Genomic DNA, 72089 nt, shown 5'->3' on the forward strand with positions numbered 1-72089 from the left:
GATCGATTTCAAAATTTGCTTAAATAAATAAAGCGAGTAAACAACACGAGAATCAGATAGTGAAAGCGTTATCGTATTGAAATTTTTTCTTTTACGTGTATAATTTATAACACTTTTTTCCTTGTTGTTCGGATATAAACATAACCGGAAAACATAAATACGTATAAAACCTTGAATCGCACAAGTAATTACTGCACGTGTTGCTATCTTTCCAAACTCGCTGATGGGGTCATTTTTAAGGTCAGGTGTTAGACGTGAGTAGAAATAAAGCCATTAGGTTGTTTTGTTGTGAGTAAAAAGAAATATTTGTTTATTACAAGGTAAACATATACATCATATATTATTGAAATGATACAATAATTACATGTGGCATATCCAAAAATAATAACAGTCGTATGTCGATATTAATTTCAAAAATATTTACATAAAAGTAAGAATAATAAATAATAACCCATACCAAGTTTAATAATATTAAGTTACTTTAATAATATTAAGTTATCTGATTGAATACATAATATTAATGAAAATTAGAAGAAATGAACAATGCTCGTGCCATTTTTAAACCAGTTAGGGACTTGTGTTGGAACAAACCTAATATTTGCCAGAGTTATGTAACAGTTAGAATTTTAAAAGTACATTTTTTGTCGCACGCCCTAGGGTAAGTGACAAATTATATATATATATATAACGTTAACTTTTAACAATCAGTTATTATTTATTATATGCAGTGCCGGCTCGAGCAAATTCAGCGCTCTAGGCAAATGACTTTGACGTTCCTCCATTTAAAAAAAATTCAAACAATATAAAACACCAATGTAAAATAAAAATGTAATGTTTATTCAAATACGTAATAAAACAGCGTAGTAAAGGACTGCGATAAAAAAACTTTTATTTTTTAAATTATTTATTGTAATTTATGCATATACTTTCGCCATGCAGTTCCACGAATTCATGCGCCCTAGGCCATCGCCTAGTTCGCTTATATGAACGGGCCGACCTGATTATACGAGTCGATGCTTATTTATATTTCCCGTTTTACTAGATTTGTAGATAGGAGAACAATGAAAACGAAGCAGCGTGTGAACCTGGTAAAACCTGGCTAAAAACTATAATTTATTCACCAATGTTGTTTTTCATACTTGTCTTCAAAAAAACGAATGCTAATGTCGAACAGTTTCATCTGTAAGAAAATTCATTGTTCACTACACAATGCAATACACTTCGAATATTGTTCATCGCTAGTGTCAAAATATTTTTTTTTTTTTTTTTTTTTTTTCAGAACAGAACTAACCTGAAAATTAAGTAAAATTGCCCATATTTTCTTTATTCTAATAGCTGTAGAAAATTATCAAGTTAAGTAATATTTTTCCGTTTTCTCAAGCGAAATTAGTTTTTTTTACATTTAGAAAAAAAAAAAAAAAAAAACTAAAGATTCCATCGCAATCACTTCGGCGACCAGTTTATATTTATGAGTAAAACCCGTTTGATGCATTATAATTATATACGATTAAATTTTTAATTTAATATTTATTTAAAACAGCACAAAAATATTAATACCAATTTAAAATTTTTTTATAAAGATGTACAGATGTTTAAAGCCACAATATCCAAAGAATGGGTATTTCGACGTGCCCTTGTTATTATCGCAAATCAATAGTTTCTCATTACGTATAAATTTAAATTAAGAAAATAAAATATTTTATCGTAAAAACTATTTGTTTAAATATATTTTTAATTATTCTATAATATCCAACGTTGTTAAAAATTAAAATTCTCATTTCAATTAAATTAAAATTAATCATCATCATTAATAATTAAGAGATGTAAAACATTTACATTGCGTATTTGATAATAAGTTTGATGAATTCACTTTATTCCTTGTTTTTCTTATATAAAAAAGTACTATTTCAGTTGGAAATTTAAAAAATTTGAATAAATATTTATGTGAAAAAAATACCATTGGAACTTATCCAATACCACATTTGCTAATTGTAAAACTGGACACACAAACGCAATCCCGCGCACTTTGTTTTCTAACCGGGTTTGGTGAGTATCACGCAATTTTGCCTTTTATACTTTCGAGTATTATTTCGTGAGACGGCAATCGAATTAATTTCTATTTAAAATATAATTTATATATTATTTTACCGACTCTGAAATTTATTTATATGACTTTTCTTTTAAATTACGAGAACTTTAATATGATCGTGATCGTGGAAATGATGTGATCGTGGAACGCGTGTTTATGCAATTCAACAAAGTTTTTAGAAGAGATATCGTTAATACAAAAATTTGCATCTGTTAACCATTCGTATTTGTACGTTTTTTGATACGCTGTTTTTCTATTAAGTCCGAAATATGTAAATGTATAGCGATAAATTACCAGGGAAAAAGAAGGGTCGGGATATTCGATATGCGACGAGACGAGACGAAAAGCAAAACGAGTACCTTTGCAAAAAGGGTTATATCGTTACGAAACGTTTCTTATGGATAATTTATATTGAGAACAAGAGTCGCTAGTACTATTTTTCGAACGACGCACTATAAACAAATTCTATTGTTATGTGGTTAGCTTCGTTTATTCGTCTCAGTTGTTTTCTTTATACACTATTTATAACGACATTTCTTCACGATTCAACATTCTGCTCAAAGTGGCAACATTTCAGAAATCGAAGACTTTCTCCGCTCAGCACCCAGTCTTTTATTGTCTCTTTTTATAACTGTTTTCGCTATACATTCGGCGTTATTTGCGACCCAAATATTTATCCTTTCATTAAAACATACAAAACTCCCTCCAAGTCATCGAGCGCCGTTAGCTCTTTATAATTGAGCTCGGCCACACCTGTAATATTAATATGCCAAATTTAACCGTTAATATCTCCAAGACCAATAAACCAATTTAAAAGAAATTTAACGTATTTAGTGCCTGCGCCGAGTTTAATTTTGAATAAATTCTTTCAATTGTTCTGGACTTACGCAACACCAAATTCGACGTTTTTAGTAGATTTAGTGAGACCAAGTAACCGGAAAATATGTAAGGTGGGTGTGCGTGTGCTTAATAGCTTTTTTGAAAAATAATCACATCTTTAATAGTCCTTTCGAAGGTTTCTACTTAAAATGTTGAGTATTTATAAAATTATTGTCCATTATTTAGATAATAAATGTTTAAACTTATATTAAGCAATTATGACATTTTAATATTCGAAAATTTAAATATTAATATTTCGTTCGTCGATTGATTATCACATCTCCTGACGTTTTGCGAATACTTTTAATGTATTAATTAATACTTTCACGGTGATTTCACCCTCTTGTTATTTCCTAAATACTCTGCCCGTTCTGCACCAAATTTTTCATATTAAATCTATTTAAAAAAAATAAAAGTAACAACTCTTTATATATTTTTAAAACCAATATTGTATGTTACTTTATTTGTGTCGTATATCCATTCCGATCTTTTGGTCCTCGTCACTTCATTCTCAGGAATTATTAATTCTTATAAACAAATAAACATCTAAAAAGAGAAGACCAAAAATTACAAATGGCAATACATTGCTTTTTTTTAAAAAAGACCTACAAATATACCTCTCTAATGACACATCTCAGCCCGTATTTAACTTTAGTAAGTGTACATTTTTGTTGATGTTCTCTCCAAGGTGACCAGTAATGTTGTGGTCTAAACTCTGTTAAATTTTATTTCATTGTAATCTTCAATTGTCTACCTGTTTCTCCTATAGAAATTCCTTTATTGATATTACAGTTACGCGTTCATTCATACAATACACCAGCTTAATTCATTTTTTCTTCTTTATTTTGTTAATCCCTTTTCCTAGTGTAAATTTTATTCGTTGGTTAATACGGGTAGTAGGGAAACACCTGTCAATTACATAAGATATTTCTATAACTTCCAAAATTAGAAAAAGTATAACGAAGCCATTTATAGATTTTTCTATTGGACCACTCCTGAATAATCGAAGCAAGTTTAAATGAATAATGTAAATCATATGACAGCATCATTGTTCAGAGATTATTGTGTCAGAAACAATAAATACAAGATCAAAAGTTATGACCTTTTATAACTTCGCAGTAATTAGTAAAAAAAATTGCAATAATTTCATCTAAATATATAAAATTACATGTTCTGACTGTGTCACTCACCGGTTCATCATCGCCCAGGCCAAACCGCTGAACCTAAAAAGGTGAAATTTGGTACACAGTTAGGGTACGTCACGAAAACGCACACTAAGAAGGGATTTTTCGACATTCCCTGCGGGGGGAGAGGGAGAGCATTAAGGCTTAACCTGAAGAACGACTTCTACTGTACTATTTTAGATGCGACTTTTTGTTTCTGGTGGTAGTAACTTAATTTCCAAACGTACAATATTTTCGTATTACAACTTTTTAACCAAACGTTCGACCCGTTTTAGATTCGAATTTGTAACTATATATTTGTTCAATTATAGAACGATTGCAAACGTCTTAGAAAATTGATCAAATTGAAAACGTTCGATTGCATTAGAAGATGCTCAGTATAAGCGGTATGTGTAACGCAAGTAATTTTATATATTTGGGGCTGAACTGAGAGCTATTTCTATCAAATTGCAAAATCCTCGCGGGCAAAGCCGCGGGTAACACATGGTACGTTATAAAAACTAAACCGTAAAATTATTTAAATTTTTACGAATTTTCAGCTAATATTTTTATTTCAGTTAATAATTTTTGTTTTGTATTCTATTTGCTTAATAAATAATAATCATCTGCTTTTTGAAACCGTGTTTATTGTTTTATTGAGTGTTGAACACAAGATGGTGTTATTAATTAAACACTTGGCTTTCTTTTCCACATTTATTTAGTCAACTGAATAAAGATGGGAAAGAAGCCAAGTGTAATAACACGATCTTGTGTTCACACACGCAATCAGAAGAATAATCATCTGTGTTTCAAAACTCGTCGTATGAAAATGCAATCGATATTACCACGTGAAGAATTATCATCGTCAAATAATAATAATAAGACATTCGTGGAGCACTGTATTTGCTGAGTGTTATAGAAATTGAATTTTACAATTATCTTTATTTGTGAGTAACTAAATTCATTTTAACATAACAAATACTAAATCATCTAACATTATAAATAAATAAATAATCTGAAATTCGAGTATTCTCCCGTAGTCTACACTTTACTACAGAACTCGTAATCAAAACGAGCGATTATTTTTCAAAAATTCTAACATTTTCAATCTTTAGCAAACTCTATGGCATATGCTTAATTGGATTTTTTTACAGTTTTTCATAACTTTATGTAAAAACTGTAATTGTTGTATATAATTTAATGTTTTAAATTCTTTATTTTTTATGTTTTTATTAAATTTCTCTGAGAAAAATTTGAAACTTATTTCATACAGAATCCATTAAATCAACTAAAATCACTGCGCATGCAGCTGGAATATTCAAAATCAACATCAACTTCATTTAGTGTAATATTATTCGACATACTTTGAAGTGTGCCAATCACGATCGGCTTTTTCAAGATGTCTATTTATGTAGGAATACATTTACGACCAATTGCTAAAGCTTGCGTTGGTCCGTTATTTAATTTTAATATGACAGAGCTATTGTTTACTCGCAGCGAGTATATTTCGTGCTTAGTACTTACAAGTAGATTCACTGTTCTGTATTGTCTCTTTTTCTTAAGCAAACAGTATATAAAACCATCGACTCAAATGTTATTTATAATTAGACATTTCTTCTTTTTGACATTTTAACAATTTATTCTTCAGTTTTCAAAGTTAATATTTAGTTTAAACACTAAAAACTCTGATATTATTGTTATTTCACCAATTTCACCGAACACCTAAATTTTGTTACGCATAAGTTCTTTTATTCTGACTAACGTTAACAACCGATTTAATATAGGTCATCGTCCAGCTTAAGATTATAAATGTTCCAAAATGTTTTCGAATGTTTCGCATTTTTAAATTAAAAAATAATTTAGTTTTAAAATAAATTGAGAGATTGTGTATATTATTAAAACAAAGGAATACAATAAATAAATAAGACAAATCTAACTAGAAATAAACATAATGTAAGAGTTTTTAAGTCTCATTCTTTTTTCTATATTTTTATGCTGTTGGATGCGCCTAGCATTAGGCAAGGGCTTTACATTTTGCTTTTGTAAATTTCCTCCTTTTTTTTTTATCTCCAACGCAGTGGATGGAGAGTGAACCGTTTTATTGACTCTTTCCATTTTACAACCGCTTCATCGGTCTGCGCCATAATCGCTAATATTGTGTTCTTGTGTCCTCTGTCAACGTTGTATCTATGCCCTCGCAGACAGGTTTCTTCTAGTCACGCTCACATATTCTTTTTCGATTCCTAACTGTTGATTGTCAAATGGTATTTTATATATCCCAGCTGTCTCTTTTTTACGCTGTCTTTATCGCTTCTTAAGCTATAGATATTGGGTGTTCTTCTATAGGCCATTTTCGAGTTTTTATAAGAAACTAACTCACTCACCACACCTCTTAAATACCTATGTTTTTATGTATTTGTTAATTCCTTCTGAGTTAGTATATATATTTCTTTTGTTTTCTCTGTAATCTTTGATCAACCCTTTAAATGTGGCGGCTTTGTATCCCAATGTTGTTGCAACTTGTTAAATTCGATTAATCTTTCTCAGACTGTCCTGCTCGTTGGTACAGAATAAAAATGCTTTTCTGCTAAGTGCTTTAAATGCTAATAATTTATATTTATACGGGTCCTTAAACCAAGATGATATTTAGAGATAAGCATGTCTGGGATTTAATATTTTCTTGTTTAAATTTGGTCTCGATGCCCAAAAATAGAAATTAGTATAGATTTTCTGTTCTAGTTTTAGTTTTAAACAATGACAGTTATTATTGAATTCAAGTAAAACATCTTAAATTTGCCAGTTTTTTTTAAAATTATAAATACATCATCGATATATTGTTTTTAGATCATAATATCCTCGAAGAAATATTTGAGGATGTCTTTTTTCAGGTCATGTAGCACTAATTCGGCCAGGATTCCCGGTAGAAGTATAACTATTATTTATTAACATATAATATTAATAACTTTTATAATAATTGAACATTGTAGCATAAAACAACGAACTATTCTCTATAATCTCTTTTATCGTATATCTTAGGTCTGCAAACATAGGATTTATAAAACAATTGGGTGAACAGATACACGTATGACACAGCTACAACAAAGCAGTATTTTAAAATCTCAAAAGGAGTGTCGCAAGGATGTTCATTTACGAGCAACCGATAAATTCAACACGAAAGCAAAAACATGAACAACATTTGCGCGACTTGAACCCCCGTAATACACATGGCAATTATTGAAGAAATCTTAATCCCCATGCAGTTTACAGTGAAATAGGTATACGTCAAAGAAAGTACGAAAATACTACTGTAGAAAACTACCACTGTATAGCTCGCTTCTTTGTAAGCAGCGTAGCACGACATAATCAGCATAGTGAGATGATGATAACAGTGAAGAAACATCAATTTTCTTTTACGAAGTATTATCATAATTGTATCTCCCAATCCCCAAACCTTCGAAACACAAACAGTGTTCCCCAAAACAGAATCGGCGGTGAATTTTCAACAATACTCTTCTTACAAACTATTTCGTAAAATGTAAAGTGTTTATATTGTTCGAACAAAATCGGAGTTGCTTAAGTTCGGAAATGCTTTTAAACCATTGATCTTTATTTCAACAAAATTATGCAGCTGCAGATATTGTAGAGAGCCAAAATGCTATTCCATATGGTGAATGCGCGGTTGAGATTATAAGGAGGTCGATCTTTCATGTGATGCTGAAGGATCACGATGGCCAGTACATAGAAGATGCAGATGTAAATGGAATAATGTCAGTAAGTGCGAAAGAATTTTCTCAAAACGTCAACAGTTAAAACTGTTTCGATAAAGAGAGGTTCGACTGGAATCGTCGTGTTGTAATTTTTCATTCTTGAATAACGTCGTAATGCTAAATGTAAGTAAAACTGTTTAATAATGTTAATTTATTTTGCATGAAAATTCTATTAATAAATAGCCAAGTAAATTATAAAAATTATATAAGGTTTATTTTAAAATATTCAGTATTACAATATTGAAATGATTTATATATGTAAATAGCCAAAAATAAATTTTGAAAGTCTTAGGATGTCAACGAGGTGACATAAAAAAGAAATGTGTCCCAATGGAAAGACCTCTGTCAGGCAGGACTCCTGGGCGAAGTAGTGCTACGTGACCTGAACAACACGACGATTTCAGTCGAACCTCTCTTTATCGAAACAGTTTTAACTGTTGACGTTCTGAGAAAATTCTTTCGCACTTATTGGCATTATTCCATTTACGTCTGCATCTTCTATGTACTGGCCATCGTCATCCTTCAGCATCACATGAAAGATCGACCTCCTTATAATCTCAACCGTGCATTCACCATATGGAATAGCATTTTGGCTCTCTACAATATCTGCAGCTGCATAATTTTGTTGAAATAAAGATCAATGGTTTAAAAGCATTTCCGAACTTAAGCAACTCCGATTTTGTTCGAACAATATAAACACTTTACATTTTACGAAATAGTTTGTAAGAAAAGTATTGTTGAAAATTCACCGCCGATTCTGTTTTGGGGAACACTGTTTGTGTTTCGAAGGTTTGGGGATTGGGAGATACAATTATGATAATACTTCGTAAAAGAAAATTGATGTTTCTTCACTGTTATCATCATCTCACTATGCTGATTATGTCGTGCTACGCTGCTTACAAAGAAGCGAGCTATACAGTGGTAGTTTTCTACAGTAGTATTTTCGTACTTTCTTTGACGTATACCTATTTCACTGTAAACCGCATGGGGATTAAGATTTCTTCAATAATTGCCATGTGTATTACGGGGATTCAAATTGCGCAAATGTTGTTTATGGTTTCGCTTTCGTGTTGGATTTATTGGTTGCTGGTAAATGAACATCCGTGCGACACTCCTTTTGAGATTTTAAACTACGGCTTTGTTGTAGCTGTGTCATACGTGTATCTGTTCACCCAATTGTTTTATAAATCCTATGTTTGCAGTCCTAAGATATACGAAGAAAGAGATTATAGAGAATAGTTCGTTGTTTTATGCTACAAAGTTCAATTATTATAAAAGTTATTAATATTATATGTTAATAAATAATAATTATACTTCTAAAGCATACGTCGTAATATCGTAAAAATTGAAAATTTAACAAACGAAGATTACTATCGTTTAAAACGAATACTTTGTAACATTAAATAGAACGTGTTCAGCAAAATATTAAACAATAACCAAACACCTTTATCGTTGCCGAGAAAGTTTAATATAAAACAAAGGTTTTCGACCTATTCCATAGGCCATCATCAGGTTGAAAACTGAGAATTGGAACATTTCGTTCCAGAAGATCGAATACAAATATTTAAATTTCAAAAATTGACAACGGATTAAAAATAATAAACGAATAGTGTATAAAAAATTATATCTAATAAAAACAAAGAATAAAATGAAAATTAAAAATAAACTCAGAAATACTCCTAAATATAAGTATCAAATAATACTAATTTAGAACAATAAAATTAACGGGTAAATTACGAGTTCCTGGCAGACTTTTTAACAATATATTTCCAGGCCGATGGAAGGCCTTCGGCGTCCCTCGCATTTATACACACCTCTTCTAGTTTGCTTTTATAAATCTCTATCTTCTCAACGGTCTTCGCTAACGTTGGGCAGTTCACTGTTTGATAATGTTTGCTTCATCTAACTTAACTACCGAGCTTCGGGTCTGAGCCATCTGAAACACTATCGCCGCGTTGGAACTCTTTCTGATGTTATACTTGCACTTTTTGAGTCTTACACTCAGATTCCTCGTCGTAACGCCGATATAATCTTGCCTAATTACCATCTGTGCGTTTTCGTTCGGTATGCCGTACACACCCGCTTTTTTTTCCTTCCCAAAGTCGTCCTTGTCATTTCTTAAAGTTTTATATAGGTTCGGGGCTCTTTTCATAATTATTGTTGACTTTTAGCAACAGATATGCCAAAGGCATTGTGAAAGAAATTGCGAACCGCAAAGAGTACGTTTTTATTATTTTTAACCTGGAAAAAATCGCCCTCCGCTCGCAACTGTTGCCGGTTGGGTTAGTAGTTGTTCACCATCTTTTGTTCCAGGAGAAGGTCAACTATTACTTTTACACCTTTTACTTCACTTTAATATTTGTTATATTATAGTAAAGAGCTTTCGAGTAAGAAAATTTTTTTCGATAAAATATAATATTTGGTCGAAAAAACTATTTGTTTAAATATATTTTTAATTATTCCATAATATCAAACGTTCTTAAAAATTAAAATTCTCATTTCAATTAAATTAAAGCATCATAACGAATAATTCGAAAATCAGACAATATAAAATATAAAAAAGTAAAAAATACTACATAAAAAATAATCGTAAACGGAAACTGGTTTTCTAATTTTCAAGGAGAATACAAACAAGATAGGAATTTCTAAGGTAATTAATAATAAAATTAGTAATATAATTCGTAGATTCTCTATTGAATATAATTATTTATTTTTAATATTCGTAGATTGTAGAGAATAAAGATTAATGGTTTAAAAGCATTTCCGAACTTATTAGCTGCTGGTTTTTCGAAATGAATTTATTTCGAAAAACTGGAATAATCGATTAATTTTAATATTATTTAGAAGTGAACTTGAAAATACATAGAAACAACTTAATAGCGAGGTTGAAGCCGGTGTTCTAAACGCGAAAACCTGTACGATTTCGATCGTTCTCGTTTTCGTCCTTCATCGTCCTTTCACGTGTTAGCTGTTTTTTATTAATAAACAGCTGACACGTGGAAGGACGACGCAGTTGGATTTCATTCAAAAATATGTTTGGTAATTAAACGATAAATAAGGTTTGCCCGTTCTGCAACAAAAAATTGATGCTTGAGTATTTTTCGAAAATCGTATAAATAAGAGTTTTAAAACATTTATATTACGTATCTGATAACAAGTTTGATGAATTTACTTTATTCCTTGTTTTTATATATATATAAAAATATTTTTGGAACTTATCCAATACCACATTTACTAATTGTAAAACTGGACACAGAAAGCGATAAATATCGATTACCGAACACAATCCTGCGCACTTTGTATTCTAACCGGATTGGGTATCACGCAATTTTGCAATTTATTCTTTAAAGCAGTGTTTCTCAAACTTTTTGGACCGCGACCCCCTTCTGCCTTTAAAAATTTCAAAGGACCCCCGAAGAATAAGTATGTGTCAAAAAACATCCCGGAAGGAGGGGGTTAGGCTCGTATTTAAATATTTATATTATTTGTATTATTTATACGTGCAATTTATTTAAGTAAAAATTATTTTATATATTTTTCATTTCTATTATTTTTAAACATGAATCCATAGTAAATTTATAAAATATTTGAAAAAATTGATCTGGCATCAATTTTTCAGCGACCCCCCAAATATTTTTCACGATCCCCTTGGGGTCGCGACCCCACTTTGAGAATTACTGCTTTAAAGTATCATTTCGTCAAACGGCAATCGAATTAATTTTATTTAATGTTTTAAGAATTTTTAAGGTACTTAATAGCAAAATTAGTAATATAATTCGGAAATTCTCTGTTTAGTATTATCATTTATTTTAGCATTTGTCAATTATTGAAAATAAGAATTATGGTTTAAAAGCATTTTCGAATTTATCATCTGGTTTTCGGAATGAATTTATTTTTTATAACTGGAACAGCGTTATTCCGTCAATTTTAATATTTATTACGAGTAAAGTTCAAAATTAGCTGCCAAGCGGAAAGACGACGAATTTTGGTTTCGTTTAAAAAATAAGCCCCGTAAATAATTAAACGAGAAACGAGTCTTTTCGAACACTGGAAATTTTAAACTTCAAACAAGTCTTAATGTAAAAACAAAATGCTATTGGGAATCGTCCAACGTTATATTTACTAATTGTAAATCTGGACACGCACAAAGCGATAAATATCGAATGCTAAACACATTTCTGAGAATTTTATATTTCAACTTGGTTCGGTAGCACGCAATTTGGCCATATTATTATTTATGACTAGTAAATAGACTGTGCCTTTAGGGTGTTATTTCCTAATACTACAATTGGATTATTTTCTGTTTAAAATATAATTTATTGATTTTTTACATAATATGACATTTATTTACATTAATAAATTGCGATCACTTTATTATGATCGTTTTACTAATGTGATCGTACTACACGTCGGGCATGCAATTAAACTAAGTAAGTTGTTTAGACGAAATATTGTTAATACAGAAATCTGCATTTGTACATTACTCTTATTTGTACTTTTTCATGATACGCATTTTTTTTATTCAGTCCGAAATATATAAAATGCTTAGCGGTAAATTAATACGGAAAAACAAGGGTCGGGATATTCGCGTGAAATGAAACGAGACAACCGGAAAAATCAGTAACATGTTGCAGCGTAGGAGATACTTTTGTAAAGCGATTCCTTGTGAATCGACTGTATTAACAAGTGTCGAATATCAGTATTTTTCGAACGACCCACTCTAAATAAATTCCACTGTCATAAATTCGCTTTACTCGCCTCGGTTGTTTTCTTTATACACTATTTATAACGACATTTCTTCACGATTTAACACTCTGCTCAAAGTGGTAACATTCCAGAAATCGAAGTCTTTCTCCGCTCAGCACCCAGACTTTTATTGACTCTTTCTGTAACTGTCCTCGCTATACATTATTTGGCGTTATTTGGACCCAAATATTTATCCTTTCATTAAAACATACAAAACTCCCTCCAAGAAATTTAAAATATTTATTGCCTGCGCCGAGTTGAATTTCGAATAAATTCTTTCAATTGTTCTGGACTTACGCAATACCAAATTCGACCATTTTATAGTAGATTTAGAGAGACCAAGTAACCGGAAAATCTGTAAGGTGAGTGTGCGTTATAGTCACATCTTTAATGGTTTTTTTTGATAATGCTGAGTATTTATAAAATTATTGTCCATTATTTAGATAATAAATGTTTAAATTTATTATATTAAACAATCATGGAATTTTAATATTCGAAAATTTAAATACTAATATTTCGTTCGTCGATTGATTATCACATCTCCTGACGTTTCGCGAATACTTTTAATGTATTAATTAATACTTTCACGGTGATTTCACCCTCTTGTTATTTCCTAAATACTTTGACCGTCTGCACCAAATTTTTAATATTAAATCTATTTAAAAAAAATAAAAGTAACAACTCTTTATATATTTTTAAAACCAATATTGTATGTTACTTTATTTGTGTCGTATATCCATTCCGATCTTTTGGTCCTCGTCACTTCATTCTCAGGAATTATTTTATTCTTATAAACAAATAAACATCTAAAAAGAGAAGACCAAAAATTACAAATGGCAATACATTGCTTTTTTTTTAAAACCTACAAATTTACCTCTCTAATGACACATCTCAGCCCGTATTTAACTTTAGTAAGTGTACCTTTTTGTTGATGTTCTATCCAAGCTGACCAGTAATGTTGTGGTCTAAACGCTGTTAAATTTTATTTCACTTTAATCTTCAATTGTCTACCTGTTTCTCCTATACAAATTCCTTTATTATTATTACAGTTACGCGTTCATTCATACAATACACCAGCTTAATTCATTTTTTTTTTCTTTATTTTGTTAATCCCTTTACTAGTGTAAATTTTATTCGTTGGTTAATACGGGTAGTAGGGAAACACCTGTCAATTACATAAGATATTTCTATAACTTCCAAAATTAGAAAAAAGTATAACGAAGCCATTTATAGATTCCATTTTGGACTACTCCTGAATAATCGAAGCAAGTTTAAATGAATAATGTAAATCATAGGACAGCATCATTGTTCAGAGATTATTGTGTCAGAAACAATAAATACAAAATCAAAAGTTATGACCTTTTATAACTTTGCGGTAATTAGCAAAAAAAAAAAAAAAAAAAAAAAAAAAAAAAGAAAGAAAACAAAAAATGTAATAATTTCATACGTTATAAAAAGTATTTACTGTACTGTACTGTACTGTAATACTGTACGTATTTTCAGCTAATATTTTTATTTCAGTTAATAAATTTTTTAATTGTATTCTATTTGCTTAATAAATAATAATTATTTGTTTTTGAAACCGTGTTTACTGTTTGATTGAGTGTTGAACACAAGATCGTATTATTAATTAAACACTTGTTTTTCTTTTCCACATTTATTTAGTCAACTGAATAAAGATGGGAAAGAAGCCAAGTTTTTAATTAATAACACGATCTTGTGTTCAACACGCAATCAAAATAATATAATAATCATGTGTGTGTCAGAACCCATCGCACGAAGATCCAGTCGATATTATCACGTGAATAATTATCAACGTCAAATAATAATAAATAAGACTTTCGTGGAGCACAGTATTTGCTGAGTGTTATAGAAATTGATTTTTACAATTACCTTTATTTGTGAGTAACTAAATTCATTTTAACATAACAAATACTAAATCATCTAACATCATAAATAAATAAAAAGTCTGAAATTCGAGTATTCTCCCGTAGTCTACACTTTACTGCAGAACTCTTAATCAAAACGAGCGATTATTTTAAAAAAATTTTAACATTATCATTAGCAAACTCTATGGCATATGCTTAATTGGAATTTCCAAAATTTTTCATAACTTTATGTAAAAACTGTAATTTTTGTATATTATTTAATGTTTTAAATTCTTTATTTTTAATGTTTTATTAGATTTCTCTAAGAAAAATTTGAAATTTATGGTACTTATAGGTTAAGAGGACGCCAGTCAGAAATTGCGATCAAAATCGCGTTTTCGAATGAAATTATCTAAATAGGTATAGAGTAGTAAATTTAACTCTAAAAAAAAAGAAAAGTTACTGTTTAAGTGGTAAAAATGAAAAAACAGCAAGAAGGATGATTATTCAAATCGCGTCTTTAATTCCGCCAAACAGAAGAAACAGTGGGGATGCACGTTCTAACTTAACCTATTCTAACAATTTCGTTGATAATAATTATGGTAATTTATTAGAATAAATTAGGTTAAAACGTGCGTCTCTACTGTTTTTTCTGTTTGCTGAAATCAGAGACGAGCCGCCATTTTGGCACCGTAGGTAACATTAACCGTTATCTGTAATCGTAAGAAGTAAGCAGTTTTTGAAATTTGTTACATATTAAAACTACCCTTTTGTAAATCGTGAATTTATTGTTTGATTTAGCAATTGTTTCAAATTTGAAAAACAAAAAGTATCATTATTTGGAAAAATCGCAATTTCTGACTGGCGTCCTCTTAACCCATAAGTACTAAATTTACTTCATACAGAATCCATTAAATCAACTAAAATTACTGCGCATGCAGCTGGAATATTCAAAATCAACATTTTCATTTAGTGTAATATTATTCCACATACTTTGAAGTGTGCCAATCACGATCGGCTTTTTCAAGATGTCTATTTATGTAGGAATACATTTACGACCAATTGCTAAAGCTTGCGTTGGTCCGTTATTTAATTTTAATATGACAGAGCTATTGTTTACTCGCAGCGAGTATATTTCGTGCTTAGTACTTACAAGTAGATTCACTGTTCTGTATTGTCTCTTTTGCTTAAGCAAATAGTATATATAACCATCGAATGAAATGTTATTTATCGACTGGAATTGGACATTTCTTCCTTTTGACATTTTAACAATTTCATCTTCAGTTTTCAAAGTTAATATTTAGTTTAAACACTAAAAACTCTGACATTGTTTTTATTTCACGAATTTCACCGAACAGCTAAATTTTGTTACGCATAAATTCTTTTATTCTGACTAACGTTAACAACCGATTTAATGTAGGTCATCGTCAGGCTTAAGATTATAAATGTTTTCGAATGTTTCGCGTTTTTAAATTAAAAAGTAATTTAATTTTAAAATAAATTGAGAAAATTGTGTATATAATTAAAACAAATGAATATAATAAATATTTCAAGATGTCTTTTTCTATCTCACATAGCACTGCATACATATATAAATCATTTCAATATTGTAATACTGAATAATTTAAAATAAACCTTATATAATTTTTATAATTTACTTGGTTATTTATTAATAAAATTTTCATGCAAAATAAATTAATATTATTAAACAGTTTTACTTATTTTTAGCATTAGGACGTTATTCAAGAATGAAAAATTACAACACGACGATTCCAGTCGAACCTCTCTTTATCGAAACAGTTTTAACTGTTGACGTTCTGAGAAAATTCTTTCGCACTTACTGGCATTATTCCATTTACATCTGCATCTTCTATGTACTGGCCATCGTGATCCTTCAGCATCACATGAAAGATCGACCTCCTTATAATCTCAACCGTGCATTCACCATATGGAATAGCATTTTGGCTCTCTACAATATCTGCAGCTGCATAAGATTAACTCCGATTTTGTTCGAACAATATAAACACTTTACATTTTACGAAATAGTTTGTAAGAAGAGTATTGTTGAAAATTCACCGCCGATTCTCTTTTGGGGAACACTGTTTTTGTTTTCGAAGGTTTGGGAATTGGGAGATACAATTATGATAATACTTCATAAAAGAAAATTGATGTTTCTTCACTGTTATCATCATCTCACTATGCTGATTATGTCGTGCTACGCTGCTTACAAAGAAGCGAGCTATACAGTGGTAGTTTTCTACAGTAGTATTTTCGTACATTCTTTGACGTATACCTATTTCACAGTAAACCGCATGGGGATTAAGATTTCTTCAATAATTGCCATGTGTATTACGGGGATTCAAGTTGCGCAAATGTTGTTTATGTTTTTGCTTTCGTGTTGGATTTATTGGTTGCTCGTAAATGAACATCCTTGCGACACTCCTTTTGAGATTTTAAAATACTGCTTTGTTGTAGCTGTGTCATACGTGTATCTGTTCACCCAATTGTTTTATAAATCCTATGTTTGCAGACCTAAGATATACGAAGAAAGAGATTATAGAGAATAGTTCGTTGTTTTATGCTACAAAGTTCAATTATTATAAAAGTTATTAATATTATATGTTAATAAATAATAATTATACTTCTAAAGCATACGTCGTAATATCGTAAAAACTGAAAATTTAACAAACGAAGATTACAATCGTTTAAATCGAATATTTTGTAATTCTTAATGATTAATATTTACGTCTTATCAATTATTAAACTGTTTTTTATTCACTTTTTTTACACTTTAACTTTAATGTATTTAATTTCTATGTGTCTGAGTTATTTCACAAAAGGGAGTGGGAATATTACGGCATATAAATACATTTAGAATTGCAACAGTTAAATAAATAAAATTGTTTGTCTGTGTTTTCTATTCAAAGTTCGTTTGTTTACAGATAAATAAATTATAAGTTAAAATTTCAATTTTTTACATCAAACAGTTATTAGTAACATCGCAGGAGCGAATTGAAATGATTAGATAGAATTTTTTATTTAATAATTTCAATTCCTTTGTTATGTTATTTTTCTAACGTTTTATTTATAACTGTTTAGCCGATGCAATAGTAGACTTTCTCAGTTAATTGAAATAATCTAGAAAGAATAACAATACTGAGCGTTTCGGATCCAATTCTGGTCACAAAATACTTAAACACATATTAGAAAGTGTTCAAGCGTTAATAATCACGAACTTACATTTCGATAAAATCAAACAACGTTGCTTACATTTTTACAAGCCAAACAAAACAATAGCAGATGACTATCTTTTACAACACTACCGATTTACAGTTTACAACAATTCGCAGTTTTTCCATCAGTATTTTTTGTTCTTTGCAAAATTGCCACCTTCAGTAATTTGATTGAATAGAAGACGTCGCATTTTATTTCATGTATCAAAAATACATTGTATTTGCGACATTTTTCTATTAATTTGTAATAATCTTAATAAGTATATAGTTAAGTGGAAATCTCTGGAAGAGGCAGTTCTGTAAAGAATAAAAAATACTGATGGAAAATCTGTGAATTGGTTGAATATATTCTGGATAAGATCTTCAAAAAATGCGCTGTATAAATTGTTTTATTGAAAAAATCGATGAAAAAATATTTAAAACTACTGATTCATTACCAAAACGGAATGGCCCAAGTAGTTTCGGAAAAACAGTATTATCATCTTTAAATGCGAAAACTAGGCTTATTACTAACGAAAAATATAAAGATATGGTGGATTTATTAATCCATGTACCATTTATTCATCGTGAATACTTTAAGAATCTGCACCATCTAAACTAAGAAATATAATTATTTGCATGCAAATCACTACCGAATATTTGTTTTTATGTTATTCAGTTTTTCTTATAAAATTTGTTATTTTTTGTTGTTATCATTATATTCTATGGAAAGAAAACCAACGACTCATATATAAAGTGGCTGACGACATGTTATTAGTTTATATCTGAAAATTTGCATTGATATATTTACCAAAATGATTTGTTTTCCTCTACTACCAACTGTATCATAGAACACAGGATAACCGATAACAAGGATTGCTCCTAAGAGCGAAAGAATATTATTTGTATAGCGTAACATACGTCTGTAAGAAAATATACAACCAAATAAAATCAAGAACAACTTACATTCTTTATAAATTATCAGTTTTCTAAATGTTTTATTTTCATCCACTTCTATCAGAGAATCTATTATTTAATTTTTCTACAGATTTTCAGTGTCTTTGTAGTCACTTGGAAAAATATACGCAAAGTTGTATTTATAACAATCACAAAGAGTATTAAAAGAGAGATTATAAGCTAAAGTTATTTTACGAGTGTAATATAAACATGAATTGGGAAGGCGCACATACACGAATAACAAAGTTTCCACCTGTTTTTTTTTTTTTTAGTATTTTTTCCTTCGGTCGGGCTATTATAATAATTAATATTTGTTATATTATAGTATTTGATTTATATAACTACGAGGGTTATCTTACGCAAAGGATTATCACGCAGAGTGACCAATCGAACACGTATTAAATTATTTTATTTTTTTTACTGTACAAAACTTAAAAAATTTATAAAATATGTTAGATTGGCCACTTGGTGTGATAAACCCTGATGTGTGGTAACTTATGAACTCATATACAGGTAAATCAAATACTCTAATATAATATAGTAGAAAGTCAGCAGTACAAAATAATCTAATAACCTTATGTTTCAGATCATTGGAAAAAAATTCCGGGCAACGCTGGACTTAGCTGCTTGTATACTATAAAATTAAACTTACGACCTGACGCTACTTCTCTGTGTTTAAAACGTTATAAAGGTTTAATGGATTATTTGCAAACCGATAATGAACTTAAATGTGAGGTCCGGGTTTAACCCGGCCCAAAATCTTTTTTTTTCATTCAAACCCCCTCGTGGGAAATTCTAGAAAAGGTCGAAAGTAAAAGGATGTTCGGCCCTCCGGTGCCGGAAAGCACTTCCTTTCTTTTCGGATCCGAACTCTTAGTCACCGAGATCGAATCATCAGCGATTCACCATCTATCGCGATTGGTGATCGAAGATAACGTGACCTGTAGTATATAAGGGGAGAAAAGGCTGATAACGGGGTCGCTGAAGGTCCGAATAAGACGCACGTCCCGTCTGATCCCGATAGAGAATCCGGAGTCGATCCCCGAGGACGACGAAGCCCGCCGACGTGCCGCCATCGACCGATCCTCCTGCCGACCTCAACGACCAGAGAAAGTCCGATCCGAAGACCCGAGCAAGTTATAACAACGAAATACCCGTTCTAGGAAGAGGTATGACCCCGAAAATTGTAAGCTCTCTCTCTCTCCCGCGGTTAGGAACCAGACGCGTTAGAGTAGAGCTATTCTCTGTATTTAGTTTGTTCGTTTAAATAAATCGTTATTTGTTTTCCCCATGGTTCCGTTCATTCGAATATCGCCTCAAACTTATCGACGAACCCACACGCTTTCTCCACTCGACCCGACAAATAATTACCCAATCCCGAAAAGTCGGGATATCATAAAAATTTAACCATCCGCGACAGTGAGGTGGGTCTTGCCGACCTGTTCGCCGAAAAAAGGAGGTACGACTCCGTCCTACCTCCCGGCGTTCCCACATAAAGGTTTAATGGATTATTTCGCAAACCGATAATGAACTTAAAAATCTTCATAAAAAATGTTCAGGACAAAGTAAGAAATATTTTCAAACAATACTTTATTTAAAAGAAAGTAAAAGTTTTAAAGTAAAGGCTGCACTTAAATTAGATATTATTCTATTACCCTTGAGTTACATCTCTGTATAAACTTACAAAGAACCCGATACCGCGAACTGAGGTGGATGAAAGGGTTCGTGGATGACGATACATTCAGACAGAAGACATTTTTCTATATTTTCTGTTTTATTCATACATAATTATGTCTAATCACACTTCTCCCACTTCAGATTGTCGTCAAAGAGAATGTTCGTCACGAGTTACATTAGTCATACCTTATCTTGTCAGTGTTTTTTTTGTTTTTTTTTATACAAAATTTCCGAGTGAAAAACCTTCAGAAATGATACAGTAAGAGATTCAGACCTAGTCCTGAGCCTAAAAGTTATACTTTTTAATTTGTAATTTATTTGCCTAATCAATAATGATCTCTCTTTCGCAGAGAGTCTATTGTTTCAAGATCCAGCAGATTTTATTAACTAGCGAATTATCGTCATTAATAACGCTTTCGACTCGCATTTTATTTGTTCAGTTTTATACAAATTTTCACAATTAAGTTCATTTTTTACTACGTAATAAGTCTTTAACATCAATAATTACGTTTTTTATTATTTAATATTCAAAGAAAATTACCTCAATATTCCAATATTTTTCGAGTATTGGGGTATTTAGGTAATTTTACAACTAAAGGAAAGAATTTTCCAAACTGAAAAAAATTTATAAAAATTATAAGTGTATATCATTGAAGAGTTATCGGAAAGGCATATAACAGCGGTGGCCAGACTTTTTAGAACTTGAGCCATATATCGAAAACAGAATTCGTTGAAGAGCCGCATATACGTATATACATATTTTTCCACAGCTAAAGACAAATTTGGTCAGTTCTTATATAGTAAAATAAACAGAACTAACGCAATTTTGAAAAAATCACGTTTATTAATTAACTTGCGTGACAATAAAAAAATCACATTGATACATAAAAGTTTAAAAGATTGCGCCACTATTAAAAGTAATAATAAATCGAGCGACTAACGCAAAAACAAAATACAAAACGAAATCATTTAACATTTAGTCTTGACTAGTTGAAGGTTGAATTTGTAAATTGGCAACTAATTTTGGATAATCTGGTGCGTAATTTGTAACGGCACTTCCGAGAAATTCATTTAAATGGGAATTGGTAAGCCGCGGACGAAATTTCGATTTTATAAATTTCGTATTAGAATATAAAGATTCAACTTCGTACGTTGACCCAAATAATGATAACGGTCGACACGCCGCATTTTTTGAAATGGCCATAATTATAATTATTTTTTCTATTAATGTTTTTACGTATTATGTTATTTAATAAATATTACATTTATTTTTAATAAATAATGTATAACGCTGCCATATTTTGACTTTTTTTTATTTCAAACAATATATTATTTATTTTATATTATCCAGGAATCATACATAAAAAATAATAAAAGCGAAATTAAAATAAAAACAAATTTGGTATAAATTTAAGTAACTTGCGGTGAGCCGCGAGTATACTAGAAAAGAGCCACAATTTGGCCGCCGTGGGCATATAAGATTTAGAAGTAAGAAGCTTGCTTGAAAATAATAAATGAATTAAAGTTCTGATACTTTTTATCAATCAACTTTATCTCTGAATTATCTTGAAAAGTCTACCGATAATGTTTGATGCACAGAAATAACAATTCTCTTAGCTTAATCCCTGAACTTTCGATTTAACTGTTCTCATACATTCAACTTTTATCGTAAGAGAGTCCAACACTGTACAGATTCGAGGGTTAATGTTACCCTAGGATCCAAGATGGCGACGGGGGAAATTTTTCCCTACGTTGGAGACTGCGACGGGGAAAAAATCTTTCCCTAGATTTAAGATGGCCACGTTTCCGGCCGCCATCTTGAATTTCTCTGTATACTCCGCGGACGTTAACCGAAATAACCAAAAAAAAAAAAGAATTTTTTTACTCACTTTTCGATGGGGGTTGCCTATTTCTTCCTTTTTTTTTTTTTTTCTTTTCCAATCCATTCTTTTTTCGGTTTTGCCAGCCTCGATACTTTCCTTTTCCCTTGGTGCGGCTCTTTTCTTCCCTGTTCTTTTCGATTCGGCTGCTCTTTTATTGGTCGATTGGCGGATACAATTCTCGGTCCGAATGACGCGGTTGGGACTTTAACAGAGCTGTAGAGCATACTGATAGGAACAAAAAAAGTCTAATGAACTATGGGTCTACGAGCGCGCCTTCGCGAGATATAGGCCCCCCAAAATGACTATATGTGAACTTTTCGAGACCCTCAAAAATGGGGTAAAATTTAAAATTCTTCGCTAATTCTGTCGGGCGTTTAACGGCAGTCTTGCCCAAATGAAGCCCTATTCTAACGACACTCGTCGACAACGACCAAAGAAAAGCCACCAAACACGAGGGTGTCACCTCTCCACCGCCACTTCCGGGGAGCGCCGTCGGGACTCGTGCCGCTCTCTCCGCTAAGCCTGTCGCGCGTTTAACGGTCAGCAAGCCCTATTCTAACGACACTCGTCGACAACGACGAAAGAAAAGCCCGATTAACAAGACTAATTAGGCAACGCTTTCTCCGACGCCGCTCCTACGTAAACAGAGCGCGCTTCTTCTATTTCGAGCTATCTCTAACACGCTCTAACTACCGAAAAGGCCAAGAAAACAGATCCTGCACTCACCTTCGACAGAGTCTCCTCCTCTCGCTACCTGACGACGTCTAGCCTGTTTCCGATCTTGTGTAGAACGGGGTGAGGTCGCCGGTCGCCGCCTCCTCCTCGGCTATGTCCCGGAGGTCGGCGACGACGAAGATGGTGTCCGAACAATCGCATATAATCCAGGTTTCGCGTACAAGTATCCTTCGGTAACGCGCACCATATACACACACACAAGCTTCGCCGTTCGCTGGCCAGTCGTCTTTCCCCTGCCGTTTCTCTTCGTCGCCCTCGTGCACGGGTACATCAGAAAACACACGTATACAGATGATGCAGACATGTCGGCGAAGACAGAAACGTCGGTCGATCTTCACATGTAAACCTTCGCCGCCAAACTTTCCAAGCTACGATTAAAACAAGTCCTAATCCATGTTCGTTGAGGTTAGGCATCCATTCATTCGTCGTTCAAGCTTTTAACGAAATCCTCAGCGGTCTTATAACCGATCTCAGCATAAGGAAGCCTTCTACCGTTTACATCACGATAATCCTTACGTAATTGTCCAACAGTTATGTTCGAGGGACAGGAGATCGACAGCGAAGGCACGATTTGTTTCGTTTCTAAGAACAGATCGTTCATTTCTCTCACTTTCGACCTTACATTCCCTAAACCATCGATTACACTTCAACTTCCGGGTTGTGAATGGTCAAAACCGGAAACCTTGATGCACAGGAAAGCTGTAATCGAAGTACGAATGAAAAGGCAATCACTACATATAAACTTCTCCTTGTGTTAACACTCAAAGCTGCAGAGAGCAATGCTTTCAACAGATCAGATGAAGACAGAATGTGTCACCAAACTGAAATCAGTTTCACATGTTCTGGATGATCTATAAAATAACGCAATATTTGGAAGTACAGTAACTATGTCCTGACTTCATTCATTGTGATAATCAAGACGATGAAAGCGAATTTGACATTACATTGCTATGTGATTACAAACTGACAATTTAAAAATTCCGAAACAATATCATTTACTTTACTTCTTCAAAGAAGTAACAAAGTCTTTTAGAAATATATATATATTTCTTTTAAAAGTAACTAAGTCTTTTGATAACATATGTGGAGAAAGTAAAAGTAAATCGCTTAGACAGTTGTCACGAGCCAATACCAAGTATGAGATTAAAAGCAGCTCCAACAAGTGTTATCATCTCATTCTGGACATTTGATTTTTGAAAACCATTGCTCTTTGCAGTCTTCACACGAGGAAAAGTTTTTATGTAGAGATTACGGGATGGTGACACGATAATTGATGGTTTACGAAATACAAGATCGAAAATGAGCGGAATCGACAATCTTTTACTAGAAACGAAACAAATCGTGCCTTCGCTGTCGATTTCCTGTCCCTCGAACATAACCGTTGGACAATTACGTAAGGATTATCGTGACTTAAACGGTAGAAGGTTTCCTTACGCTGAGATCGGTTATACTGAAGAGTTTATGTAAAGAGGAAAGCGATTCACATCACTCGACCATGGCTTTTATGATATCGCGGAACGAGTTTCCGGTTAATGTTACTTATGGTAGCGAATATGGCGGCTCGTCTCTGAAAACCGTGGGGGACGCACGTTCTAACCTAGCCTATTCTAATAAATTACCACAATTATTGCCAACCAAATTATTAAATAGGGGTAATTTATTAGAATAGGTTAGAACGTGCATCCCCACTGTTTCAGAGATGAGCCGCCATGTTTGCTACCATAGGTAACATTAACCGAGTTTCCCAGCATCATCTAAAACAGTCTGCTCCGTCACTGAATGATGCTGTTGTTACCTCACAGGTGCAGAACTTGCTCCAAATTATTGTGATATTATTCAGAAAACTTTAGGGAAATACCGAAATGATACACAACTTGCGGGAGCCCCCTGTTCGTCTCATTCGGAATCGTTTCGCGACGATTGTCCGATTCGTTCACTTAATCCACACTCGAGTTTGTACGTTATCAAAAGACTTTAGTATTGGGAGAAGTAAAGTAAATTACGTAGTTTCGGATTTTGAAAGTTGTCAACACGTACCATTACTTCTTCTTCCGTAGCCTCGAATGTCACAACTATTGAACATTTACTGAATTGCACTCCCGACTATTGACGTGACAAACACCGGCCGAAAATGCCCGAAGGCGGCGTACGGGCTTATAACACTTCGGTAGGCCGTGCCGCGGTCACGCGACCCGCGGCCGGCTCGCCATTGGCCGCGCGAGGGGCCCGCTTCAACTTCGCGGCCGAGGTGGGGCCGCGTGGTCGGGCGCGCTGCATCTCTGGCGGAGGTGGGGACACGTGGACGGCCAGTCATGCGCAGTGCGTTCCTCGGCCTCGCATGCCTGAAATATGAGTTCCGAATAGGTTCTGGCAGAGCGACTTGACGGGCGGGTGCGTACGGGAGTGGAGTGGCGCCTGCCGGGACGGGGGTTCGAATCCCCGCTCAGGTAAGAGGTGTAATAATAATAGATACTTGTATTTACAGGCAACAGATGGCAACTCTGGACGGCTGCGGGCGGGAGACTTGGCCCGCGGGCCGCGTGCGAAGGGGAGACGGCGGCGGCGGCTCGGACAGGAGGGGGGCTAGGAAAGGGGGGCACGCTTTTTTTAAACACTGAGAGGCGGAAAAATCGAAAAAAAAATATTGGGTCACGTGACCCGGCTTTTTTGCCCGCGAACCCGCGTGACGTCGGCCCAACTTTCGAGGGCTATATCTCGCGAACGCGCACATATACAGGTATGGTTCCTTTGACTTTTTTGCTCCCCCAGGGGGTCGACAGTTTGCCCCCTCCCCCCGCGTCATTCGGACCTAGAATCTTGCCGATTGTCGTTTCCCTCCGTTCGATTTATTACTACTTGGCCATATAAACGACAGAATGCAACCCCAAAAAATGTGGCCAAATTTACTTTTAAATGTTCCTTCAAAGGCAGAAGTCTTCGTTCCGCACTTACTACTACGCAAGAAACAGCTTTCTCTATTACTCCAATAATATAATTTGCATTTAGAATCGCACGGAATGCAAACTGACTCGGTCGGCTGTATGCCTAATTTTACAGCAAATTTCAATGCGTTATCGATACGGGGAGGCAAACCTTCCTCCAAAAGTCGTCTTCCATTAACTTGTAGAAATCACGGGTGGTGCAACTCGACCGAAATTCGTCGTTGAAACTCAAATCGGCAAAACTACTCATTATCGAACAATTGGCAATAAACTAAACGAGGGAGTGGGGAAGTGGGGAGGATAAAAATGAAATATCGTAAAGAGAAAAAAAAACAGCAATTATTCCAATACGCAATTCGTCGCAACACTGCAGTACACAATTCCAACTGGAAACTAGTCGATTTGCATAAAATTGCCAAGAAAGGAACAGAAATTACGTTGTAGATAATGCATTTGCATATTCGTTTGTAACACCCCTACGTATTTCCTGCCGATTTAACTCTCGCACTACGTTACGAAAAAGCTCCCTCTACCGTCGCAAATATACACTACCGTTAGAAAATAGCCGAGACGATTTCATATTTAGAGAATAAAAATATTCTTACTAGACTATACAATAAATGAGTCCATTTTCATCCGTCCTTTCACACGCTTTTCATTGAGGTATTAACAAGTCTTTCTCTAAATATGAAATCGTCTCGGCTATTTTCTAATGTAATTAAATTATTTTTTTAAAGATTATGTAAAACACCGCTAGAGGGTTTTTTAACTTTTTTACATTTGTCGGCGGACAGTAGCCTCAAATAAAAGGACGGTTTCGCTGTAGACTTGTTAATACCGCAATGAAAAGCGTGTGAAGGGAAGGATGAAAATGGACTCATTTATTGTATAGTCTAGTAAAAATATTTTTATTCTCTAAATACACTACCGTCTCTGAAACTCGGCAAAGTCGAACTCATGGTAGAAACTGAAAGAAGAAAAAAAAATTTCCCCCTGTCGCCATCTTGGATCCTAAGGTAACATTAACCGATTTCAGAGTGTTCTCTCGTTTAGCGAAGATCTCAGCGAATTCTGTGCCAGCAGTTAAGTGTGTCGTCTTCATGTCCTCTGACTCTCGGGTCTATCGTACAGTTATTCCAAGAGAAAATCGACCACGCTAAAGCCTCAGTCGACAAATCGAAAAAATTAAAAGATAACGTTTTGTATAATCTAGGAGAAGCTACTTTCCTGTTTCACCATCTAAAGGATTCCTTCCCCACAATAGCCGAAGATAACAAAGAATTAAAAGAAAAATTACAAAACAAAACTGGGACTTTGGCTTCCGCGAGCCACCCAACCCCGCAACAAGCAACCTATGCGGAAGTTGTCAAGCGTCCTCCTCCTCCCCTTAATGATAGGGTTATATTAATCTACCCTAACGAAGAGGAGAAAGTCAAAGAGGTTATGGATAAGGTAGCGGATGCCACTAACCCCTTCTCTATTGGAGTAGGTATTGAGAATATACGTAGAATTAGAAAGGGATACGCGGTCAGCTGTAACGACCCGGGTGGTGCTACCAAAACTGAAGTTCTTAAAAAAAGGGATGACATTAAGGTAAAAACTCCGACCTTACAGGACCGTAGAGTGATCATCCCCAACCTACATTGGGATCTGTCCGAGCAGGACGTAAGAGCACGCGTTCTCGACAAGGTACAAACTCATCAAATAACGATGATATTAAACATTTCTTCTTTATGGGAAAGGAAGAAAGAAAGATGAGATCTTGGGTGATTACAGTCAGCCCCAAACTTAGAAGAAAACTAAAAAATCAAGGCAACAAGAAATACGTAGGATGGATAACAAAAAAATTATACGACTTCCATAACTACAGAAGATGTACGAACTGTTGATCGTACGCATACACTGGAGCTCATTGTAAATAGCAACGGATCTGTTCCGACTGAGCATCGGATGCTCATCTCTCCAAAGACTGCCAAGAAGCAGAAGAGGATCATACCTGCATTAATTGCCTAAAATATAACAAGACACGCGAGTCACCAAAGGATCGTGTAGATCCTGGTCATAGCGCCAGAAGCAGGCATTGTGCTGTTCTTAAATATATCATCAAACTAAGTTACGCTTCTACGAAGCAATATTAAGCAAATCTGTAGCTTCGGGTTTACCATTCATAATGGCTTTAAAAGTAATACAAATTAATTTAGATAGAGGCTCCGCTGCTACCGACCATTTTATTAAATACGCGATTGATCATCACGTTGATATAGCATTAATTCAAGAGCCTTATGCCACTAATAGAATTCTTGGCATTCCAGGGAGTGTTGTTTGTCTAAGTTTAGGTACCAATTCAGTAATTTTAATGTTTAATAAGCGTCTTTCGGCCTCGATTGTTGAGGAACTGTCAAACGACTACTCCACCTCCGTACTCATTAGCTTTCAAAATTATGGATTCATAATTAACTCCACGTATCTCGCTCCCTCTGGTTGTATCGAGGTACAGCTTCTAACTCTAAAACCAGTTTTTTCGCTCATTAAATCACCCGTTCTAATAGTCATAGATGGAAATGGAAGGTCTCCCGTGTGGTTTGACAGACTACTTAACAAAAGAGGCGAACGCCTTTTAGAATTTATTTACGAATTAGATTTAAGTATAGCAAATAGTGAAGGGCCGCCAACGTTTCATTCCCACCAAGGAGAGAGCTACATCGACCTGACTGACTAAACGTGATATAGAGAATATGATACTAAATTGGGAAGTCCAACTAGAAGAAACCCTGTCAGGACACAGATATTTAACTTTTGACATAAAAATTGATTCGCACTTTCTGTTACCCATCAATCATCTTACAAAAAATTATAATTTAAGTAAAGCAAAATGGGATAACTTTAGCAATGTATTTTCCAACGAAATAGAGAAATTGGACTCTTTATTAACAAGTCAAAATTGCTCTCCGTCCATTATCTAGTTAAAAGTTATACCAAAACTATCCAATCCTCTGTTGATAATTCTATACCTATTAAAAGAAATTATAAACATATTGTTCCTTGGTGGAGTCAAGAGTTGACGGCCCTCAGGAGAAAAGTTAATTGTTAAAGACGCCGCTATCAAAGACGTGGTGATCCAGATCGTGCGGTTTTTAGAAATAGATACTTAATTGCCGAAAGGGACTACCAAAAATTAATAAGAAACTCAAAAACAGAATCGTGGAAAAATTTTTGCACTATCGAGGGTAACTCGGATCCGTTCCGAAGAGTATATAAATTACTAAGAAATGATTACACTACCCAAATTCAAAAATTGTCAATTAAAAACTCTTTCCAGTCCAACCATGTATAATGATACAGAAATTGCTAATTTATTTTTAGATGCTTTCTTCCGATCCGACAATATCTACTCAGATAATTTCTACCATAAGGAAATCCGGGCCTCTATTGATGAGCCTTACTCCACGAACGACTTACCCTTCGAGCTTTCGGAAATAAGAGATGATGTTTCGGCACAGAAGAACAAAAAGTCCCCAGGCCAGGATGGATTAAACGCAGAAATCATAAAAAAAAGCCTATAGCCTATCCCCTAACGTTTTAATACATATCTATAATTCTTGCCTTTCTTCTGGGCGCTTTCCAGCCGCCTGGAAGCGAGCCATAGTTAAAATCATCCCGAAGCCAGGCAAAATTCTAGACAATCCTAAATCATTTCGGCCTATTTCTCTCCTCCCAGTATTAAGAAAAATTCTCGAACGACTACTCGTTAATCGAATAGCTAACCATTTAAACGAAAATCAATTTGGCTTTACCCCCCAGCGAAGTACAACTGAAGCACTTATTAAGGTATGCGACCGAATGAAAGATGCACTAAGCAATAAAAAAATATGTATAGTGATCTCGTTAGATATCTCTTCTGAGTTTGATACAGCTTGGCCTGCTCTAATACTACACGAGCTCCGCAGAGCGGAATTACTGAAAAATCTGCACGATCTTCTAGTAGATTACTTTAGGGAAAGGAAGGCTACATTAGCTTACAACTCGGCTGTTGCGTCTAAATTTGTGTCCCTCGGGGTTCCTCAAGGTTCCTCGCTCGGGCCTGTGCTCTGGAATATCCTAATAAACACGGTCTTTAATATTAAACTCCCCTCCGGAAGTGAACTTGTAGCTTTTGTCGAAGATTTAGTTGTGACGGCGACTGATAAAAATATACATAATCTAAAAAAGAAATGTAAATTAATCGTAGCAAATCTAGAAAAATGGGCCGAGGAATGTAAACTATCTTTTAATACGGGAAAGACGAAATTACTATTTGTAACGCAAAAACTAAAAGTCAAAAAACCAACGCTAACTTTAAATAGTCAGGTGTTAGAATACGTTAATTCTTTTAAATATCTAGGGGTTATATTGCACGACAAGCTTGATCAATAAAAGAAGTAAAAACAAAACATTTAAAACAAATGAAAACTGGTTAAAACACAAGGTGTGAAGATCTTCGCTGTACGTCAATAAGAAAGTCTCCACTATTCCGGAAAATCCACTTTTTTCGTGAAGAGAAAAGTTTTCCCGTGTGATAAGTTCTCAATAGCAATTTTATTCTTCGTTTCAAAAAACATACGACCTATTCAGAGAATAGCAAACAATCGAGTACCAAGTATCGTAAACACTTTTGATTCGGATCCCCCGAATGTTTTGGGACAATTTTCTAAAAGAACTCAAAATAAATCAAGTTCGTTTGCTGTCGAAATGATATTTGACGTCTACAAATATATTGAAGCGAAGTTTTTTTGCAATTACACTCGAGACATATTTTTCGCTTTACATTACTAAACATATAAATATATTTTAGCTTTTTGGAAGTAAAGGAGTTTAGATAAGTCGAAGCTCTACAATTTCAGTCCTGATTCCATTCCTTCGATATTAAAATACAACCGATTACGGTCTAAATTTTATCAAGAATTTTTTTTTAAATACTTCAATGTAGTCTTGTACCAAAACAACTGTATTAAAGTACTATTATAACAATATGAAACAAAACACCAGCAACGAGAATTGCGTCACTTTCCCGGCTGTTATGACTTCTTATTTTAAAAATAACTCTACTAATATTAAATAAATACAGTCGTGTGTGGCGCATCTGTTACGAGATTTTGTTAATAAAACTTTTTATACTTTTAATTACTATAAAATGGCAAAAAAAACCTTAATTTTGAGGGAAGGGAAGAGTTTTAAGAAAATATAAAAGACAGTGTAAATGTTAATAACGAATAAAATCTACATTATTTCGTACCCCTCTTCAGATACCACACGACCCCTTTGTATTTCCTTGCCCTGTCAATCTTTAACCACAGGAATTTAACAGCACGAATGCCTCTTATATACAAGCAGATGTGCCAAATTTCCTTACTTCGTTTTCATTCCATCCTTAGATATTAACATAAATTCTTCCATTATCGCTTATGCAGACGATATAGAGTTGCTAAACCACTATTATTGTTTAAATTTTGGGACCACTAAAATTCAATGTAATGAAAAAGAAGTCGATTGTGAAAGAGCTATAAGTTTATTATTCATATACCATACACTATACACTCAGTTAGTTTATAAATTTTACGTCATTTATTGACATTTATCCATAAAATTGATAACTAATTTAATTATTAAATTTTTAGTATTCTTTACAATATTATTACATTAAGTTTAATCCTTCTTTTCACCTTTCTTAGATTTACTTATGTAAGACTTATAGAACAAATCAGTAAACAGATAAACGTATGATAAAGTTAAAAGAAAGTTTATTTGTAACATATCCAACGGAGTATCGCACGGATGTCCATTTACCAGAAGCCAATAAATCCAACAAGTAAGCAGAAATGCGAATACCATTTGTATAACTTGGACGGCAGTGATCAACATGGCAACTATTGGAAATACCTTTATTTCCATGCATTTTAGAATAAAATAGCTGTACATCAGCGAATGTACAAAAGTATTAACGTAGATAACTGATATTGAATAACTGGACTCTCTAAATGAAGCATACCAACAACTAATAAGAATGGATACGTGATGGTAGCAATGAAGAAACATCAAATTTCGTTTATTTAATATTATCATAATCGTATCTCCCAACTCCCAAACCTTAGAAAATACGAACATTGCTACCCAGAATAAGATCGCTGGTGTATTTTCTGTCAAACTCTTATCGCATACCATTTCGTAAAACGTTAATCGCTTAAAAGCTTCGTACAGAACTGGAATCCCTCTTAAAGCGCTGCAGACGCTGTAAATCGCCAGAAGTCCATTCCAAATGGTAAAGGCCCGTTTCAAGCTGTAAGGAGGTCGATCTTTCATGTGATGCTGAAGGATCTTGATGGTCGTCAAGTAGATGATGGACACGTAAATGGAATAATGCCAGTAAGCGCGAAAGAAATTTTTCAGGCCATCAGCAGTGAATGTTGTTTCGAAAGAAAACGGTTCAACTGCAATCGTTTCATTGTAGATTTTTATTGTTGAGAAATATTTTCTGTTTCTGAAAAAGTTGAAATAAATTACAAAATTAATTTGTTATTGTTGAAATTAGCATTACGTTACTAATTCATGCAGAAAAAATACATTAACAAAGTTTATAAAAGTAGCAAAAATTGTTTTTAAAAAATAATTATTTTAACAAACAGTTTTTAACGATTCGCTGTAGTAAATATGACAAATCATTTGTCAAATGTACCGTATATAAAGCGCGACTGAATACGTATTTGACTCATTGTTCGAGTGTATCTATACGAATTTGTGTTTCCCTCATCGGTCTTCATTTAAATTTTACAGCAATCTGTCATCGTGATTGTTGTATAATTTAAAAGAGGACCGACGAGGAAGAGGACGTTTGAAATGCATATTATCAGAAACCAATAAATCCATCTTAATTGTGTCTCTGGTACGATTCGTTCTCTTAAGCAATTTTATGCCTTACTGATAACAATTAAATAGAGAACCAAAACAATCGATACAAAAGTACAAAGTTTATCCACTTATTTATAAATGTATAAAACTATTGTATAAACAGGAAAATTTACAAAAGTACACGTAAATTAATCTAGATATGTATACAGAAAGATAAGCGCAATTTAAGAGGGCAGTTACCTATATAAGTTATATTATAATTTTCTGTAATTTGTGATATCAAATATTATAATCATAACACCGCATCCACATATAAAACACGGTAATAACATATTAAACTTCGTTAGGATTTTCTCCGCTAAAATTTAAAGACAATGTTGTTTACGGTAATATAAAATTAATAATAAGTTTACTTCTTGTTTAAAAGAAACCATGTGAGAAAATACCGATCACTTCTCACCTGGCTATGGATTTATTTCTATTATTTTACCTCTATTATTTATAGTGGAAATTAAATTAATACGAAGGCAAGCTCAAACTATTCTTTTTTACTCGATTTTGTACACCAAAGCAAGCAGAAAGACGAGAAAAAGCGATTTTGTTGGAAAAATTCAATTCCATTCACTGACATAACACAAGAAACTATTACGATATGTACAAGTCATAGTGTAAAATGCGTTATACTCACCTAAAGTATGCTGTTCAAATAAGTAATTTCTCGAATAACAAAGGTTATTAATAAATTTGAAATCGATGTTACTACTCTTGACCTAGTTTGCTACATGTTCTGGTATTTTATCTCGAATACAATCTATTGGTAATCTATTGGTATGTACAATCTGCACGTAAGAATTCTTCTAACCGAAATATTACGTTTACAAGAAAAAGTTGTATTACCTTCAATATAATACGTTACGTCGAAGGTTACTTGATAATAAAGATAAGAATTATTTTAAAATACTTACTTTTCGAATATGAGAAAAACTTGTACGCTTCTCGAGAATTGTGTCTTTAATTTCTGTTTCGAGACAGAGCAGTTCTTTCATACGTACCTGAAATTCAGATTATTGCAAACTTTGATTGGATTTCGAATAATTTTAGAGATAAAAATTGTCTTAAATGTTTCTAAAGTTATCAGCATCACTATCGAGTTTCAAATTGAATTTCACGGAAACGTTTCACGTAGAAAATACGTAAGAGAAATTTACGGATGCCGCGTAACCTAAGTAATTTGTGTCGATTCATGTAACGTTACGCGAGAGTGACGTCGTGTGATGTATGTTTTATGTGGAAAGTGTAAAGACAATCGCAAATTTTGTGATCTATACCTTCCTTTGTAGAGTACGGGAATGTCAGGTGATACTCCATTTATTTTCGATTTTTATTCTTATGTAGGGTGAATTTTATTAAACTACCAATATTTAACAACATCTGGAGAGATACGTAGCGTTTCATTCTCGATTAAATTTTGCCCGCTTCCTTTCTGAACACGCAAAAGAGTTTCCACTGGAAAAATTTAGTTCCAAAAATTACCACTACGGAAGTTGTAGCTCTACCAGTAGCAAAAATATGTAACTTATTTAATGGGTGTTCCAGAAGTCGTACACCATAGACAAAATAAGTGTTTAGATGTTACGTGTCATATGATACAGAGATCCAATCATTTCACTCACCTTGCAAATTGTGAAAATAGAATACGCAATTCGCGCTGGCAGGGTGTTTGCTGTTTAACTCTTTGCCACTTATCTGTTAATGCGCTGTTACTATTCGAATGCCTTCGTTTTTTGTCAACATTGTTTGAAACGATAAACCCCATTACTTTATGTAATGAATGCGCTTAGAGATCGTTAGAGACTTAGGGTGCATATACTTTTGGAATCAAACTGATCCGAGATCACTTCCATCGTTCAAATCGTGTATACAAAGGAACTACTGCGATCCGATCAATCTCTGTTTGCGTATACAAACGCCATCTAGGATCAACTGGATCGCGATCAAACTAATCCTAGCGGAAGGTAGGATCGTTTGGATCGGATAAAATAGATTAAAGATGGCGGCCTCCATGGTAGAAGTTAAGCTTGTGGTAAATAACGAGGAAATACGTGTAATTGTTGACAGAGAAACGTATTTAAAACTTATAAATGGCAAGTAAAAACCTTATTATTAAAATATCCGATAAACTGAGATGAAAAAATTAAGTATTAAGAAACAATTTTGCGAGATTGTACGGCAAAAATGCATCATGGCGTACACTTTCCCGTTTTCTGCAAGTTGTTTTGTTGTTTTTTTTTAATTTTGTGAAGTTTTTATTTAAATGTTATTTTCTGGAAAACAGTTTTATTCACGGGGTAAATGTTATTTAAAAATTCGTATGAGCACAAACAGTTTTGTAAAATAAACGATAATTCATAACATAGTTATGTCGTTTAGTACTAACTGCAGTTTTAATATCGAGGGATAAAATGGATTGTTTTAATTTAATTAATTGATCCTTGTTAGTTAACATATACCGAGTTAAAAAGTTATTATACGTATAATATTTTTAAAACTCAGTATATGTTAACTAACAAGGAGAGACTATTAACTAATAAATGTTTAACTAAATTAACATGTTCTCTTTTATTTGCTTTGCCAGATAAAAATTTTGCGGAAGAATATGTTCAGACATTGTTAAAAAAGAGAAGAGAAGAAGAAATGGTTTTGCCTTATGATGGCAATAAACAACTGCACACAACTGTACACAATAATGAAGATGTGAGTTCTCATAATACAGTTGTGCAATATAATGAGCCAGGTAAGAAGTTAAAACACTGCTATGCCTGAATTACAATCAAATCAGTAATGCTATAAATAATACCATAGATGCAAAGTCATAATATATATGTGTTGTTTAGGTTCATCAAAGCTAATACAATGGAAGGATTCACAGGTTAAGCTACTGATTAGCTTGTATGTAGAGCATAAGAAATATTTTGACTCACCCAAGTTCACCAATAAAAAAGTAAGAAAAGAACAATTGCTGTTAATCTAAATATATATAGTACAAGTAGATCCTAATTACTCACTTAACTATTAGATCAGTCATTACTCAGAGTTCTTTTTTTTAATGCTGTTTCAAGCAAAGTTGTTTATTTTCTGTTATTTTTTTATTAGGAATTCATGAAAATTTTTCATTTTTTAGGTATGGATCATGATTGGAGAAAAGCTGAGGAATGAGGGCATACCTGTGACAAATAGTCAAGCAGAAATCAAAATGAAAAATTTAAAAAGACAATTTAATGCAGTAAAACTCTACAATAAAACTTCAAAAAATGATAGAAAAGAATGGAAGTATTTTTCTGATATGGAGATGGCTCTTGGAGACTTACCCCAGTTTGAACCCAGGGCAACTTTCAGCTCATCTTCCGGTTTGTCTGTGACCAATAATTCTAGTAGGTCACCAGCTGAAATACTCAGCAGTTCTGAACAATCACCATTATCATCAGAAATTCCATCTTCATTATCACCAGAAAATCCATCATCATCTTCATTATCACCAGAAATTTCTCCGTCCTCAGAATTAATAAATGCTAGAAAGAGAAAGCAACCCAATGCAGGACGGAGAAATGACAAAGATGATGAACCACCATCGTGGATAAAAACATATTTTGAAACCCAAAGAGCTGAAAGACAAAACTTTAGAGAAAAATACTTTCATTGCTTGAGAGAATGATACCAAAAGAAAAGTAATAAATTTGAATTGAATTTATTTCATCTACATTCTTTTATGTACAAATGATTTGTTAAAAAGAAACAATGTTATCATTTACACTCTTAATTTGAGAGAAATTTTAATAAACTGATTTTATCATTTTTTAAAGTGTGAAAAATGAAACATGAATAATTTTAATTTAAATAGTATTATCATTTTTCATTTTAATAATAATGATTACATAACAATTTCTTATTTTCTTTTTTTGGTTTATTAAGAGAAATTTAATAAACATACTTTTGTAATGGATTACAGGATTTATTAAGTAATGAATAAAAAATAAATATTGTTTTCTTTTCTCTTTTTTCAAAACCATGCAGTTTTATGGTTGTGGCTTAACAACAGAATAAATTATTGTGCATAGTAAGTCAACTGCTGTTTTATTTTGTCAATTTGCTGTACTGTAAAGGTTGTGAAGGTCAGAGAATTTGCACAAAATTGATTAGGGAAACTCATGGAATTTAAAACAAAAACTTGAGTAGGAACAATGTATATATTGCATCTTGCTTGAAAGAGAGTACAGTACATATAAAATGCTGTTTCACAATTATTTATGGTACAGTACATACTACATCAAGAAATGATGTACAAGTGAGACAAGAACAATTTTATCTGTACTAATTAGCTTCTAATGAATTCAGACAAAACAAAAATTCAATACAATACTTTAATTTATTTTATTTGGTTTTGATATACATAATTTTACTAATGAATTTAGTTTAGAAAAATATGACTTGAGAAGCTGATTAATTTATCCGGTATCTGTTTGCTTGTGACATTATTTCTAACATTATCTGCTCTCTCTTTAAATATCCCATTTCTCGGTCTTGTTCATATGTTATCTCCTCTGCCACATTTTCTTCCACTTCTGTTATTTGCACTCCATTTTCTACTCTTTCTTCATCATTACTCCATACTGATTCATCATTCTGTAGAACACAAATGTTATGTAAAGTACAACATGCAGCTATAAGTTCTACCATTAAGTCCATGCGAGACATATCCAAAAACTTCAGCCTTCTGAACCGACCAACTAGATGAGCAAATGCTCTCTCAATAGTCTGTCGACACGATGAAAACTTATTGTTAAACATAATTTTTGATGATGATAAAAAACCATTGTCTCTGTAGGGGACAATTAAATGCTTTGAAAGTTGGTATGCACCATCTCCTATGATATGAAAATCTGCATGTGGAAAGCCATCACCACTGCAAACTCTGTGATACACTTCAGATCTCTTAAATATTGTGCAGTCATGAACAGAGCCAACTTCACCAATGTAACAATCAATAAAGCACATTTTCTCATCACATACTCCCTGTAGAACTAAGGAGTGAAATCCCTTTCTATTTATATATGCTTGGGGTTCCTCTAAAGGGGCCTTTATTGCTATATGCTTTCCATCTAGACAGCCAATAACTCCAGTAATACCATATTTCATAGCAAACGTCTGAGCAGTTTTCCTTGCCTTCTGAGCTGAAGGCCAATTTATAATATGGCTTTGTGTATTCAGAACATTTATAGCTCTAACAATTCTCATCAGGCATCTCCATGCAGTCCTCCGACAAACTCCAAATCTGTCTCCAACTCCTCTGTAATATGTGTGAAAACAGAATAGTACACTTAGTACAGAATTATCTCAATCAGTAAAATTATCGTTTTGCTTACCTGAACGATTCTTGGTTGGCAAGAAGCCACAGTGACATTAAAAGTTGCTGGTCAACTGACAGTGCATTTCTTCCTTTTCCTATTACTATTTCTTTTGATTGTAATAAAATAGGAACAAGATCCTTCAGTAAATTTTCGAAAGTAAGTCGACTTACTCGAAAGTGTTCTTTAAAAATATTTGGCCTATACTCTAATGCAATCTCTGAAACATAGTTAGTTATTTTGCATACCGATTTCTTTTTATTCTTACTTTTATATTGTGTTAAATAATTAACCAAAATTAATTCTTCTTCCTCGGATTCTGAATCTAATTCCGATAACATTTCTAAAATGATTCCTAAACATGCCGCCATCTTCGATCCTACTTGTATACTTTCCGCCATGACAGAAGCTATCTGTATCACGTGACAAGGACTAATCCGATTGTACAGATCAATCCATACAAAGCGAAAAGTATATGCACCCTTAGTGACTTTCAGAGCAAGATGTGTAATATAATTGTCGGAAACTCAGTGACGACTAATACTTGACTTCGTGCATTCCTTGTCCACAGAGTAACTCTGGAATGAGTTGTCCGATCTTGATGAAATTTTCTACGACGACTCATCATCACTCAAGGATGAACTGATTAAAATTTCAACTTTCAAAAATGATTCGTTTTTGTAGAATTGGATATAGGTTTTTTTTCAGTATGGATCATTTTTGAAAGTTGAAATTTTAATCAGTTCATCCTAGAGTGATGATGAGTCGTCGTAGAAAATTTCATCAAGATCGGACAACTCATTCCAGAGTTATTTTGTTGACAAGGAATGCATGAAGTCAAGTGTTAGTCGCTTCCTGCACGCACGTGTAGAAGCGCCATCTGTTGGTCGGAAAATATGACAAGCATTAAAACGGTAATTTTGAAAGGCAAATGTTGTCGCTAACTGGACACACAAGAAATACAAAGAATCTTTATAAAATAATAAGTTTAAACAAGTTTTCTTTTTAAAACGTGGAGCAGCAGCGATCAATATTGATGGCTTTACGATCCATATCTCCTTCGTCTTCCTATTGTTAGTATGAAATTTCGATCTGTAAAAGGAGAAGCTGCGCAGAGATTCCAAATTGAGATGAAGTCGCTCAAATTCATCATCATCGATGAAATGTCAATGATTGGTGCAAGAATGCTTTACATGATCGAGAGAAGATTGTAAGAGATAAACCCCGAGAAAGATGATCCTTTTGGTGGAATCTCTATCTATTTGTTTGGTAATTTTCGTCAGCTTCTTCCTGTTAAAGATACGCCTCTCTACTCGAGTGTTTTTTACGATGTAATGTCCCAACAAGGTAGATTCGCATTTGATTCTTTTGAGAAGTTCATTGAACTTAGTAATTCTCATAGACAAAATAGCGCAGATAGTTCCTTCACGGATGTCTTACAACATCTTGCTTCGGGTGATTTCTCTGATACAGATCTAAACATTCTGACGACAAGAAATCGAGCCTATTTATCCAGAGATGAACTTGATCAGTTCCAAATGGCAGTAGAGCTATATCCAACAAACGAGCGAGTTAAACAAAGCAATAAAGACTACTTGCAATCAACTGGATGCCCTTTTGCTTATATAGCAGGAGTGGGCGAGCAAGAGTTCAGTGGGAGCCGAAACGTAGGTTTTGCAAAATGCATGTGAGCCGCAGTTCTGTACTATCGTGGTGGATAGTATGGTAAGGCCGGAAAGGATAGCACTTTCAGCAAGAGCCGCATGTAACTCAAAAAGAGCCGCACTTGCCCATGCCTGTTATATATCACCTGAAAACACTCCAGATATTGCCCTGCCTTCGTTCAAAGATAACTCCATCTCTTGGTCTCTTGGTCCCTCCAAGTTTTTGAATCTCTCAATTAATGCCGGAATCATTCTGAGAGTCAACTTATGGGTGCAAGGAGGTCTCGTCAATGGTTCATTAGGAACTATACGCTACGTTATATATGTTCCTAATGCTCGCCCTCCAGCTCTTCCTCTGTTTATTTTAGCGGAATTCGATAGCTATTGGAAACCTTTCATCTATGATAATCTGTTTCCAATAATCCCCATAACACGCTCTTCGAACGATGGCAGTATATTGCCATCTCGTAGACAGTTTCCCCTTACCTTAGAATACTCGATGACTATACATAAATTACAGGGATTAACTCTTCCAAAAATCAAAATAGATATAGGGAAAAAAGAAACAGCTATCGGTCTTATCTATGTTACATTGAGTACAGTGAAAAAATAACTGACATAGTATTTTTAAAGAGTTACAATAAAGATCGCTACGAGTCAATCTAAGTCCAAGTCCTATAGTGATAGACAGAATTTCATGAGACATTGGCATAGCAATTGATTAATGGCTTATTCTGACCTTATATTTGTACCTTTAAATGATCCAATAGAAATCATATATATTGTTGAGAAGGAATGAGTCGTTGTTTCTTTTTTCCTCATAATCTAGAAAATAAAGGTGTGAGCAGCTTCGCTCCGACTACACGCTGACGTAGCGTTACTTAACTAGTTTATCGATGACCAATTAATAATTGCCCAAAATCGGTTAGGTTTTGAGAGGAAGATGTGGAAAATTATTCCGGTTTATGTTATGGATGGCCTTGGCCTTACAACCTAATGGTCCTCGTAGAAGGCCTAACACAACCATTCACGAAAACAAATCCTTGGTAGCTAAAGAATAGAAAGACCTTAAAGCCTCTAGGTGTTACAGCTACCATCGTTATTTCCTGTCAGAGAATATCGCATTACAAGAAAGGCATAACACTGCTGCCGAAATATTCTTCTCTTCATTTACTCCCAGAGACATTTTTACATTCCATAAAACAGAATTAAAGTTCAGGAAATGCTGATTCCAATTAACAGTTAGACAGCCATTAAAGACCGGGCCCTTACACTGCCCTCTTCAAAGCGGTAGTTTTTTGAACGCGGTCAAACACCTCGTTGAATAAACAAATAGCAAACAGGAAATGTTTGTTACTTATTTCGTGTTCGCTCGACTGTAAATTTAAACAAATTAACTAACAAATGAGCCCGGCGTTGCTTGGGCTAACGATTTGAATGATTTGGTAAATATTGTTCGTTTGGAAATTAAGTTATTACTATCAACGCTAATCTTCGACAACCATAGTAATTGTTATATAACACATACCCCTTATTGCTGAGAATCATTTTACTGCTTCAAACCAACGTTTTCAACCTGATCACTTTTATGAAATGTTTACGACCGTTCTATAATCGAACCAATATGCAATATCAAATTCGAATTTAAAACCGTTCGAGCATTTGGTTAAAAAGTCAAAATATATGAAAATATTTATAGCAATGTCTGAAATATTTTCATTGAGTACATAGGTGTAATAAATTGATGACTAAACGTAGTTGAGAACAAAAAATCGCATCTAAAATAGTACCGAAGCCGTTCTTCGGGTTAAGCCTTAATCCTCTTCCTCTCCCCCGCGAGTGAATTTCCAAAAATCCCTTCTTAGTGTGCATTTTCACGACGTACCTTAACTGTGTATCAAATTTCACCACTTTCGGTTCAGCGGTTTGCTCTGGGCGACGATGAATCAGTCACTCCGTCAATCAGTCAGGAGCTCAAGAATAGTAATTTTATACGTTCAGATTATTATTGTACTTTTATGAAAATTCGATTTTGAGCCGTTGTATGTTTACCTGTGAAATTATGACTAAATGAAATATTGCAATAAACTGATGTACTACAATAAATATTAGATGTAGTGAAGTTGAAAGTCAATTGTTAATTTCTTAAAACTTTTAAGGTTAAAATTATATAAAACTTATCAACCGTTATTTACGTGTATCCGCAGCAACTAGAGACCAGGAACCAATACTAAAGTGTTTAGATGCTAATATTTATTGTAACTACGTGTTTCGGGTGTTTCCTTTTTCTTATAAAAACGCTCCCCTTCAGGTTATACAAAACTAGGAAAAACATCAAAGAATAAAACGGTCGTACAATATTAAAAAGAAATAAAGAATTATATATTATATAACCAACGTTTTTCCAATTAACAAAAGACTTCGTTTATACAGTTTCCACCATCTGCGAAAAATTGTTTAACCGACATTAATTTGCCCGTGCGCCTTTTTATCTTACAATATCCATCCGCACGTCCTGTATTTCCGAACCATCGTTTTAATTAACGGTGTTCCGCGCACCTACGATTGCTACGTGTTGTTTAAATCTACGCAAATTCGATCTTTCTCTTTACAGAATATTTCTTACATTAGTTTTATGAATGACGCATTCGCAATGTTCTGTCCACAGCGAGTGATTGTTATTTTAATATTGATGCTCTCTAAGTCTAACCCGGAACTGTCTTCCCTTCATTTATAATGATGATTGGATCTTCACACGTACATTTTAACTCAAGTACTACTCCAGCTTCCTTTAGCTTTTCTCAACTTTTAATTCTATTAATATTAATATTATTTTTATAAATAATTCTAAATTAAATAAAACTGTATATTTGAAATTACTAATGGATTACATATTTCTACGATTTTATGAGTCTTTAACCTAATTTTAATTCTTTATTTATTTATTAATTTTAAGTCTTTAAGTATATTTTTTATGAGTCTTTAACCTAAGGCGAGTTTCTCCAATTTCAGTAAATTTAATAATTTAGTTGTTTTTCACCTTTTTTATTTTAAATAAACCGCATGTATATATATTTATACAAGAAGTCAAAAAGGTAATTTGGGTCTGATTTGATGGTGAAATCCTCTTTAAAACGCAAAATTGACATGTAGTAATTAACATATACACATTTTTCTATTCAATATTATTGGCAAAAATTTCTTTACTCCTATTAATCAGCGGTTATAAATATTAGCTGTAATTTATTTGGCCGTTATATCCAGGTTTCAATATCGGGGCAAACGGATACACGTATCGACATTTTAAATCAGAATAAATAATTTAAAATGTTTTAAAACAAGAGCAATCTACTCTAAAATTTATTTTGTATACTAGTACTTTTTATATATTAACAGGACTTATTATACTGGAAACTATGGATGCAGATATTTAGTCTTTAGTCTTAGATCAGAAATAATGTTTTTTATTTAGTTACTTATAATATATTAATATATAAAAAGCACTAGTATACAAAATAAATTTTAAATTACGATAGAAAGGACACAAAGGCATAATAATTAAGAGCGATCTACTGTTTATAGCGTCGTGTTCTATGATAGTTTACCTTATGACCTCAAAATAGCGATTGGAATAGAATATTTACTAGGTTATCTTGTAATCGCATCACTACATAACACGCATACAAAGTACACCCCGCCGTTTATATAGTATGCAAAAACTCTAACGCATATTCTATCAGCTCGTCAAAGTAATACACAGTAAAGGGGTTTCATTAAATATTTTCAATAGGAAACATAAAAGGAAATTAATTTCCTGTAACACGAGTTTGTATTAATTAAATTACCGGGCGAAACCATCAATGAATGCGTAACGAGGTAACTGTAAAGATTTAAAACACCAGCTAAAAGTTAAATTCAAGAATCAAGAAATAGGTCAAGCGATATGACGTTACTACAAATAAAAAAACAGAAACCTGAGGTCATCTACTGGTGTCATTGATATCACCCTGTATTTTATTAACAATTATAATTCATTATTATATCATTACGTAAAGAAAATCTTACACTGGACTGTAAAGCACAAAAAAACAAACAAACGAAAAAAAACAGAATAATAATTATTTTCCTCATAATTCTGCTACTAATTTTGACAAGTGTTCGTCTTTGACAGTTAATGTTTTGTTCGAGTCACGGAAGAAAGTATTAACATCCGGATATACACAAAATTTCTACTTTTCAGCGTAGAAAATATCTTAAGCGTAAATAATATAAAAGTAATACAAATGCAGCAGTAAATACAACACTTATTTCAATTTTCGCCATCGAAAATACAGAGAAACTTATGTTGTAACCTTGAAATTGACGTCAGTAGCTGATAAGTCGAGAGCACAAAACCTGATTTAGCATTCGATCCACGCGTAAAAACCGTTGTAAAATAAATTTATTCACTTACACAATTACACACATTGTATTAAATTTACATACAAAACTTTCGTTCTGTATTTTAAAAAAGAGATTTTTTCTCAAATAAACAGAAATTTAAAAAAAGTACGCATTCGTTTTGTATTCATCGCAGAAGCGTATTATTTAATGCAAAGAAGAAATATCTCTCGTGAATGTAATTTTAATAAATAAATTGTCATTCACGTTACTCTTTTCAGCAGAACAAAACATTTTATTTTATCAAGGTAACTAACAACGCCCGGATTTAAAAATCACATGGTTGATGTAATTTTGCTCTTTGTGTATAAGTGTATACAGGGTGCATAGGAAAGTCCCTTTAACCGGAAAATTTTTGCGAACGGAGGGAGCTACAGCTATGCAAGTAAGGTAATCGTAAAGTGACTACGCCCGACCTAATGCAAACGACAGCAGCGCTCCTAGTGGCGAAATTTGGAAGATAGGCAGTGCAAATCCAAAACGAAAACGGATTGGGCAAACTTTCCAATTAGAAAGTTTTAGAACATCAATTAATTAGTACGAAACGACACGTGGTTCACACGGATAAGATAAATAGTTGCCTGTATACCCAAAAATGTCCGAAAGCGATGCACGCTATTTTGTGTAAACGTTTGAAAGGAATAGCCATAGGTATGAAGAAATACGCACAATTTATTGCATGAAATACGTACTTACGTCAATACAGTTTGATAACATCACACAAAAAACGGAAAGGCAAACTGTCACACAGTGATAACAAGTTAATGTCGAGTATGTTCGAAAAGATCGCCATTGCTCACGATACACGCTATTGTTATCAAACTGTATTGACGTAAGTACTACGTATTTTATGCAATAAATTGTGCGTATTTCTTCATATCTACGGCTATTCCTTTTAAACTTTTACACAAAATGGCGTGCATCGTTTTCGGACATTTTTGGGTATACAGGCAACAAGTTATCTTATCCGTGTGAATCACGTATCCGTGTGAACCACGTGTCGTTTCGTACTAATTAATTGATGTTCTAAAACTTTCTAATTGGAAAGTTTGCCCAATCTGTTTTCGTTTTCGATTTGCACTGCCTATCTTCCAAATTTCGCCACTAGGGGCGCTGCTGTCGTCTGCATTAAGTCGGGCGTAGTCACTTTATCATTACCTCACGTAGCTCTCACCGTTCGCAAGAATTTTCCGGTTAAACGGACTTTCCTATGCACCCTGTATGTGTCGATGTGTAAAACACAACAGAAGTTTTCTTCTGTTCACGCATTTTTTGATGTGATAACTCAAAATATTTATTATATCAATAAATACTTTTACCCAAACATTAATTAAATTTTCATGTATTATTTCATACAATACTAAAAAGTAACACATGAAATCCGAGTGTTAGATTCGTGTAAATAATGAAAGAAATATTTATAAATACATTATTGAAAAACACAAATCATGAATGTAAATTTATTCAAGTTCAGGTCTATTCCTAAATTTCCGAGTTAAGACCTTCTAATATTAGAATTAGTCTCACAAATTTATATGTTTAAAAGTCATATTAACGAAATGATTGGTAAAATAATTAATTATTTCTTGTAATTCGTTTACAAAAATCCGTTGACTCATCGGATATTCATTCAACAAAATTCATAGGAACCATAAATGATAAGAATGGCTCCCGCCTGACAATATAATGAACTTTTAATAAACGATGTCTCGTTTATATTGGACCTTTTTACCACTCAATTGACCCTCTTAATGGTCTGACCGAATGTAGAATGGTTATGATTAATGTCCTTTTATTGTCCAGAGGGGCAGGAAGAAAAATAAAAACAGTTAATCGCAGGTAAGTGATTTATATGTAATACAAAAATGCAATTTAGTTATAATTTTCACGTAAACTGCACGTATTTTTGTTAATAAGTATAAACCGTACACAATTTTACTGTTAGTTAGCGTAGTCCTTCCCTTTACGAATTAAATTTAATCTATCTTTTCCTCTGTCTTAGATGCGCGAACATAAGACTTATAGAACAAATCACTAAACAAATATACGTATGACACAGAGATAACAAAGTAGATATGTAACACATCAAATGGAGTATCGCATGGATGTTCATTTACCAACAGATAATAAATCCAATACGAAAGCAAAACGCTAAATACCATTTGTATAATTTGAATGGCCGTGATACACATGGCAATTGTTGGAGAAATCTTAACTCCGACACATTTTAGAGTAAAATAACTGTACATCAGCGAATGTACAAAGTTATTGACGTAAGCGATGATCGCTAAATAGCTCGCCTCTCTGTATGCTCCATACCATGTTATAATCATTGTGACAACATGGTGATAACAGTGAAGAAACAACAACTTTCGTTTATTTAGTATTATCATAATTGTATCTCCTAATTCCCAAACCTTAGAAAAAAGAAAAATCAATCCCCAAAATAAGACCGGTGGTGCCTGTTCCACCACACATTTTTTGCAAACAATTTCGTAAAAAGAAAATCCATTGAAGTAATTATAGAAAATTGGAATTGCTCTTGTGATGCCACAGATGCTGTAAACTGCCAGGATGCTATTCCATATTGTGAATGCACGTTTCAAGTTGTAAGGAGGTCGATCTTTCATGTAATGCTGAAGAATCTTAATGATTGCAATATATATAATGGATATATAAATGGAATAAGTCCAGTAATTTCGGAGGAAATGTCTTATCTGGTTCGAAGTTAAAATCGTTTCGAAGGAATACGATCCAATCACATGCTCCGTTGCATTACACGTTTTCATTCTTGACAAATTGCTAAAAAATAATTTCAACTATTTAGAAATTTTAGATAATTACTTGCTTTTTAAAGCATTATGAGTAATATTTGTCTACAAAAATGAATAAAGTGTTATAAAAAAAATTAATATGTTATTCAGGAACTGTATTCAGTTTGTATTGACGTGATATAATCTTTCCTGTGTCTACCATCAAACAGGGGCCAGTTTCTCATAGAAAGACCCCGTACAATTGCAATACCAGTGACTCTGTTTCCGAATATTTAAAAGAAGTACCGAACGATTCATTAGTAAATAAATTGTTTTGCTTAATAAATTTTATCAATTTGGAAATTCTGATGAAATCGTTCGTGTTTGAAGTTAGTTTACATGATGCAGTTACTTTGCATGAATAGAGACATCCCAACAATCATATGCACACTGAATTTTAACTCTCAAAGATACATTGCAGTAGTGATTAGTAGTATTATTTATCTTTTCTGCTTTTCATAAAAGTTCAAATTAATTAATTAGTTAAAATAAGATTAATGAATTACATTATCTAATCGAAATTCACCCGAAAATATTTTTACGTTAAATGAAAAATACACCAACCTGCTATAAGTACTTGAAATTTCTGCTGTTACTGACAGTTGCTGTTACACACATCTGATGTTTACTTTTTAAAATTTTGTTTATTGTTTGAGATTCCTGAAAAAGTAACCAGTTTTTATTGATGAAAACAAGAAGTAAACGTTAAATAAAAACAGGATTTTTTAGTAAACTTTAATACACTTTTCATGTATTTATGCAAGTGTAATGGCCATATTTATATATATATATATTTGCCAATCATTGCATTTACCTTGTATTTATTCGTCGTCTTTTTTATTTATTGCTTTTTCCTTGTATTTTTTTCATCGACAATACCGAATATAAATAAATATTTCTCAAGGTAAGAACATTGAATTATTAGTGTCTTTGACGTATCAAGACATCAGAAGTTACTTGTAATGAAAAACTTGCTTTTACATTAAAATAATAAAAACTAGCATTTATTGCTGTTACGTCTATCCTTCCAAATCAAATTAAGAAAATATGGTGTCTGATGTTCTGTACATTGAACAAATCAATCATGTAATGTGCATAACTCTGTAACCGTTCGAGGTAGATCAATAAAATCTTTTGGTAATCGATTCCTTGAGAAATTATGACCCTAAATGACGTGTCACATGAATCCCTTCCCATTTACAGTTTTGGAGTTGCATTCAATATGGCCGCCATCAAGATAGCGGTAGTGCGTGTAACACACATCGATCTGTTTCCCTCTTGGTGTAATGTGTTCCTGATAAAAGCGAATTAACTTCGGGTACATTTCAAATTCTGTAGCAAGAGTGTTAAGTGACTTTCTTTCCCATCCTGTATTATATTTAGCGTTAGGCATTTCATTACTTTATAAAGTGCAAATTTAGTTATAAAGAAGCAATGCTCTCTTCTAAAGTAGTGCAACGATTACAATGGCTTGTCGTGTCCCTCTAGTGCTGTGGATAGCACGTTGCAGCTTCAGTTGTATTTACAATGCATTGATACAATGCAATGCATGTGGTGAATGAAACATATTTTCAATTTTCTAAAGTTTTTCACAGATACAATTTGAAAGTATACGAAACATTAATGATTAACGAATTTTTAATAAAAATAGGATTTCTTCCACTTCTTCAAGAAGTATGCTTTGGATTCATAGTTGGATAAAAAAATTTAAAATAATATATCAAAGAACAACGTCATCCCAGCCGGAATTCGAACACGGAGCCTTCGGATTAACAGTCCAACGCGCTAATTACTGCGCTACAGGGACTAATCGAATAACACTTAAAATTAATGTTTTATTATAATCCTTTCGTTTAGTAATTTTGTAGTCTGTTCTGTTGTTGACAGTTTTATATATTTAATTTATATTAAAGGCATTTACATAAGTGGCAATAATTAACTAACAGACATTTGAGATTTGTACACTGTAATAATGCATTATTGACACATATATTGAAAGTACAGTACATCTCAATTAATGTGTACTGCAGTAGGGATCAATTTGCTAATTAAACATCTTTATAAACACTTTTTGTTTCGTATTTTTATTTATCTAAATACAGTTAAATCCCGTTGACACAGAGCTGAAAGAACTAGAAAATTGGCACTTAAAAAATGCGGACGATGATGACAACATTGACGCCATAAGCGTAGTGGTTAACGATAAAGTCAAAAAGTCACAAAAAATATTTTCTGTTCCTGAAAAAGTTGAAATAAATTACAAAATTAGTTTGTTATTGTTGAAATTAGCATTACGTTACTATTTCATGCAGAAGAAAGTAAAGTTTATAAAAGTAGCAAAAATTGTTTTTAAAAAATAATTATTTTAACAAACAGTTTTTAACGATTCGCTGTAGTAAATATGACAAATCATTTGTCAAATGTACCGTATATAAAGCGCGACTGAATACGTATTTGACTCATTGTTCGAGTGTATCTATACAAATTTGTGTTTCCTTCATCGGTCTTCATTTAAATTTTACAGCAATCTGTCATCGTGATTGTTGTATAATTTAAAAGAGGACCGACGAGGAAGAGGACGTTTGAAATGCATATTATCAGAAACCAATAAATCCATCTTAATTGTGTTTCTGGTACGATTCGTTCTCTTAAGCAATTTTATGCCTTCTCATTACAATTAAATAGAGAACCAAAGGCTATCGATACAAAAGTACAAAGTTTATTCAGTTATTCATGAATGTATACAACACGTATAAAAAAGAAAACCTTACAAAAATACACATAAATCAATCTAGACATGTATACAGAAGGAAGAGTGCAATTTAAGAGGACAGTTACTTATATAAGTTATATTATAATTTTGTGTAATTCGTGATATCATTTATTATAATCATAACACGGTATCCACATATAAAACAGTGTAGTAATACAAAAATACTAAATACTGTATCAGACGAAACGAAAAGGAAAATGAATATTAGATTAAAAGAATGTGTAGCTGACCTAAAATATCGTAGAAATAATTCCGTATTCTATGAACATTGCACATTAAACAACTGTAATATAGATAGAGGAAATATAAAAATCCTGCAAAAAGAAAAGGACGCGGACAAAAGAAAATTTAAAGAAAGTATCGAAATTCTAAAAAACGAAAACGGTATAAGCAACAAGCTTAATATAAAGGTAAACGAAAATTGGCTTGAAATATTATAAAATACTACAATTAATTATACAGATCAAAAGAAAATTTGCGAAAACATATAGAAAAATATAAATACGCTATCAATTGTAATAGTATTTAAACTAGTTAGAAGTCAATAATAATTAATTAGATAAAAAAGTCTGTAAATCTGCGTAAAAAATGGCTGATAAATATTGTGAAAACGAATATATATTTTTTAATATTGCGTAATTTTTAAATACGGATTGCTTAAATATCGTATAAGTTTAGAGAATATCCAATCCTCTAAGGAAAAAGGAAAGACTGATTCGAGATATTAAGAAACGATGAAAAAAGTGAGGTTAAAGGACAAAGTGTTAAAATTGGTTGCATGTATGCATAATCTTTTTAAAAACAATTATTTTATACAAGTTATATAATATACTTAAAACCATAAAAAGAATTAAAAGCGTGTCTCTTGTTAAATAATTATATAAACTTAACATCATATTGTAACTAAATATATTTTGTAACAGCCGACTGGAGGGGTAAAAAATCCCTAAACGCGTATCAGCGAATAAACGAAGAATGGAGTAAACGCCTTGTGTCCTATCAATTGCAATCCATTGCGCCGAATAAGTAAAATAAATAAGCAGACACGGTTTCAAATTTGGAGAGAAAGAGTAGTAACACATTAAACTTCGCCAAGTTTATCTCGGCTAAAATTAAAAGGGAACGTTATTTACCATAATAAAAAGATAACATTAGAAAGTTTACTTCTTGTTTAATTGAAACCGTGTCAGAAAAAACCGATCATGTATTGCGGAGCCTTGGTTTTATTTCTATTATGCAGATTGGAAACTAATTTAGTACGAAGACAAGCTCAAACTATTCTTTTTTACTCGATTTCGTGCACGAAACCATTCGGAAAGACGAGAAAAAGCCACTTTATTGGAAAAACTCAACTCTATTCACTGACATAACACAAGAAACTATTACGATATATACAAGTCACAATAAAAAATGTGTTATACTCGCCTAAAGTATGCTGTTGAAATAAGTTATTTCTCGAATAACAAAGGTTATTAATAAATTTGGAATCGACGTTACTACTTTCGACCTAATTTGCTACATGTTCAGGTATTTTATGTTGAATACAATCTATTTGCACGTAAGAATTCTTCTAACCGAAATATTACTTTTACAAGAAAAAGTTGTATTACCTTCAATATAATGCGTTACGTCGAAGGTTACTTGATAATAAATATAAGAATTATTTAAAAATATTTACTTTTCAAATATGAGAAAAACTTGCATACTTCTCGAGGATTGTGTCTTTAATTTCTGTTTCGAGACAGAGCAGTTCTTTCATACTTACCTAAAATTATTTATTTTTTGCTGTGATTTTTTAAGTTAGAAGCTACAATGTATGATGAATCGTCGAGAGATGGTATGTCACCTGTTGATAAAGCTGGCCCATTTATATTTTTTGAGCACATAAAATGCATAGAATCTTTCTTTATAAAAAACTTATTTATTGTTAGAAGAAATAATGTTATTTTATAGGGATAGGAACTAGTAATGATTCTAAGATTTCTTCGAATCCGAGGATAAATTCTTCATCTGTCGATAGTAGAATACTTAGAATAATATATGTAAGAACACAGAATATAAAGTTTCATAGTTTACGTTATGACATAACACTACAACACGAAAACAATATAAAAGAACAAGACTTTAGTAGTTATCACGTGTATATTTAGTCTTTTAAAACATTGTTTCTCATAAAATCAAAAATAAATCCAAGTATATGCTACTGATGCGAGTTATACAATATATATTTATAAGTAATTATGCTCTAAGAACAATAGAACAAACTATTCTCCCGGTATTATATTACGATACTGTTTTAACGATACACAATGTGCACAGTGAATATGTTAGAATTTTAAGAATAGGATAACACTCAATGTTCCTTTTTATGTAAATCTGAACGACATACGTAAGACTTATAAAACAGATCAAGAAACAAGTACAAATAGGAGAAAAATAAAATAAAATAATACTTTAAAACATCAACTGAAGTATCGCACGAGTGACCATTTATGAGTATCCAATAAATCCAACACGATACTGCACACACGATTATCATTTGAATGGTTTGTATAGCTGTCACGAACATTACAATTCGTCGAGAAATCTTGATGTTCAGGCATTTCGTCGTGAAGTACGTGTACATAAACGAATGTACAAACAAGTTAACGTATGCAATTATCAATAGAAAGCTGGATTGTCTGTACGTCGAGTACCAGGACATGATGAGAACGGTCACGTGGTGGTAGCAATGCAGAAACATCAATTTTTTTTTACTCAATACGATCATGAGCGTGTCGCCCAACTCCCAAACCTTGGAAAAGAGAAACAACATACCCCAAAATGCTAGCTGCGGTACTTCATCTACCAGCTGTTTATCACAGCAGATATCGTAGAAAGTGAAATGCTTAAAACCGAAATGTATTATGGGAACGATTCTGAGGGTGGTACATATGCTGAATGATGCCAGGAAGCCATTCCAAATGACGAATGCGCGTCTGATGTCATAAGGATGTCGAGATTTCATGCGTTGTTGAAGGGCAACGATGGCGATCAGGTAGGTGACGGATATGTAAATGGAATAATGCCAATAATTACGAAAAAAGTCTTTTACGAAATCCACGGTTACGACGGTCTCGAAGTCAAAAGGAACCGGAAACGGTTCTGATATGTTGTATCGTTTCATTCTTGTCAAAGGCATCTGCAAAAGAAAAATGAACATAATACTTAAATCTACATTGAAGTTTAATTTCGTGAAATTTTTGGAAAGAATGGTTAAAGCAGTGATTAGAAATGGACGTTGAACGCATGAGAATCGTTATATTTGTCGTAAAATTTTCAAATAAATGATTTTAAGACATTAAAATTCAAATGTAAACAGAAAAACTGGCGAAATATTAAATTTTAAATATTGTTTTTACACTAAATGGAAGAATTTAATAAATCGTTCTGCGTTACCATATCGCCTCTCATTAAATAATGACAGGGATTCTAATTATCCTTTTTTCACACAGACTAATTAATTCGTTTGTTAACGTGATGTACTCGGGGCCCGATCTAGGGGCAGGTAACCCGGACATTTGTCCGGAACGCCAAAGTTTAGGAGCGCCATTTTGGCTGTAAGTTAAGTGTGAGAAAAATATTGATGTGTTAAATACTCAAATAATAGAAAATTTTTCCTTCTCTAAAAATTTACAGCGCGTATCGTATTTATATCGTTTATGTCTAAAAGATAAAAACACTTACACTATTATTGAAAAATTAACGCAGAATTTGTAAAAGACGATGCTCGAACTTGTTTGAACACGCATTTACATCTCTGAACGGAATAGCATTAGCACGCCAGCAGAGCGCCCCTTCAGCTAGTGTTTGAACACGCATAGACGCGCTTATACTTACCTCTAATCACAAAAGATCTGTTTCATTACACAATAGCATTATTCTTGAGATTACCTCGGTAGTGATAACAAGTGGAAGTTGATAAAATTTATGAAAATAATTATTTGAATCAATAATATAAAACATTTATTAAGTTCATTGCTTCGATAAAACGCCTTTATAATAATATATTTGAATAATTGAACCGAATAAAATCTCAAAATCAAGAATTATAAAATTGTTTTTAATGACTATTTATAGTTGGCTGAAATATTTGTTATTATAAAATACATATATAAAAACACTAGACTTTCTTTACGTTCACAGAATACGAAAAATATTGAGTAAGCCATAAATATCTTTTATGTCCATTGACAGAATATAATTTTGAAGTTATGTTAGGTTTTAGTTAAAGTGTTGTAAAACTACAGATGTGGCCTCTCAAAGAATTATTAATGCCGAAACAAATCGTTGGAACGAGGTGCTTCTAAGAATCGTAGCAATTACTAAAATGCTTGTTAAAAGTGGCTTTTCGAGGTACAAGCGACGAGTTGTTTGAGCATAAAAACGGTAATTTCTTAAAAATAGTTGAGTCGCTATCTGAATTTGATCCCGTTATGGAAGAGCACGTCTGTAGAGTGCTAAAAAAACAAGAGACTAAAGCTGACTATCTCGGGAAAAATAAACAAAACGAGATAATAGATCTTCTGTATCAGAGTGTAAAGTCTCATATTATTGATGAAATAAAAAAATCAAAATATTTTTCCATAATTTTAGACCGTACTCCTGACAATAGTAAGGTAGAGCGAATGACTCTTGTAATCAGATATGTTTCAATCAATAAATTTGAAATTAAAATTAATGAAAGCTTTTTAGGCTACATACCAGTCGAAAGATCCACAGGAAAACAAATGTCTGATATTGTATTATAATTGGAAAACTTAATGACGGGTTTAAATTTGCAGGATATCAGAGGGCAGGGACCTAAGGGGCGGCAATTTGTCTTTCTGTCCGGGACGACGTAACCGCTAGAGCGAGCCCTGGATGTACACAGATAAAATTTCGTGTATTTAATTAAATATATATTAGAAACGAGCGGTTATTTATTGTGACACATGTCAGGCTGCATTTTTTAAACCACATTTTTAATTTAAAAGTCAAGCGATTTCCGTTCCAAATTAGAAGTTTGTACACGGTTAACCGGGCCCTCGATCCCTATCTAGTATCGACTTTCATCGAATAAGGAAAGATAGGCGAACGAACGGAATCTATACATCTACAATTTAAAAATTGCAGCCTATTAATATAGGCCTACTTTATGTGATTTTTTCTATATCCGTATGTATTAAACTAATTAGAATTATCAAAAAGACTGTCTGTTTTTACAGTATCGACGTAACAATCTGCAACCGTGTAAAAATTCGTAGAGGAATATTTCCAAAATTCTTAATTTTATACAATAATTTATATTAACAATTAAAATAATGCGCAATAAAATAATAATTTTTGCTCTGTATGTATTTGTGTATATTATTTTTGATAAATAATCGAAGTCTCGTACTTACTTGCAGACGATCAAACGTGAAAGAGAGAGAAGCTTGACTGTTGTCGTTGACTAACTCAAGTACGGATTTTGTTTTCTCCAAGATATTTCCCTCCTGTTAGCAACTTCTATAATAAAAGAATGAAGTTCTTTGTTTAATCCCCCGTTCGGATGTTGCAAACTATTTTAATTTAGAAGTCAAGGACTTTTTAAGGCGGGATTCGCAGACTTGTAATTTATGAGATTTTTACATGTTGTCTGTCTGCTCTTTAAAACAGCTTTTGATGCTGAAATATAGACTAAATTTCTTACAAGTCAAATTTCGTGCAATGACACCAAATATTAAGATTATAAAACGTAATTCTTACTAATTTAAATGTAGATGAGTTCCAACTAATTTCAAAAGATGCATTCTGTGGACTGACAAAAGTAATGTCCATAAATGATTTTGGAAATGCTCATAAATTGAAGGATCAATAAACTATAGTTAGTCTCTCCGGAGTAATGGTTTTTATTCACATATTTAATCAATCAATACTTTTCTCAATATGAAATCTAGACAAATAAGTGTAAAATTTGGTGTCCAATTAGAAGAAAGATCGAATTTTGGCTCAATTTGCCAAAGTCCAATCCTTTATTTTTGTTATTTATTTTCTTTCTCAAACCAAACAGCCTAAAATAAACGCGAAAAAATGACACGACCTCATACCCTTAGATAAATTCCTTAATCTTTTTGTGGAAGGGTGAGAGATCATCTTAAATGTTTAAGAAGGAGACACGAAAAAGAATAAGAGCCACTGCTCTAGGGCATAGTAAGTACAGCCCATTTAGTTTAGATATAGATCCGGTCGGCCAAATTGTGTTTTTAAATATTTACTGAGAAAAAAATCCAAATTTTTACGCTGATTAATCTGTAATTCAAAGTATTGACGTCTATTTTCTAATGCGTTTTCCTACGACAGAGTTAGTGAAAGGTAATCTTTTTTTAGAATACGTATTGTGGGTTAAAACATAGGCCTTGAAATAATTGTTCCGATACAAGAAAGCTATTAAAGAATATATCTGGTCGTCTTTAAAACCACCAAACCTCCCTTCAAAGACAAAAGAAAAGTATTAAAAACTTCTGTTGGTTATGAACGTTATGGTTATTTATTCTAAATAAATCTTCAATTCACATTTTAAATTCATTTTTTTTTTTTTTTGTAGACAAACTTACAACGTTATAATTTTCTGTAAACAATAGGTTTAACATATGATTAATTGTTCAAGAGCAGGATTTTATTATGTCTTCAACCGTTAACCTTGAATTTTTAAATAGACTTTTCTACAGAGTATATATATTTATATAATCTCAAGTTTCGTTGGCATTTACGATGATATCAGTTTTAACATCTATATAACATATATTAGTTACATCAAATTTAAATGTTACAGTTCACCCATTGTTTATTGTGAAGTTTCCGGTCATTGCCTTTTGAATACGTTGAAAAGAAAATAAAAGTAATATTTTAACAGAACTTTTTCTTATATATTTCAGAGGTAAGATAAATATTAAAATTTCAATTAAAATTCGTCTTTAATATCATAAATTCAAGGTTAAGAATTGAAGATTTACCCGTAAACAATTCGGTAACAAACTAAAACAATACAATAGTAAATGTCTCGCTTTACGACCGAAGAGATTTACGTCATAAATTTTCTATTATGATTTATTTTTTGTTTGTCGTTATAGCGCTGCCCATATCACCGAACCCGTGACAATTCGGGCCTCGATTTCTCACGAGTTCAGTGGTATGGATACATTTTTATATGGCAATCATCGTCGTAAATCGAAGGCTGATTTCTCGTGGCTTTGTATTGCAATTCAGATTTTCCGACAAATTGCTCAGAATTATGCAAATTAAACATAAAACATATTACTATATTTTGAGCGAATCGAAGACAATATCATAAGTGAAGTAATTTGTATATTCCTGTCTATTTCCGTAAACGTAACTTAAATTTAAAGCCCTGCGGAAGTCTACAGAAAATAGACTTCGAATTACGACGGTTTACTTAACCAGTCGTCGTTAAGTGAGCCGTCATAACTCGAAGTCGTGTAGATCGTAATAGCAAGTTTCTGGTATTTGTTTTCCATTATTAAAGGAAATTAATGTACATATGTATAATTGAAACTCGATATAATCGATTTGTTTTGTTCGTATAATTATCTCAAAACAATTTACGTGTTCTCCGTGTAATAAATGCTGTCTACTATGAGAGGTTACATAGTTCGTTAAACTGGATAGATAAACGGCAAACTAAATAAAAAAATAGAATAAAAATAGAAAACTGAGTAATTATAACCGGTGTTTCTAAATTACTTTCTCGACTGTTAATATAACAGGGAAAGTATGACGATCGGTGAAAAATGTAAAATTTATCGGGATGTGCCCGAAGACTTTTACATTTTTGGAGTCGGGAGGTCCTTGAAACATCAAGAAATGCGAAGAAAGTTGGAGATTTTCTTCTGTATATATGGATGTTAGTGTGTGGAAGCACGATTTTTTTCATTTGAATTTACAGCTTAATAACTTTTGTCTCTTTTGTCAAAACTTTCTGAAATTTTGTGGCGAGTTTTAGGTATTAAGTGAAAATGTTTGTAGGAACTTTAAGGAAACTCATATTATTAGTTCGGGAGATATGGCCCCATTTTCTTGGTATTTCTGGCACCAATCTGGAAACGTATTAAGAAATGAAAACCAGGGTTGAGGAAAAATACATTACTCCCAAGTCGGGAATTTTTAAAAGTTGACTTCGACTTCCGACTTCCACTCTCTATCCCTGATAAAATGCGGGAAACTGCAAGCAACCACGTTGCTAGCTTTTCAGTATCATGTTTCAACAACCTAAAAATTGACTTTTAAGCTACTTACTTGTTATAAATAAATTAAGAAATAAATAGTTAAACGTAAAGTTTTCGCAGCAATAATTAATTAACAAATTGACACTTTGATTACCATACATCAACTGCCGCGGATCTGTCAACAATGTATCATTACAGCATATAAATCTCATGTCTGTTACTTACTTATTGTAATAAAGTAATCACTGCGAAACGGTACACAATGTATATTAAAGGTAGAACTCGGTTAAGAAACTTTTTAAAACAACAATTAAAAAAATTCAGCCATGAGTTGAGTAACTTCTCCGACAAAAAAAGTTCAAATCGTATGTTGAGTCATCTATTATAATATTTTAATAAAGCACTTTTAACGTTATTAATTACTACAAAATAAGAAAATCTTAATTTTATAGGTAAAGATTGGTTTTATAATGAAAATTAAATACTTTGTTAAGTTCGATTCTACTCGACACGTGAGATAACCCTCTTCTATTTCTCCACTCCCTTCACTTTTAACCACCAAAATTAATTGCACGAATGCCCCTAACCATCGACATATAATTACTAGAATCCGAATCTGATATAGGTCAACGTAGGATCTAGCACCGCCGTCTGAAGCCGAAGAGAGCAAGTGCCGCCATGACAGTCTAAGACAAAAAGTGAACATGCTGTGCTGAATTATGGTAGCTATTTTTGGCAATTGCTATTTATTTAGACTCTGAAAGCATATCATTGGTTGGCGCTCAAAATCTCTAACTCCTTCTAAAGTAATTTTTCTGGAACTCCCTTCAGAAGTTCGTTATTACCTAATGTTGATTATTACTTTTTATTTATGTATTGTACTAGTAACTCTCCTAGGTCCCAGCTTTTTTCCTTCAAGTGTCATGGCGGACCCCGCATTTAATTTAGATTAGACTTTTTAATGCTGTATAAAATATCACTTTTAATGAATTAAACATACGAATTTGAAGCGATTAAGTTTCATTATAATCTAAAGATTAATAAGTATAAATTGATTTTTCTCAAATAACTCCGGAAATTCTAAAACATACGATTCACCCCCGTAAACATCAGAGTCCAGTTTCTAATTGGAAACTAGGTTAGTTGCAAATTGTATATAAATACGTATTTCATAGAGAACGGAAATTCTAAAAAGGATTCATCCCCTTTAGATGCATGAATGAGAAGTCTACAAAAAACTGGCTCGTTCTTAAGTGTTAGACACGTGAAAAACAGGAAAATTCTGCATGGCCAGCCTGTTGATGGGGCGCAAATCCATAGTATTTAATTGTTTTATCCCTCCGATCTTAGTGGGCATCGTTGAATATAATAACGCATTTTATTTGAAGTTAAATGTAACGATTATTGCTGGTTATTCACCCCAATTGATTTTGAAAGTACATTTTTGTAATTTGTTTTCTGAACTTCTGTTATCTTCACTCAAATTGGAATAACTTTGAGAATATTTGGAGCATTGATTACAGCGTGGCAAACAATTATTAATATGATTTGTAACTTTCTATTTACCTTGATTGTTTTGTTCATTTTGAGTAATAAAATATTTGAAATTTTTCGCGTTGTTTAAAATATTAATTTTCCTACCAGAAATAATTTTTTCTTAGACTTCGTGCAATTTCTGTACATCAAGTTTCTGGTTTCAGCTCTTAATCATTTGGGGTTGCGTTACAATATGAATAATAAATGAAATAATATTCATAATTATAGAAAATTTGTTATTGTGATGTCAATTAAACTGGAAAATTGTATGAAATTATTGCAGTCCTAAAATTATCCGTGCCGGGCTGTGATTGGCTCATGTATTTAAGTGTCTCGTACAACACGGATTCATATAACACGGAACTTATCTATCGTTATAGGGGATCTACTGTAATTTGGTCGTCACGACTCACTGAGACGTGACGACCAAAATAAATATTCTTATAAACAAATATAATAACTTTAAATATTCAAATAATTTGTCCTTTTTTGTTGTAGAATCAGAATACGCAATAAAAATTGGAGTTCCCATTGAAAAAATAAAGTTGGTCCCATGTTATACCGCCTGTAGAGCCATCTACGATAATACCGATACTCCCATCTTGTAGCCCCTCGAAATCTGACATTTTTGGTTCAATGATTACACTTGATCGATTAAAATGGCCCATACTGTATATCCAATAGAAGCACCCGTGATCGTATCTGAAATCACACAATGATCATGCAGAAGACAAGAAAATATTAAAAAGACTTCTATTTCTGTTTGAAACATTAACAATTTTCTTTCTTGCAGATAGGAAGAAGATTTTGAAAAGTTAATCCTAAAAGACAGAGAAGGAAGCTAGGCAGAAGGTTTGTTTTTCAACATGAAAGGAAAAAGATAATGACCAGGGTCGTCTTAACGCATGGGCTTGATTAGCTCTTGTCCGTGAGCCCCACGAGCATTGGGTTCCCATACTAGTCTGTGTATGTTAATTCAACACTAATTTTTATTGTTCATAAAATTTAATTAATGTGGAATTTGTAAAGTATTTTAAACAAACGAAATATTTACTCATATTTCAAAAAATTATTATTATAACAATTTGTATTTATTCGAATTTTTTATAAACAGGAAACGTTTACATTATTTAGTTTTTGTTTATTTTTAAATTTATCGTATTTACTAATAAATTTTGCCATTATTTAAATCGTGAACTTTCACGTAGGTAGTTATTTACATCGACATACAATATGCAGTGTATGCTAAAATAATAAAATAAACACGTATCTCTAATATAGTTTTCTGTTGTGTTCCATTTTGTATTTGCTGCTTGTTATTTCTTTTTTCAATAGGAATTTTTGCTTTGTGTCATTCTGGATTACTTTCACTTTATGAAATAAAGGCATTGTAAGCTAATATGTCAGTATTTTTGTAAAAATTATCAATTGCCATGGTTTTCTTATGTGATCGCGTGTTTTCTGTTACAGTCACGGTGCATTGTACTCGTGAATGTAGTTACTTGTTTAGTCTGTTTTACCAAGCATTAAATTAAATATGAATAAAACGGACTCCAACAAAATAAATTGATATAACTTGCACGCCATTAAAAGCGTTTATAATGTTTTTATGAATGTTTAAAAGTTAAACGGAAAATTACAAATAAAAGAAGACTTTACATGTTTATAGATAACACAATGGAAGAATTTAAAATTTAGACTAAATAGCTAACAAATATAAATTCTTCTATAATAAAATACTTCGCTTAAAATCGTTAGGACACTTTTCTGCCACAAAGAAACTAAAAAATAAAAACGCCAGCACTAAGAATGGACGAATCGTCGAAGAAAGAACAGGTTTTACGTTTCATGTTTCTTCTTATTCAATGAAAAAGTAATATCGTGAATTCTATTTACCGAGAATTAACGGATTTTATGGTGTAATTATAATACACGGTATTAAATATATTTGTTCAAATAATCTAGCCTAGATCTTAATCTGAAAAGAATTACGTAGAATTTTCAGTTTTTCCTTGTGAGTCGTGTCTTTTCCGATATTTCAAATTATAATTCGAAATTTTGACTGTTTTCGTTGTTATCTTTTCAGAAAAAGGCACAAAAACAATTTATTAAGAAGAAAGCTGTTCAAATTGTTGAACCAATGAAGTACTGCATTAACAAATTTTGCGATAAAATATCAACAAATGTAATAAATTGAAATATTTCAATTTTTTATAAGTAAGGATTAAGTTTATTTTATTTTCTGGAATTATTTTCAACAATAAAACTTGTTTATTATTGTTTATCGCCGTGTTAAGTATTTGTTTTCGATCCGTGTTAGCAACAAAAATATTTTGAATTAGTAAATATATTCGAAAACAAAAACAGGTAATTAAATATTATTATAGAGTATTTAGTAATAAATAAAATCAACATTTAAGGACTTCCGTTTCATCACTGATATAAATTCTCAATTATAACAGAATGAAAACTCTTGCATAGTGCCATTTTTGTTTAATATTATGTAATTTAATCTACATTTCTGTGAAGTTTTATTAATTTGTGATATTAAGAAACTCATACAGCGATTTCTTAAGAAATCTGTTTATTTGAAGACTCTCCATCCCTGCTTAACAGAGCAACGACATAAATCAGGAAGAACTGGTGTCCTCTTTCAATAGACTTTGTCCACGTCACGTGATACTTTTAATTATTATGATGCTATTTATGTAAAATGTTTATTAATATATATAACTTCTGTTTTCGAGAAAGGTGATACAAAAACAATAGCAACAGAAATGTATTTTTCGACTCTGCTGCTAACAATGACTTTACTTGGTGAGTAATTGCAGGTTGCATTTATATTTCAGATTATTCTTTAGTGTTTTTTATGAATAGAAACTTTAATGCATTTGTAATCATAATTTTAGTTGGCGGTTTTGATTTAATTGTTACATGTTATTTTTCTCTACGTGATCGCACGTATTGAGTGCAATGAGCATGTGGAAGTAACCTAATGAATGTAATTATGTAAAATTATGTTCTAAAGGGTTTGAATGGTTAATTTTAATAATTTAAAATGAAATTAAATATATTTTCAGGGAGAAGCTTAGTTTATGGCAAAGAGGCTGGCGCGTATCCTTTAGATAAAGTATGTCGAGCATATAGTTGCGGATCACTTGGAGAAAATAAATATTGTCGAGGCATTTGTAAATTATACGACGTTCATTATGGATATTGTTTTTGGATTTCAGTGTTATTGTGAAGGATTAAGTAAGGAATATGCTAATTATTATGCCCGATATCTTCCAAAGTATAACTTGTCATTTATTTTTCCTTACGAAAGTATGAAATACAATAATACTGAAGAAGAATTTGAAGAATAATGAAATTCCACTCACAGATTAAAAAAGAATTTCAGCTGTAATTAAGTTTTATAATATATTTTTACATATTTTAACTTAACTTGTACGTAATATTATTCGATATATCTCTGGTTTTCGAAGTCATTTATTAAATTGTAAAAGAAAGATTATTGTAAGACAAAATAAAAACTACTGATGTTTAATTTCGTGATGTTGTTTTTAATTTTTCTGCTCTATCCACAATAAAGAGTTCTTTCAAGTATGTAATGGATTCGCCACACCCATATGGCATATCGAATGATGTCCAATTGTGGGACAGGTATCACGCGAACGCCCCTGGTAGTCAGGATTCCGACACCACCAGCAATTAGGTTCGCAGAAAACCGTTTAATTGGATTTTATAAAAAATTGCAAATACTAATAAAGAGTAAAATCGTCATAAATTCCGATCTTCTTAGAGATACACACGATCTCCTTTACCTCACCACCCCTCGACCTTTAACCACCAAAATTTACTATCGTCAATCCCCTGATAAACAAACCTCCCTGCAGAATTACAGAAATTTTCGACAATAATTACAGGAGTTATTAAGCTTTTAAGAAGGTAAAGAATACACACATACATATACAGACACACACTAACATCCGTAGCATACACACAGAACGAAAACCCTAACTTTTTTGGATTTCTTGTCGTTTGAAGGTTCCCCGAGTCTAAAATATGAAAATTTCAAAGGAATTTTTTGTTATGCAGTGTATAACAGCCGGTAAAGTAATAACATGATTTACTCTACTAATAAACAAAAATAATCTATGCTGCAACTATACAATCGATTATTGACAAGTGAAATACAATTATATATTATTATTATTTAAGACAAACATAAACTTAACTGTAAGTTTTATAATTATCGGTACCTATCGCTACCTAGCGCTAAAATGTATTAAATAAATTACTATTTTTTAAATTTAAACGTCGAGTTTTAGAAAATTGTAGCCCGGATTGTCACACCAACCCGGCCTTTCCAAAATCGTGCTTGTTTTCAAAGGGAAAGAGGTATTTTCACATTTTCCCCCTCTTTTCGATCGGTAAATTTTCTTGTCTCGTTTTCTCTCTTCTAACATTAAATGGATATATTCACTATTCTTTACACATATACATGTGTATACATAAATAAGGATATTTGTTTGTTTGTTCGTTCGCTATCCACACCTAAGACGTAGCGCGAATTACACACGCATCACAGAGATAGGTAGCACATAGCACCTGTGTGCGTAGAAAAGTGTTACCCTCTGAAAAGACTATAAATGTTTAACTTTCCACATCTAACGACTCGGGTTTTTTCATTTCTAAACGGTACTTTTTTTTTAACTCTAATAAGCACCCTTCAGTGCCCGAGTGGATAAAACCATCGCACTTTGATAGTCTAGTCGTATGGCTGACGGGCTAGCCACGTGGAGTTTTCCCGGTTTTCTTTACCTTAGTAACACCCCCCCCCCGAAGTGGGAAGCCGACCTTGTCGTGGTGGGGGGCGTAGCGGCAAGAGGCATGGGTACGAAGTCTCGTTTCAAGGGACGGAAGCCCAATGTCTTGGCCTCGATCGCCGATGGAGTTTTTTTTTAAACTCGGGCCAAAGGTTCCGGAGGTGTCAGAGTATCAGAGGCTTTGGGTCTGTGTGATGTGCCTCATGACAGCAAGCCGTCCAGAGTCCAGTGGGTTCGCCCGCGGCCCCCGAAAGAGTTTTTGTATTTTTCTTTCTATCTGGAACCTATCTCTGATTGGGGCGAATGGCGAATAAAACTGTGAATTGGCCTGTAACACAAAGACTGACATTGAGACAGAAGGGAGACTGGTGCGATCATGGCGCGGGCTCATTCCTAATAGTATTGGCAATAAGAGGGCCAAAATGAGCCCTCAGTAAGTCCAGAAGCTGGGGGATGAGCGCCGTAACCGCTACAAACAGGAGTCCCGGAGGCCTTGTCTGGGTCTGGAGGCTGTAGAAATATGTGGAGTGTGGTCGTTTGGACTTGTCCGACGAAAGTTGGTAGTCCTGCCGATGGAAGTTCTGGCGCTCGTCGGTCGGCATCACTCGATAGGGGCGCTGCTGAAACGTGGTAGGGACCCTACACTTTGGTGAAACAGTCCCGAGTCCTCCTTACTCGCGACGGTTAAATCGTCTGCTTGTAGCGAGATGATCGTCGAATCTAACCGACAAGTTTACCTCTGACACGACACAGAGGTTGCTGGGCTTCTTGGTTTCAATTCCCGCGTCGGTGAGGTATCTGGAAATAATCTGGAAACCAAGACACATGAAACGAACTCCCTCATTGGACCTGGTGGCGCAGACCGATGTAGTAAAGAGGCCACCGAAATGCAGTCGATAACGTCCCTGCCCATGGTAACGCAGACCACGTAAATCCCTTCTGCCCGGTAAAAGAAGAATCAGCTTCTCAGGGGGAAGGCCCCGGTGTGCAGCACACACCCTGGGCGCTGACCTGAGGCCTAGAACTGCATTGATAACCAAGCCGCGAGGCGAGGAGCTGAGCTCCCAAGCCGAAGCCTCGTGTGCGTATGGCAGAGGGATGTATGCACCTACAGAGGTTGGTAGGGTCCCGCTAGCTGATGTCTATCCTGACAGGCAGTTGGCAAAGCCGCTCTTCAGGCGCATAGGGCCAACTTCCCTATGTCCTAGGGGGAGCGGTGCTTAATGGCCTGACGATGCGTTGGATGGCCGTATGTGGTCTCAAAGGACTGGAAGTGGGTAGAAGGTCTCCTAGTAGGGCGGATGGAACGGCCCAAGCCAAGCAACCAGCCGGGCTGGGGTAACCTTGGGAAAAGGCCATTTAAATGGGTAGCTGTCCCAGCAGCAGGCCAACGCAGTGACGGCCCGGCAATAAGATGGCCAAAATGGAACCATCAGTAAGTCCGAAGCCAGAGCAGGCTCTTAAACGCATATCCTAAAGTCTGAACGGAGTCGGGGCACCCATGAAAGGTCGGGACCATCCCGAAGCTCCCTCTTTATTTTTTACTTATAATGTTGACAATGGAAAAGAATCTGTGTTGTGCTGATTCTGCTGGTGCTAATAGTGTAGCTAGTAACAACGAAGTTGTTGGTACCATCGCTGCTGTTCCATTGTTACGTGCAATCCTTTCGGAGGGAGAAGTCAAGATCGTTGAAGGTGGGTGCACGGACCCCCCACAAGAAAGGCGGACGTTGCGGAAACGCAAGCCTGCCAATGACCAATAGAGAGCCTGAGCGGGACAGGCCGAAAGACACCCTGAAGGTGTCGATCCCCATTGCGGCCAGTGAGTCCGATTCGGATTCTTCTGTGCCCGACAGTGGGGAAGTTCTTGAAACCGCCTCCTCTAGCGAGGACGGCGAGTGGCAGCCCGCGCCTGAGAACATCAAAACAAGGCGTAGGAAAAGACGGGCACTGGCGGCCAAAGGCAAAGCGGCGAAGTCCGGAGGTGAAAAACCGAAAGAGGACACCGCTCAGCCTGCGGCGACCGTGGTGGCGGGGAAACCCGCTACCAAAAGCAAAGGCAGGTCCAAAAAGAAGAGGAAAGGACCCTACCGTGGCGGCCCCCGAGAAAATAAGTTCGGGGGCTGATGCCAAAACACCGTCGTCGGCGCCTGTGGAACCACCACCACAGGAGAGACTAGAGACGGTAGCTGACCGGCGGGCAGCTCTGGATGGAGTGCACAATGAGCTGACAAAGCTCTTGGCCAAGCAAGACAGTCGCTGTCAGAAGGCCACGTGCGCTACCATCTACGGCTTGTTCAGTAGAGTAGCCTCAATATTAAGTGCCCAGGAGCAGGAGATTGCCTCTCTCCGGGCTGAGAATATGACTCTAAAAGAAGTCATCGGTGGCCGTAAACCACCAGTTACGCTTTCAGAGCCAAAGAAAGACGGTAAGGCAGTTGTTGCGAGTCGTGCGTCCTACGCGACTGTCGCCGCCCGGCCTGCTCCTGTGCACATCCAAGAGGGGGCGCGAGCCACTGCCAAACCACGTCGGGTTCCAGCCACAGAGCACACGCTCTTGGTCTACCCGATGGACAAAACGATGAGTAGCGACCAAACAAGGTCGCTAATAAAGACGAACATAAACCTGACTAAACTGGGAATCGGAGTTAAAAATGTTTACAGAATCAGCAATGGGGGCGTCCTGCTCGAGGTAGTGAAGCAACAGAACGTCTCCAAGATCTTAAAGGAAGTGACAGAAGGCCCAGCTGTGTTACTAAAGGGGTCAACTGCCGACTGCCCCAAAAACGCAGACTGAGGGTCGTACTCTTCGATATCAGCCCGGACATCAAGTTAGAGTCATTGGTAAGAGACCTTAAAAGACCAGAATAATCTAGAGCTGCAGACTGGTGACCTGCAGCCTAGGTTTCCAATGAAAGGAAAGGGGGGCCTCATCAATTGGGTTCTGGAGGCCTCCCCAAAGGTTTACCACACCCTTTTGAAGATGGGGCGGCTTCATGTTGGGTGGACTCGAAACCGGGTGAAGGAATACACGGCCATCACCCGGTGCTACAAATGCTACGGGTTCAATCACGTGGCAAAGAGCTGTTCGGTGGCGGCTCAAATTTGTAGCAAGTGTGCCGAGGGCCACTCCTATCGGGAGTGTAAGGCCACAGCGCCTAAGTGCTCAAATTGCACGAAGGCAAACCAAAAGTTCGGCCTGCAGCTGGATACTGGCCACTCAGCAATGAGTGCCAGCTGCCCGTGTTATACACGGGAGCTCGCAAGAGTTCAGGCCCGAACTGACTTCGGTCAGTAAAGGGATAACTATAAATAATCTGCATTCGATACCTCTTCTTTCTCAAACCAGAGGGATTACGAGCGTGGCTGCAAAATAATGCAGTTTAACGCTGAAAAGTGCCGTGCCGCGACTGCCCAATTAAGGGTAGAAGTGGTCGAGCGGGAGATTGACATCCTCCTGCTCCAAGAGCCATACTTAGTACAAGGAAAGGTCAGTGGCCTATCGCTACAATGGAGCGTTTTTGCTCATGAAGGGGACGACTGTCGTGCCGCAGTTATTCTTACACGAAGGAACGTCGAAGCTTTTGCTATCCACGTCTCGCGACTCGTGGTGGCCGTAGAAATACGGTCGCCCACCTGCACTTGGGTCGCGGTCTCCAGTTACCGCCCGCCGTCATTAAATCTGGGAGTCCTTCTGAATGAACTCGAAGGGGTTGTCCCGCTCCACTGCAGAGTAGTCTTGGCCGGTGATTTTAACGCCAAGCACTCGCTGTGGGGCTCCCCAGTGGATGATCCTGACGGGAACATGATGAAGGAAACGGTGGAGGGGTGGGGTTGGCACGTGCTGAACGATCCGTTCGGCATCGCTACCTTCTCCTCTCCTTCGGGCGAAAGCTGGATTGACCTTACCATCGTTAGTGGAGCAATGCTGAGACTAACTTCGCAATGGGAAACGATCGATGCTGAAAGCTGTAGTGACCACCGTTTCATCTCTTTTGAGGTGGGGTGTGGCTCGCCCCAGTGGCCGAGCAAGCACTACAAGCTAACTGAAGGAAACCGCCATCGATTTAGCAAATGCCTCGCTAAAAAGACGGCCGACATCGAACCGCAAATCTTAGCAGTAGAGAGCGTCGAGGACCTGGAGGAAGCTGTGGCCGCTCTTACCAATGCAGTCAGAGGAGCGGGAGACCGCACACTCGTGCACGGTAGGCCCAGCAACCACCGGTCAGTTCCCTGGTGGACCCAGGAACTGAGTGTCCTACGGAAGCGCACGAGGGCGCTCCGCCGACGTTTCCAACGCTGTACAGATAGCGACCTTCGAGCAACCAGGAAACTGGAGTTCCAGCAGGCAAACGCCGAGTACAAGTACAAGTTGAACGATGCTAAGAAGACCTCATGGCTCAGTTTCTGTCAGGAAATTAGTGACGAAAACCCGTTCTGTCTACCCTACAAGCTAGTGGTGGGCAAGTTCAAGCGTAGTACGGTCTTGGGGCCCATCAAAAAGCCCGACGGGACCCTAACCTCCTCACAGGAGGAGTCGATTGAGGTACTGCTCCGCTCGCACTTTCCGTGCGATGAGCAGTCTGAGGACACTGAAGAACAGCGGCGGCTTCGCAGAGATGCGGAGTTGCCCGTTCTTGAGGTCGTGTCGACAGAGCCGGTAACTGACTCTGAGGTGGCCCACACAATCGGCAACCTAAGGAAGAGAAAGGCACCTGGCGATGACGGAATCACGGCCGAAATGGTACAAGTTCTGCAACATGAACGTCCTAACCTGCTCCGTACTCTGTATCAGAAGTGTCTGCTCCTGGGTCATTTCCCAGTGCAGTGGAAGCGGGCGCGTCTTGTGTTCATTCGCAAGGGAAGGCGCCCGAAGAACGAACCTAAGTCTTATAGGCCCATAAGCCTATTACCAGTCCTAGGGAAGGTTCTTGACAGAATCCTTAGCGACAGGGTGTACTACCACCTTAAGCGGAGAGGGCTGTTGCACCCACAACAATATGGGTTCCGGCCAGACTTGTCTACCTGCAGAGCATTACATCGGGCGGTCAATCTGGTTTACCAGAACCGCCAGCAGGGTCTCCACACGTCTCTCATCTCGATGGACGTAGTGGGGGCGTTTGACAATGTCTGGTGGCCATCCATCGTGGGTGAACTGCGGAAGGCGAACCTGCCGACCAACCTCGTATCGCTTTCCAGGAGTTTCCTGAGCGACCGCGCGGTAGTTTACCATACACCCAGCATGAGTTTCGAGAAGGTACTGGAGAGGGGTTGTCCCCAAGGATCCTGTATCGGACCATTGCTCTGGAACGTTCTAGCGGACACGGCGCTGAGGCAAGTCCTACCGGACGAAGTCCAGCTGCAGGCTTATGCAGACGATCTGTTGTTAGTAGTTGCCGGTCATAGCCGTAAGGAGATGGAGACCCACGGCAACGAAGCAATAGAACGACTCGTTCGCTGGGGAGAACTGAATAAGCTCTCCTTCAGCCCCGAGAAATCGGAGGCCCTGACGGTGGCCCGGACCGGTGTGTTGGCTCGCCGACCAATATACCGAATTCGGGGTAACCCCATCCAAAGGGTGAGCGAGCTAAAGTACCTCGGTGTTATCATCGACCAGACACTATGTTGGACGCCACATCTGAGGAGTGTTCGGGAAACGACAAACCTCACGATAGCGGCACTATCGAGACTAGCGAGGCAGGATTACGGCCTTAGTGGGCACGCGCTTCGATCCATCTATAAGATGAGTGTAGAACGCGTTGTCTGCTACGCCTGTGGTATTTGGTGGAAGGAATCTGCCAACGTCTGTCAGAGCAGGACGCTGCTCTCGATTCAGAGACCTGCTGTCCTGCGGATCACCAGAGCGTACAGAACTGTGTCTACGGAAAGCGGCCCTGGTCTTGGCCAGACTGCTCCAGAGCTTGCAGAGTTACACGTGCAGCTACGTATACAGAACGCGGTTCCTGTCTAAGTTGCCAACAACAGCGGCAAAATTCCGGCAGTTTGTTGGGCATATCGCAGCCGTCTACCCGGGCCCCGGTCGCCAGGGTCTCCAACTCCTGACGATCGGTGTGCCCGAGGACCAAGATCTGCCGCCCGACGAGCCATATAGCGATATCCACGTGCCCGACAGTGACGAAGAGGAACGGCAGGACGATGAAGACCGCCCACTGAGTAGTGAAGCTTGTGTATAGTGCGGGTGACCGAAGGATACTTCTTTGCGGATTTGAAACCTGGATTATGCGATTTTTCAGGCATCGGACACAACCAACACCTATGTCGTCGACCCGAAGGACATAGCGGAAGCGGGGACCAGCGGGTGTGCATCGTAACCAAGATGTGGCCAGATAGCGAGAGGACAGCGCCTCCTCTTGCGGGAGACGCAGGGGAGGCGCTGTGAGGGTGAGTGTCTGTTTCCTTCTCTTTTTACATCGGCAGTTAAGCTTAGTTCATACTGAGCGTGATTCGCCGGCGAATGCGAAAAGCAGAGCGAATAACACGTCAGACACGATGTCGTTTCCGGCGATTTACATTTCGGAATCGCTTCGAAGTTCGGAACAGTCGAGGTTTTTCGCTAGCGAAAAAATTTCGCCACCAATCGTATTCCCGCTAGTTGTCACGTGGTTCTTGTTGTTTTCAAGATGACTAAAAAACTTTCTTACGCAATAGAGTAAATGTTGTAATTACGGAATTTTAATATTCCTCTCACCCAGCATCGTTTTCTTTTCGACGTATCTTTCTTTCTCAATAAATAAACAAACGTGGTTAACGACGGAATATCGGAAACGGCCATTTTGTTTTTCGACATGACGTTTTTGCTCGCTTGCAAATGATCGGCTGGGTAAAAATCGGACACTTTTCGCATTGGCTTTCGATATTCGCTCTTGTGTGAACTAAACTATAAGCCGAATTTGAAACTTGGATTATAAGTTTTCAGACAACATCGGGCGCCACCAGCACTTTCGTCAACGATCCCCAGGACCGGGCCGAGGCGGGAACCAGCGACCTCCATCACATCACGAAGAGGCTACGCGTCGCAAGCTAGCGAAAAGACGTCGCGGGATACGCAAGAGGAGTTGCTTTTGAAGGTTAGTGTAGAATCTGTTTTTTTCGCCTTTTACATCGGCAGTTAGAATGTGTGGTTCTTTTCGGTTAGCAGCGCGCCAGTCAATTGACGTGATCTAACTTACGTGTATTGGGTTGATAATCAGTTCAGAGAGAATTACCCAAATGGGTAAGCCGGAAATGGTTAGTGAGTTTACGAGCGGTTACAGTCGCGCGCGATACTCTTAGCAGAGCGACGCGCGACCCGATTTTGAGAGTAAATCAAAATGCGTATTATTTTCGTTAAAGTTATTTATTAATAATTATCGACGTTATTAAAATATTAATATAGCAATAAATGGTTGGTACTCAAAACCAACGAATAAATTATTGCTTTAAGTAATCTTTATAACGGAAACTAAAAATCGTATCAATATTTTAATTTATTTTATTATATTATATACTATAATTAATATTAATGATCGAAATAGAGGACTTTACGAAGATATGGATTTAGAGGATGTTTAGTTTAAGTCGTTCCG

At 34.7% G+C, this 72089-nt stretch overlaps 4 protein-coding genes across 4 annotated transcripts; 1 reads left to right on the plus strand and 3 right to left on the minus strand.

The window, feature by feature from the left end:
- Positions 1-31600: 31600 nt before the first annotated feature.
- Positions 31601-34616, minus strand: LOC136968955 (very long chain fatty acid elongase 6-like). The gene is made up of 2 exons (XM_067263030.1): positions 34474-34616; positions 31601-32432 (listed from the first exon to the last, which is right to left on the minus strand). The coding sequence occupies exons 1-2, from the start codon at positions 34614-34616 to the stop codon at positions 31601-31603; spliced, it is 975 nt and encodes a 324-aa protein (XP_067119131.1).
- Positions 34617-34850: 234 nt separating this feature from the next.
- LOC136968956 (uncharacterized) lies at positions 34851-36512 on the plus strand. The gene is made up of 4 exons (XM_067263031.1): positions 34851-34883; positions 35354-35594; positions 35695-35801; positions 35982-36512. The coding sequence occupies exons 1-4, from the start codon at positions 34851-34853 to the stop codon at positions 36510-36512; spliced, it is 912 nt and encodes a 303-aa protein (XP_067119132.1).
- A 785-nt stretch (positions 36513-37297) lies between these two features.
- On the minus strand, positions 37298-38573 carry LOC136968957 (putative nuclease HARBI1). Its single transcript, XM_067263032.1, has 3 exons — positions 38471-38573; positions 38221-38422; positions 37298-38144 (listed from the first exon to the last, which is right to left on the minus strand). The coding sequence occupies exons 1-3, from the start codon at positions 38571-38573 to the stop codon at positions 37298-37300; spliced, it is 1152 nt and encodes a 383-aa protein (XP_067119133.1).
- Positions 38574-52245: 13672 nt separating this feature from the next.
- Positions 52246-53073, minus strand: LOC136968958 (putative fatty acid elongase 4). Its single transcript, XM_067263034.1, has one exon. It carries the CDS (start codon positions 53071-53073, stop codon positions 52246-52248), a length of 828 nt encoding a protein of 275 aa, XP_067119135.1.
- Between the last annotated feature and the right edge of the window lie 19016 nt (positions 53074-72089).

This window comes from Centruroides vittatus, unplaced genomic scaffold (assembly GCF_030686945.1).
Source record: "Centruroides vittatus isolate TY-2023 unplaced genomic scaffold, ASM3068694v2 contig_166, whole genome shotgun sequence".
Classification (NCBI taxonomy): domain Eukaryota; kingdom Metazoa; phylum Arthropoda; class Arachnida; order Scorpiones; family Buthidae; genus Centruroides; species Centruroides vittatus.

What these genes read in the sequence shown, in the direction of transcription:
- LOC136968955 (XM_067263030.1), bottom strand. Translation starts at nt 34,616, where the DNA reads ATGGGGTTTATCGTTTCAAACAATGTTGACAAAAAACGAAGGCATTCG. An exon ending in CTATTTTCACAATTTGCAAG is followed by an intron (nt 32,433 to 34,473) that starts GTGAGTGAAATG and finishes CAACTTTTTCAG; the next exon opens with AAACAGAAAATATTTCTCAA.
- LOC136968956 (XM_067263031.1), top strand. Translation starts at nt 34,851, where the DNA reads ATGGCGGCCTCCATGGTAGAAGTTAAGCTTGTG. An exon ending in TGGTAGAAGTTAAGCTTGTG is followed by an intron (nt 34,884 to 35,353) that starts GTAAATAACGAG and finishes TTTAAAACTCAG; the next exon opens with TATATGTTAACTAACAAGGA. An exon ending in CCAAGTTCACCAATAAAAAA is followed by an intron (nt 35,802 to 35,981) that starts GTAAGAAAAGAA and finishes TTCATTTTTTAG; the next exon opens with GTATGGATCATGATTGGAGA.
- LOC136968957 (XM_067263032.1), bottom strand. Translation starts at nt 38,573, where the DNA reads ATGGCGGCATGTTTAGGAATCATTTTAGAAATGTTATCGGAATTAGAT. An exon ending in TTATTTAACACAATATAAAA is followed by an intron (nt 38,423 to 38,470) that starts GTAAGAATAAAA and finishes ACTATGTTTCAG; the next exon opens with AGATTGCATTAGAGTATAGG. An exon ending in GCCAACCAAGAATCGTTCAG is followed by an intron (nt 38,145 to 38,220) that starts GTAAGCAAAACG and finishes CACATATTACAG; the next exon opens with AGGAGTTGGAGACAGATTTG.
- LOC136968958 (XM_067263034.1), bottom strand. Translation starts at nt 53,073, where the DNA reads ATGCCTTTGACAAGAATGAAACGATACAACATATCAGAACCGTTTCCG.